At 25.9% G+C, this 70208-nt stretch overlaps 1 non-coding gene across 1 annotated transcript; it reads right to left on the bottom strand.

Annotated features, from left to right (window-relative positions):
- Window positions 1-51739: 51739 nt before the first annotated feature.
- On the bottom strand, window positions 51740-51858 carry LOC112592176. The gene has a single exon (XR_003114547.1). It is a non-coding gene; the product is annotated as a 5S ribosomal RNA (ribosomal RNA).
- Between the last annotated feature and the right edge of the window lie 18350 nt (window positions 51859-70208).

The raw sequence follows: 70208 nt of genomic DNA, 5'->3' as shown, positions 1-70208 counted from the left end.
AGAATAAGATAAGAAAATTACTACATTGCAAATTGTTGCTAATTGGCTGCTAAATGATGACATGAAACGCAAGTCGAAATTCGCATTTTTTAAGTACGGGGTGGGGCTGGGGACATGTGCGAATTTCGGAAACCTCTTTTACAAATGAAATATTTGTTTGCAAATTTCCACGACTACATTGCAAATTGTTGCTAATTGGCTGCTAAATGATGACATGAATCGCAAGTCGAAATTCGCATTTTTTAAGTACGGGGTGGGGCTGGGGACATGTGCGAATTTCGAAAACCTTTTTTACAAACGAAATATTTGTTTGCAAATTTCCACGACTACATTGCAAATTGTTGCTAATTGGCTGCTAAATGATGGTACAAGAAAATTTTCAAAATGTGTTTTCTATGATATGGGTGGGGCTGGAGACATATGTCCCCAGCCCCACCCATAGTTTTTTTTGTTTCATGATAAAACTGATGGCTTGCAAATTGTGAAAACAGTCTTGCAAATTGTTGCTAATTGACTGCTAAATGTTGATTTGAAAAAAATTTCAAAATTCAGAATGGGTGGGGTTGGGGACATGTACGTATTTTTATTTATATTTTATAAAATTTTCAAAAATACAATTTTTGTTACTGTACATTTTATTTAAAATATATAAAATGGAAAATGTTTATTTTCTTAAAATGAAAAAAATAAACAAGAGTATATTATAATGGTAAATATAAATTAATTTCTTGTTTTTTAATATGGGCTTCAGATTCCTCAGTTCTCCACCAACAACAAATAAATTATACAACCCTATTGGCTATTATATCTATTAATAAAGAAGATTAATATGTTATTAAAAGCTTAATTCCACTGAAAACCTTAAAATATGCACAATTATTACTTGTACTATGCAGTTAATATATTATACATAATGTGTATGTGTGTGTGTGTATTTATTTAAATAAGTAACTATTATTCACTTAATTATTTTACAACGCCCATTTTATTGTCAATTGTGACAATAAATATAAGTAACAAAGAATGGCAATGATATTATTTACATTGTAGCATAATATAACAATGATAATATAATCGATGTATAAATGGATTATATTTTGTTATTATAATACTTACCTAAGACCAATACCATAATAATACCATGCTTTAATATGCGTTTAATATATTCCTTGATTATAATAATTGTCTATCATAACATTAAACAAGGATCCATTTTACGATAGCTTTTCCTTTTGTTCGTTTTTAAGACAAATAAAGTATGATTTTCAATATTTATTGTTGAAGATAAAGCATTGAAAAGCAACAAGCAATTATAATAGATATAATGATATAATAACGGTTCGTCCTAATGCATAGTATTTTGTTGGACAACGGACTACTGTGTGCTGACTATCCGAACTAGTCGGCCGCGTCGTTGCGTATCGACGATCGGCCGTTATAAATATAAATATAAAAATAAAAATAATAATCATAATTGGACACACCTTACACCAGCATATCTGTATCGTACTCTAAATAAAATAACAATATGTAAAATAATATGCTGTATTGTATGTACAAAATATGTACTTGTAACTTGCAATATATAAAGAAAAAAATATGTTTACGCTCCAGGTATTATTAAACACATTAATCATCCATCACTTATCTATCTATGCTCTAAACGATTATAGAAAAATATTCAACAATTCTTAGTTCTAAATGTATTAATATAACCATCATAAAAAGAACGTGTGAGACCTGGATGACGAGTTACCATGCAATCGCTCATACTTTCTTTTACATTACATTACAATTACTTTAATAAAATTGAGTTATACACTTTTTTATAGGTCGATGATGAAGTCAAATGTTGATAATTACAGTATAATGATTCTTGAATCTCGATCGAGTATGGTGAATAATTATATAGTTTTGTTATTGCAACGACGCTACAAAGAGCACCTTTAGCCTTCAATAGCCGCTGTACTGTTCGAGATAAAAAAAATAATGATGATAAAAATCAGTAGCGTTGCCCCTTTGCTAGAGGATGTTATAACCCTTTTCAAAATTGTATAAAAATTTGAAAATATTTTCAGTGTTCTGTGGACTGTGAACGTGTTATTATTAATATTATTATTAACACATAACCGCATGTATTAGAATTGTAATTTTTATGTAGATTAAATGTTATTGTAATTGTATATGGCATCAAATACATACCAAATTTATCAGAGATCATAATTAAGCCTCCTATAATTGTCAACCACTCCTCCACCCTTAACAAAGCAAAATTTTGGTTATGCCACTGATATAAATGTTTTGTCTGTTCTTCAAGAACAGGCAGTGATAAACGTCCTCTTAAACTATCTTTGCGATGTCTTCATCATCGCAAGGTTGATAGAAAATATCATAATATAATATAAAATTATATTTTACACATCTTATTATACAACACACATACATGCACACGCATTATGCCCAGTCGACACAGACTGTACTTTCCTTACGGATATAGTTGCGACATTTACCAACCATATTATAAATTTATTGTACGAGTACAATAATTAGCGCGCAAACGTACACTTGATCTTTGGATAATGGTATAGATTTATTATTAATATGATCTCGAGTTGAATCATCACATTCGCGGTATTGGTATGATATATCGGACAAGTTAAAGGATGAAATAAAATAAACTATCAAGACATAAAAATTATACAACCCATAGAACATATACTTCATAAGTACTTGCTCGTATTATAAAACATATTATCATTATCCACCACACGCCTACGCGTAATACAATCTAAATTATTTTTAAACGTTTGTTTAAATCACCGAAATTCTATTTTTGTATAAATGTTCTTTAAAACGAATTATATATTAGACTATATCAGGGGTGGCCAACATGAATACAGTTTGTGAGACCATGTGGTTTTATGTATTAATGTATAACGATTTAAGTCAAAAAAGTTTCAATCATTATTAGTAATTATAGGTCAAATTATAAACTATATCAAAATATATTTTTTTATATGCCTATCTTATAGTGGAGGATAGGCAGAAAAGTTTAGCCCCAAATTAACCGACATAATGTCGTATTATCATATGGTGTAACATTAGTATTTAAATTGATTCACAAATTTCAATAAAAAACAACTTTTTACGAAAAAAAAAAAAATGAAAATCCTCGAAATCGTCCTTGGACATATGTATTAGTATATTCCAATATTTAAAAAAATTGCCGTTTAACTTCTGAAAATAAAAGAAGAAATTATGAGACAAAAATAAGACTGATAAAATTAGTTAGTTTGGGATTTAAAATATGTTATATGCACTTATATTAGTAAGTTGTACAGTTTTGCACCCTTTACAATGTAAGTACTTGAGTAAAATTATTCAAATATTTTTCAAGTGCTTACTCAAATACTCATGAAAAAAAGTGATTAGTATTTTTAATATTTAACTTAAAGTTCTATATTTAAATTCAAATACTAATTTTAGATTTTTCTTTTTTTTTTTTATATATTATATAGGTAATAGTTATTATTTTAAATTAAATTATAAGATAATTATAAATGTACATAATATGTATTAACTACTTATGACTGGCTAGACGCTTTATTGTCATTTATATTCTAACCTAGTTTAAAATTAAATGATTAAAAGAGTTAAAATATTTTGAAAATTATATCCTGTTTAATAAATGATACTTAGCAAAAATTTCAAGTCATTACAGCTATAATATTAATTTTTGAATTACAAAAAAAAATCAATTATTTAAATTTTTTCAAAAACTGGTTTAGTATGCAAATTCCCAATTATTTGTGAAGAACTAGGAATTTTATTTGCGACTTCTTAAATGTAACTACTAGATTAAATTTTCTATCAGAAACTACCCTTCGATGTTCAAGATTAAAGGACTTTTTCTACTATATAAAAAAAAAAAAAACCAATATTAATATTGTAAAACCAATTCATTTATCGCTCTGCTTAGAACTTAGAATATTATTTTCATTAATTATTATTATTTAAATTAGAAAATATTTAATAATAAATTGTATCTGTATTACCTATATTTAATTATATCATATCATATCACAGATACTGAAAGAGAGGTAATGGGTAGATATAAAATCCTTCATTCCTACACACTATTGATCGTTTTTTCTACATGTAGTATAACATTCAATTGAAATGCGTGAATTTCAGGACGTTCAATTCGTTATTAAAAATAAATAGGCACATAAAATATACTATACACGACGTATGTATAACGAGCAAAAATAATGCATCGAAAGTTAGTTGTTAACTATTACAATGTATTTATAATAATTAATGATGTATATTATTGTTATTATGCCGACTACCGTGTCATATTATATTACGCAGGTGACAGGCGTTCCCAGAAACAATTCGGATATCCGTAAAATACACCGGACAAAATAGATTAAAAAACGATTTTTCCAAATCTTTGCACGGGGAGCCGAAATATTATGATTATTATTATTCGTAGGCATTCAATCATCGGTCAGTCGTGTACTCGTGTGTAAATTTATTGCGGCTGAAAAATACAACGCGTAGAACAGGTAAGTAACCTATTGCAGTCTTACAGTGCCTATTGTTTCTTTATGTGCCTTCGAAGTTTTTAATTTCCGTACAATATCAGCATGACAAATTATAATGTTCCGTAGAAACATAATATTATACGGGGTGATCCATATTCTTATTATAATATACTACACTATATTTTTCGGAGTAGAATTTTGTGTTTTCGAAGAAAACATTGTTTTGTATATAGTTTTTTTACGTACCATACTTATATAAATGTATGTATAGCCATGCTAGCCAGTACATAAGTAGTAGTGAACTCTTTAGGTTTTTAATTTTTTTTTCAACGACAACCTATATAATATTTCACAATTGATGTTTTTTATTTATTAAAATTAAAAATTAAATATTTCACAGTTAAGATACTCTAGATTGTAATAATAAGTATTAAAAACTTTTTTTCAAAAATCCAAACACTAGCTTTAAAAATCAGCGTAGTCAATTAAATGAATCACTCTATTTACATATAACGATGCAAAAATGAATTGAATTCGTATTTTATAGGATCGTTTAAATATAATAAAAATTAAATATAAATATGTACGTTATTATTTTTGTATACCTACGTGACCTTTTCGTTGGTCAATCAAACATAGACAACAGCACGACCAATTTCAATGACGAAAATATTAAGTCCATAGGTATGATTACAATATTATTACAACTATTATGTACTTGAAGAATTTTGAAAAAAAAAACTAAAATTGAATAACAGTTGATTACTATCATTCACTAAAAACTGGATGTGCAAATTATACAGGAACAATGTTAAATACTGTTTCTAACGATCAAGGGTATCGAGTATTCAATGACTTCTGAGTTCTGAGGATCATATAATATTTGTGACGACAGATGACACACTTAATAATAATAATAATAATAATAATATCACAGTATTTAATTCTAATAGATGGTATTTAAATATCAATATTTTATTAGTACTTATATCAAATTAGCCAAAAAGTCTTCCGAACGACGAACTTCACCATGAGTAGTAATACGTTATAGTATAAATATATATTTTTTGATTATTAATATTAATGATAATTTATTGTTAACAAGTAGTTTACATAATATACTTGTAGTAAATATTAAAACTCAAGTGTCTAACCTACAGTAGATATTTAACTTCATTATTCAATATTAAACTGTACAGCAAACATGCTCATCAGATTTGTGTATTCTTAAATAATATATTTATATTAAAATTTTAATGTTAAGAATTTTTAAGTATACCTGCTACGTTTAAAGACGTTTAAATACTTCGATTATTTTACTATTGAAAAAGTATCCAATTATGATGCAAACTTCATATTTCACGAATGAGAAACACGCTTTTAAATGTTATAAATTGATATTTGGATGATTTTTTTGAACATGTTACGAAACACGAATCTTAATTGAACTGCAAAAAAGTATTTTCTAGGTAATTGAAATGCATTTGTATATACTCATAATACTAAATATAGTAAATTATTTTAGTCTTGAATCCTTAATAACTATTGTACATAATAATATATAAAATATATTTTCAAATTAGTCTAATTTGTATTACACTTGGAAAATTTTAAACAAAATATAAGTATTAATGATTCAATATTTTAAATTATCATAGCTAACATCATCCTCAAGATTGTTATCATGGATATATTATGCATAACAACTCATAATCTATTAATTTTGATTGATTTTTAATATATATCAGCAATTTTTTTAAAGAAAATAATTTCTTTGCCAATTTATAACAAAAAAGGATATTTCTCATTTTGAAAAAAATATTTATTATTGTAAGAAATTTTTAAAATTTAAATTACATAGAAAAAATTAAAGATTTGAAAAAATTAGTTCTTAAGCATAGGCACAAGGTTTTGAAAAGTAAATAGAGTATTGATATGAACTTGCTAATATTTTTAGTTAATTCATCATGCTAATGATATATACACGGTGAGGTCTTCGGAATATTTGAAAATATGTTGTGTCATAACTATTTCGACTGTTTTAAGATTTTACTTAAATGGTTTTTTCATAAATCAAAATGTATTAAACTTCAGATTGCCGGGATCTGAACATCTAAAGAAATCCTTATTTTAAGGAGTCCTTTAAAAATATATTACATTTTTATATGGTATTTTTTTTCTAAAATACACGTACCAACACTATTTAAATATTCCACAGTTTTTGATAATAACAAAAATTAACCTGTTCAACATTTTATATGTAAATATCTATATTAGTGTATAGACGTACCTACCTATAGTACAAAAATATAAATGTAAAGTACGAATAAAAAAAATATGTAACTTTTACATAAATTCATTCAAATTTTCTAAAAACTGCTTATTTATTTTCCTCTTCGTTGTATACTTAAAACAATAAACTTGACTAATATACGGAATAAGTTTTCAGCAAGGTATTTTATTTTTCAAATGGGCTATAAGATACAATTGTACGTAATATGCTTAAGCTCGCTATGTCGTTCACGATAATAAATGAATAAACGATGTTTTAATTGTTTTCAAATTCCGAGCGAGTTTAATTATCAGGATTAATTCTTGTACACCAATTTCTTTTATCCTCAAGGAATCTGTGAAATATAATAACTATTTGACTGGTAGAACAATGATGATGTTCATTTTTACAACGATCAAAGCATAATATTATTTTCCTACGCCCCATGGACTTTTCATACTACCTACCTTTATTATACAGAATTATAGCTAAAGTACATTAATTATAAGTTTCCTTCATTCGCTGAGTAAATATTCGCGGACCCCAACTATATTGTTTGTTATTTTGCATTCATATTATTTTACAGCAATAGTGATTTTTAAAATGTATTTTTAATTTATTACAATAATAAAATCATTTTAATTAACTAAACTGAGAGAGGTATGACAATGAGTGAGGTCATCTCCCCTTGGGTTCATAAAATGACTTTATGCTGAACTTAAAAATATTATACTTGAAGTTTCAACTTCAATGTCTTTTCTGACAAGAAAGACTTGAATATTTAATACGAGATTTTTCATAAGTAGTTTTTACTGACACTTAAAACATCTGAAAATTATATTTATGATATAAGTATCTAATTTTTGATGAATTTTGATATTCTATGAAATTTTATTGTTGTCATTCAAAAATACTCATGGGACTTGACATTTTTACATTTATATATATATATTATTATTATTATTATTACATTTTACTAAACTTGACAACATTTTCAAATTATTTAAATCAATTCGACTAATTGATAAAAATAATAGTATTTAAAATTAATCCCAAATACTTTTTAAAGGTATTTGAATAATTCTTATACCAAGAAAAATAATATATTTTATAGCACTAGTAGAGCTTGTTTTACTGTACACAATTTTAGCAAAACCAAATTAATTAAATCTTTCTTGTTAGAAGCTAGACTATATATATCTTTGGTATATAAATAAATTTACTAACCTTTATAATTTTTTAACTTGAAGATTATCCGTGTTTTATACATTGGTTCTTAAAATATTTCAATTTTTTGATAAGTTATAAGTTATATTATAGTAAAACATTACAATTCGGAAATATATAAAAAAAAAAACAGGAAATAGGGGGCGATTGTAAACTCGGCTCGGTTTTTTTTTTCAGGTGTAAATGATTGACATGTAAACTCTGTCCGGTTTTTCCCGGGTCAAAATGATTGACGTGTAAGCTCAGTTTGAATAGAATCATTTAGCGTTTACCTAAAGGACATCACGAGGAGGCAATTTTCATTATTCTTCAAAAATTATTTTATTTTCCATTTCATATTATTATTTATAGTATAAAATTTGTTATATGAATGCAAAATCATAGTATAAGTAAAAAGCCATGAGTTTGAAGTATTTATTTACCACCTACATTTCTAAATTTTTAAATTTTTTAAATATTTTTTCTTACAATTATTTTTATTTTTTAGTTTTTGAATTTTGAAATTGAAATAGTGCATTTAGGTTGTTGATTTTAATTTAAATTTCAGTTTTTACTTATTTCAATTTTGAAATGGCAGAATATATTATGGGGGTGAGTTGAATTAAAATGCGCATGAAATGATTTATATGTATTAATTGTTGAATATGTTGAAAACTGATGCGCTGTCCACACATATAGCATCTCCCTATGTATGTATCGACTAAATAATCTACGAATTAGTTTCTTGGTTATCATCGGTTTCGATTCCATTAAATGTAAAGTAAAAATGTCTGTAACACTTTTCGGCTCTAATAACACTAATCTATAACAATTAATCAACTACATGCTTATTTCCAATTCTTTTGTTTTATAGTCTATACTTAATCCATTTTATTGTATATACCTATATCAACCTTATTTTATATGGAATTAGCGTCCATATATTTTAATGTTTGACCAAATAAGGTTACAAGCGCGATGGATGGCTTGTTCAAAATCACTGATTTAATGATAATGGTTATCGGTTTAAAACCGCAATATATAGCTCCACATTTTTCATGGATGTGTTTTAAGCACAATAAGTAAATGTAAGATAGTGGATAAAAACAACATTGAAGTTACGTAATTAAGAATCCACCCATTGATGACACTTAGCTTAGGATTTACATTAGAGGATTATGTTAGTAGGTCTCTACATCATTTTTTTTTAAATCTGCGACAAGGATTTTCTATTAGGGGGACGGAATATGCATGCCTTTTATCAGAGGCTTTTCCTGGTTTTCTAACCGAGTAAAGAAATGTTCATAAATAACTGTAACTGATTCAGCTATTGTTCTAATATCAAGATCTTTATGGGCGGTTAGATTAGAAATAAATAGTGGTGCTAAATAACAATTTTGAGATGTGAAATAATTTGGAAAGCTTGTTGAGTTAACAAAAATATAAATAATCGAAAAATATTTTAAGATTAATTTTATTTTTATGAAATTATTTAAAATAGTGACAATCTTATGTTATAATCGCTTATTTTATTATCTATCTAAAAGTCACAATTAAAATGATTTGTGTCATATACTCTTGACAAATTTACCTAGAACTAATAAGTACACTAAAATATGTAATTAGTGTACTTATTAAAAATCATAGTTGTTCTTGTTTTGCACCACTTTATAAAATATTTTAGTTTTTTATAACATATACGAGTATAACTAAGTAATAAACTAATCTAAAATTCAAAAATAAACCTCCGCGGACAAGCAGTGGTGTATACATATATGCATTTTGTATGAGGGGTTATCCATGGAAGGTGTTTTAAAGTATTAATAATTAACTAAAATAAAAAAAAAAGTCATTAGGTAGTGTATGAAAAATGTATTTTATTTGAGACTTAATCCTCCCCAGTTCTGCAAAAGCATATTCTGCATAGGCTGTATAATTACGTCTATGTTTATGCAATTATTTATAATTATTTAATAGAATATTTACCAATTGCACTTAAAACGATCTTTTTTTATACACCAATAATTATGGGTCGATGGACTAATAATTGCGCTCAATCATTTTTAAGGTCGATAGACTAATAATAAATTGTGCTCCATCATTTTCAGGATTGATATGGATATTAAATTGCGTTAAATAACAACCGTAAAATATTTATTACATTCAATAATAATTTAGCTACTCAATAAAAATAAATGACAACACTCACCAATGTCTATGAATTCATTATTTTTATTCGTGATAATACATAAATGCCTTTTTTTTTTTAATTAAGTAAATTACTTTTGTTTGTAAATTGTTTTCAATCATAATATATTATGCATTGAAACTCAAACGTAATACGATATTTTACATCTCATTTATAATCTAATATATAATATTTATATAATTAAATTCAAATAAATCATTATTTGTTAATACGTATGTATATTATTATGAAAATAAATTTAAAAAGTAGTTCGGTTATACTGGTTGTAGTACTCGATGCATTCATATTTCATACTATATAAATGTATAGCTTGTTTTATTCATGCATTTAATAAACGACGTTAGGCTGTCACAAATATTGCAACTATCGTATTGCAGTGTTTTACTATCGTCATTTGCGTTTGGATCAGACTTAGAATATTGCAATGATGAAATTGGCGATTATATTATCTATTGTCTATATTTTATGGTGTAGTTGTGTATAATAATATACTATTATTACAATATATATTGTTATATACTATGTAATATATCGCTATATTATTATCAATGCAGATGTACTATATGCATCAAACTCATAAATTGCCGCTATGCGTAATATATTATAAGAGTATATTATGAAATATGTGTTTTAATGCAATAAATAATTTTTTTTTTATAAATGTGTATAATAATTATCTGATTTCAATCTTTTTATAAAGACCATTAAATTTGGTAAAATTTTTAAAATACAGCTCACGGAGAAGACCGCTAATTGCTTTCTATCTGTAAAATGTAATTTTGCATTTCTTTTGTCATCGTTGTAATGCTGACTTTTGAAATTCGTCTTAAAAATTTGAAAATTTAAAATTCTTAACATTTAGCGAGATATAATTAGGTAAAATAGTGTGCATTCAATATAAATACCTTCGTGGTGATTCAACTGTAACGCTGAGTGGACAAGCGAAAAAGTTTGCACAATCAAGAGTTTAGCCAGCACAATATACTCATTATTATTATGTGTGAACAACAATGAACATATTATTATATAGTATATTTTTTAATACTTCTTGTCATCTTGTGTAATAATAACTTTTAACATTAAATCATATTATTATATTATATATATTATATATACATAGTACATTGTGTTTATTGGTTTGACAATCCAATTTGATTTTATGTGAAATAAAATAATTACTGTCATAGGCGTGACCCTTTTCCTCTATTCACACGGAAACTGATGGATCCACGGCCCCAAAATAAATCATTTTTTTGATTTTTAGCACTATAATTTTGCTGTAAATAAAAATTTAGAATATTACATTCAACGTTTAGCTTTAGTAAAGTAATAATAATGTCGTACAATCATAAAATTCAACTTAGCTAATAAATAATACCGACCGTAATAAATGTTAGTTCGAAACTTCAGTATGAAACGTGATTAGTGATTCACGTTCTTACAAATTTTTAATTAATGTTATTGTATGATAAATTAGTACGAAATTCGGTTTACAACGTTGTTGATGAAATAACAAAAGTCTGTAGTGCGTAATCATATCATATTTGTATATTTAAAATAGTTTGGTTTTATTATATGGCATATTTTGATGTTTTACTGCACATTTTGAATTTTGACAATTCTTCGAAAGTTATGTAGATATTTTGTTAAATATTTTTCAAGAAATTAAGTCCTATTGATCTTATAATTGATTTGTTCGACAGTTTTTCATAAAAACCAATCTATACCAAATTTTCACTAGAAATAGACAATTTAGTTTACTACAGATTGTATAGAGTAGGTACAATACAAAATTTATAAATTTCTTTTTTACCTAATTTTTTATGAAGCTAAATGTAATAATTTATTGCTACGGTAATATTTATATTTAATTTATGATGGGGGAGCAGCTAGAAAGTATTTGCAAGGAAAACCTTTGCTCACTCAGTTATAGTTAATGCCAGCCTTTAAACCAATTTAATCGACTAAAAAATGTGTTTACTCGTAAGTTAAAAAAAGTTGTATAATGTGAATTAAAATTGTAAACACCTACATCCACCAAATCAATTGAATTAATTTACCCAATAACTTGATAAATAGTTTGTATTAGTTGTCAATTATTAATCTACAGTTTGATGACTAAAAATTCGTCAAGTTTCAATAAAATATATTGCAATAATATTTATAAATTATTATACTTTATGTCAACAGTCTAATGTATTGTTCAAAAATCTACCAAACACCAAAGCCAATAACTAAGACATGAATATTTTAAACAAATATAATACAATTAATAAATTGAATAGTATAGTAATTTGGATTCACGCAAGTAGGTACTCATACGTGAAGGTTCGTAAATAAATATAATGCAATATATTATTTGATTACTTCAGACTGGTGTGAGAGGCGACCTTGGGGAATCGTTATTAATTATTAATACACACGAATGACTTATTCCAAATAAAAACAAAAAATAATAACAAAACAATATAGTTAATTAAACCCTAATTACAATCATATTGATTTGTGTCAAAAAAATAAAATAAAAATATATTTGGTTGTTTATTTTAAATTCCAAGCGTGATTCCAAAATAATTTGTGTATTGTTTTAACTTTTAATACGAATATTATATAGTTATTACTTATTATTGTAATTATTGTAATAATGTCTACCTATATAACCTTTTAGTCTTCCTCAACGAAATTAAAAACCTATATTACCTAAAATTTACATTTTTCAGAGATACAAAAAAAAAAAAGAAGCAATTTATTAGTTTTATAGATTTTTGCTAAAATTAAATACCTAGAATAAAATAAGATTGCATTGAGTAATAATTATTATAATATTTGACTACCTACAGACAATTGAAAAATAATAAATTATAGTAGGTATATCTAACAAAATACGAGTATTATATTGTGTGTTAAATTAGAATACATTCTTTTTAAAACACAATAAGTCACGAAGGATGTTCGTAATAACTAATAAATATAATAACACGCTTAGTTATGTCTAATAATAATATAAACGTCCGGAAACATCAAAGGACGAATACTAACGTCTTTTTGGAAAATCAACCGTTTTCAATAGAAACCTATAGGTACCTCGTATTATATCATATTAATATGACAATGACAATGTCAAAAAAATGAATTTCAGGTGCATGTTATTTTTAATTTATAATCGTGGCCATTATAATAGAACTAATAATACTTATAAATACTATAATATAGACATCGAAGGCTACTGAACGTCATTTTACGTTGCAGTCATTAAATTTATAACGAGTAGTAAGCCCTCTAAATACCCTTCATAAGGTTTGGGTGTCGATGATAACATTAATTGTTTTATCTGCATAACGATATTATACAGACTTTCGGTTATAGTTAATTTTAATATATAGTTGAAGTAAAATAGGTCAAATGGCTAATTAATAGTGATATAAAATTATAGAGACGGAAACGTGATATGTGTATTTTATATTTCAGATTTATAACATAGCTTCCATAATAATTTAATTCAGTGGAAATGTTTGCTATTTTCCATTATTATGCGTATAGATACTCAAAATTCTTTGCACGCCACACATGATTATGACCCTGCTAATATTATGCTCGTCCAATCTTATTACGCTGAACGCAAGCGGACTGCAAGTATTTTTATTATCTGAGACAAGTTTTGAAGATGTAAGATTGAGCCCTTGTATCGCTGATATTATACTTAATAGATACTTCAAGGCTACATCATAATATATTTACATACGTCTTGCTAACATTACAGTGGAGCAACACTGTTCTTTTTTGTGTTCCGCACGTCACGTCTCTAACGATATTACTACATAACTGCATATTTTTAATGTATTTCAATGAATTGAAGTAAGTAAATAGAATTGTATGCAATTATTTGTACCTATTGTTAACTTTAATACAGTACATCATTTTCATATATTAATAAGGTTTAGCCTGTAAATATAAACAAAATAAAAAAATAATACAGTGAAACCTCTGAATAGTGGACACTCTCTGTCGTCGTAATTTCGTCTGCTATTTAGAGGGGGTGAGGAAAAAGATGAAAATAGGAGCATCAAAATATATCAAAACAGCAATGCACATATGTATATTTTATATTATTTGTATGTATAAATAATAAATATACTTTTATGAATTATTATTTAAAACAAAAATCAGTTACTGAATGCTACAATAATTTCCTAAGACGGGTAAGATAAAATATTATAGTATAATAATATGTAAAAATAAAAATATACATTATAATAAAAAATACTTTGATAATAATTAAGAAAAATTATCAAAACTTAGCCATAAAGTGTTAAGAGTATCCCGTATTTACAGGGTTTTCCTATAAATAAGTAATGAAAATGTTCCCATACCGACAAAGTCACTTTAGACGCAATAAACAATACGAACATATTTTTCACCATTAATTAATATTTTTAGATGATGAATGTAGATAAATAATGCATTAATCTACATTGAACAACACTAAATGGTACGATATTATAAGGAAAAAATACTTTGTTGGGTTCTGGCCAAACATCATTAGATTAAACCATAATGAAGACTGTTTTCATACTAAACAGCCATAGAATTGGTTAAACAAATTCCTACACATACCTTATTATCTATACGAAACAATTGGCTTATTTTCAGATGTAAATTAATTATATATAAAAAAAAAAAAATTAAAATGTTTAAAGTAATCTAATGTAAATAATTAAATGTAAGCTTTAATAACCATGTAGGTAGTTAATGCTCTTTAAAAATAAAAAAATATATTCAATTTTATATAGTTAAGACATTCATGTAAATTCACAATATTTAAATTTTAGTTTGTACTAACCATTTGTAGGAAACGTATTTCTTAAGCTTATCAAAAACATCTATCATAATACACATTTTTAATTAGATACCAACAAATTCAATGTTGAAACTTCTATTTTACATAATTTGAAATTTTTGATATTATTTTTTCGACACTTTCAATCAGTCAGTTAAACATTTTTAAGTACATTTTATAAATTATATTTTTAATCCTAATTAATGAAGATGATTAAAAATTAAATTTTTTCTTGTAAAACTTTAAATTTGATATTTTTAGCGAACTTTTCGAGATTTAAACTGCATTTTTTAAAGTTTTATTTAAAACATTGAATTTACAGTCCTCATTATAATTATACTCGTATAAAAAAAAAAAAGCAGTGATGTTGTATATAGACACTATTTTATTATCGTAATAACAAACTATTACGACAGACCATTATAATACATAATTTTGAGATAATCTACATGGTGACAACTGGACAGGCAAAAAGTGTGTATGTGACCCTATCTGCAGGCTCTCAACATATTATTCATTATGTATAGTAAGCATGTCTGTTGTTGAGCTCTCAAATTCGGTTTTTTAGTATCTAAGTCTAAGCTGCACCTTCACGCCAGTCGTTACTCGTTTAAGCGATTTATCATTTAGCATTTAGAATAACCTTCAACTGAATGTATTATGTATAAGTATGAGAGTTAGGAGCATAATATAACAATAATACGCGGGCCCGGACACTATAATCACTTTTTTTCGCCTCATCAATGTCTAGGCGATTAATTTTTGTAAGAGTAGCTGGGTGTGTATGGTGGTGTAGTATGGTTAGGATCATTCAGCAAATACTTTACGAGCTATGTCATGGTTAGGTTAGGTTAGGTTTGTGGGAAAGTGTGTGCTTGTATACTATTAAGAACTTTAAGAACAAGATTGAGATGTAACTCAATGATGAATGCGCTATGATTACAATAATAAATAAAGTTCCCGTTGGCCCAACAAGTAAAATGATGTATAATAATTTAATTATCCAACAAACCACCTGTTTGGTACAAATGATAAATTATAGTATAAGTGTGTGTGTGTGTGTGTGTGTACTGTGTAATAAGACAAATAAATAACAATAGTAATTAAAACGCTAGGATAATATGCAACAGAAATTCAGTAGCAACATATGAATAGTATAATAATGTAAAAAATAATAATAATATTAAATAAAACTCGCTGCATTTTTTTGTTGGTACACTGCTGGGCCAGCTGCTGCCAGTACAATAAATAAATAATTTGCACATGCACACAAGAAAATAAAATATAATAACACACTATACAATTTAATATAATTATTAATAACAAAGTGCCGATTAGCGTCTAAAATGGGCCCCTACAATAGTATTTAAAGAATTGGCGATTTGCGCCTACAACGCGGTATAATATAAAAATTGATGATTCGCGCCAATGAAATTGTAAAGAATTCGAAATTCGCCCCCGTGAAATTATAAATAATTGGCAATTCACGTCTATGAAATTATAATAATGGCGAACATAAGAATCTTTTACTATTCATTGTTGTAGAAACAAATAATTAAAAAAAAAAATATGTATAAATAACTGAATGCAGCTGAAGACGCGACAATGGTCGAATCAGGACTAAAAAAAATCCGGTAGCCATGTTACAGATATACACGCGGCCATCGCATCGGATACTTTTAATCTACATATTGTTATTGTATAACACGTACCAATAATTACAATGATGGTGATTATGTACGTAAATCCAGCTTTTCATGCCGTGACAATGTTATTATTTATTATAGATTTTATTATTTTGTGGCAGCAACAATAAGACTTGATATAACTTTGACTTATTTAATATTATTTGATGTTTATTTGAACAAAAAATAAAATATTGATTAATTCTTACTCTCGGCCAAACATTGAAAAGTTTCTATTTTAATCAATTAGAGTAGGCATGTGACTATTTTTTTATTTTAATGTAACATAGGAATATGGTTCTTTTTCGAGAGGGGACGAACAGCAGAGGAATAAAAGGTACTTATTGCGTCTAGCTTTTGAAGGAAAATGTGCATATATTTCTTGTAAATACCGTGGTTTAAAGTTGAAAATATTACAAATGACAGATAATTTACAACTAGAACAATAAGCAAAAGTAGAAAGTTCACAACCTGCAGTCTGTAGTTTTAGTACCGCATTTGTATATTTTTTTATTCATCATTCCGTATTGTTTTCTAAAAGCTCTGCATGTCTATAGAGTCTATAGAAATGAGTCTAATGAATATTTCGTTTACAATAAAATTTTATTTTTTTACGACGTCGATTTTAAATTTTTGTAGAAGCATAGGTTACAATTAAGTATAATTAAATCACACAATACAATGCAATATCACGTTTGAGATGAATCAAAACAAAATGTTGATTGAAAAAACGAAAATTCCTATCCACCAGTAATTATTTTGTCTCGAGCCGTTACGTGTTAAATCTACTTGGTCGATCGGGCTTTTTCACTTAAATCCGCCACTGCATATTATTATTATAATCGTCATTGCGTCGTGCAAGTTAAAGTCCTGCCGGGCCTCCACGATGCAGCAGACGATCGGATCATCACGTTGTACAAATATAAGAACACGTGCCCACGCTTTTATTGCACTACAATATAGGTATCTCATCTTATTTAATGTATGATGACGTATACACTGCGGGCAACAGACGGACCCACAGCACGGACTTGCGATAATAATAAAAATATATTATACCTACGTATTTTGATTGCGGGACGAAAGAAAAATAATAATATAACGTTACAATACGCGCCGCGAGTATTGGACACCGTTTAATTGAATCGCGTGCGTGTGTGAATCTCCGAAAAACGGAATTTCACACCGGTTCAAAATAGTGTGTGTGAGTTGTACCTACATAGAGTATATTGTATAATACGGGACTACGGATCGCGTAACCGAACATATAAATAAATATACGTATTGTCATTGTCACGATATAATGATATAATGATATACCGGACGATTCTCTTTTAAATGCGAACACTCATTTTCTCGAAACATATAATCGAGTTTTCGGAAATATAATTTTTTTCAAATAATTCCAATACTTTTAAAATCAAATCATATTTTTACTATTGTTTCATTGTTATTGTCCATCGTTAATCGGGGCACGTTTTTAATTCCGCATCCCGAGGCAGCATATTTTAATAATAATTTCAATACTTACACAAAAATTGAATTCTGTACGAGTATAATCAGTTGGTTATAACTGTATTGCTAGGATTTATATGCTATAAAAAAAAAAAAAAAGTTAAATATGCATTGTGAAACTTAAATACAATTGTTTGGTTACAAATATTAAAAAATAGTTACTTTTTATAGGTCTTAAAAACTATATTAGAAAATTCTTTGATATACCATCAACGTTTTACACTGGTAATTTGTGTTTTGGCGTTTTAAAATATATTCGATTCATAAGCAATACGTAAGTATGCGGCGACGCACTCACACATATGACAATGACGGCTCCGTCAAAACACATACTAGTTTTACTGTAAATTAATTTGTAGAAAAATCTTAAATATTAAACATAACTTACTGTTAAAATATTTACGAGTTTAATATGCCGCGATTGAGATAAGATATAAATTGAATTATTACATTTATAATAATATAATAGACTAAATACTTGGATATTTTTTGAATAGATTCCATTTACTTCTTTTGCTACTAACCACTGCTTAAAATATTTAAAAAAACATGCATTTTACGTTATTATAGTTATGTATAAAATAATATGCATTTTACCTGAAATATGCAAAAATATGTAAAATAAAATAGTCACCATTTGTCTTAACCTTCAACATGACGTGATTTTTGGATATTAAAAACAAAAGTAATAACCAGAAGTCACGAAAAAAATGAAAAAAAAAATGCCAATGCATTTACATTTTAACTTAAGTTATACTTGTGAGTTAATGTTCAAACTGTTGTTAGGTGGAATGAAGTTACACGACGGAGGTAGCTTTTTATCAAAGGGCTTCTAATCATTTTCAATATTTAAAATTATTTTTCTAATTTTTAAAAATATCGAAATTCTCAGAAAAATATTTGTTGCCATTCAAAAGAAAAAAAAATCCCAAAAAGTGACAATAATATAAAATAATAAAAATATTTTTATTTTATTTTTCTAATGCTATTTTATAACCACTTTAATTTATGTAAGAAAAATATTTCCATAAACAATAATATGTAGATATTTTTGAGTTAATATACCTTTAATAGAATCACTCTGTATAGTTTTGTGGAATTTAACGTATTTATGGGTATGTTTTTATTATATTATACCGTTTGTATGGACTTGTGATTGTATATTAAAATAACTATTATATTACTATCGACGAACGTACTCGTACGACGCGTTTTTGATATGAATCAGGCTGTAGTAATAATAGGAAAAAATGTATTTAAAAAAAAACAAGAAACGCGCACGCGTGTTCTCACTTCTCATACGACCGACAATAATTCTAATGCAATAACAAATAACTATATCATAACATAATACATCCTATTAAAAGATTCCCTTGAACGTCTGTACGAACAAACATACTCCGTGGCCAATTTCGTCGCATTTTTTCGTGTTGGATCGACGGAAATCCGAGTCATTAATAGTAGAATACTTGGTAAGTACTTGCATTTTGCGAGTAGAGAAATACATTTAGTATTATTTATAGTGCTATCCATCGACTGATTTACCAATAACGCATCATACAAAAAAACGTTAGGTAAATCAATTGAAAAGAAAAACTTTAAAATAGTTTTGGTAATTTTTTTTCCGTGGCACACCAAGATCTACATGTTATAAGTATAAATTATATTCTGTGATATTATTATACTACCTATAGGCTATAATAGATAGAAAAAAATCCCTAGTGATGGAGATCAGTCAAAGGGGGCTAGGTAAGTTGGGTCCCGGCTACAAACCCACTAACTACCTAGCTATTTAGACTGGGAGCATGTATTCATGTATAGCGGTAACCATACGGACACCAATTGATTCTACGCACCGATAGATCAACAAACTTTACAAACAAAATAATGACTGCGATAGTGTGTCTGTGTGTATATTTCTCTCTTGGATTTCATTACACTAACTGTAGCCGCTTTAATCGAAAAACGAAATATCGTAACGTCGTATCTTTGATTGAGCCTCATTGAAATACAGTAAAAGTACGTATGTCACATTGTGCATTAGTTATCATTTATCAAAGATTTTGATGATGATTACACACAGACACACGTACACGACATCCAAGCTATTTTACTATATTTTTAGTTGTGTACTGTACGTCGACTTATGACTATGTTGTGTCTTACAGTTATTACGTTTTTGCTTAATTTTTTTAAAATAGAAATAATAAAGGTTTCATAAAATGTTGAATAATGAAGTATAGAGATGGCTTGTTGTAAAAGTAGATGTAAGTGTTTTTTTTAAAACTTAAAATGGTGTTATTACTGCCATTTTTAATGATTACAATCACAATAAACCTAGACGAACAAGATATTAACTGGAAAAAACTAAATAATAATAATCTCAAGAGAAAAAAAGTAGAAAAAATATCGGTGTTACCATTAAAAATTATTTGCAGAGAAGTCAGAAACCTCTGATATAAATAATTTAACTTTAAATGATACTTCCTTAATAAAAAATAATGTAAAGAATACGCGTTTATCTATTTATCCCAACTTACCAAAATATATAACAGAAATGTATGTTGCTATAAATAAAATGGCATAAAAGTTACTAATAAAAATAATTCATTTTTATTAATTATTGATAAAAATAATGGTATCATTGGGTTTTCAACAAAAACTAAAAAGTAATCTAGGAGTTCTATGCGAAATCAGCTCAATATTTGTCGATTGCGCTTTAGAAGTTGTTCAAAATATTTTTATCAATTTTTCACTATTCACAGCTTTGTTGGACAATCATATAGTCCACTAAGGTTATTTTTATTACCTAACTCTTACAACATTTTAAACACACACAAAAAAAAAACAATTTATTAAAATAGTTTTTTGGTTTGCCATTTTTAAGACCTGAAGGAGTTGGTAAATATTTTTTAGAAAATTTATTGACCATACAATCAAATGACAAGTACCTAAATACAGTTACTTTACGATTATATACTAGATACTTAAATCTCACCTTATGATAAATTTCACTCAAATATTTTATTTGAATTTGCGGTTACTACCGTATGTAGTATGTACAACAAATGGTTGCGAATCATATCATTCTCAACTAAAACGACTCTTATAGAGCTTTTATCCTAATATTTTCAATTTTGTTGACAAACTATTAGAAGTATAGTCAGAAACGCATGTAAAATTACGATACACAAGATAAAAAAATTACAAATATCAAAATACACTATTAATACGATAAAACTATTTGAGTTTGTAAAATTCCTATCATTTAAAAACACATATATTTTAAATAAATTATAATAATAAAAATGAAATTTATTTTTCAATTTATATCATAATATTTTTTGATTTTATAGAATATAATAATCATAGTATTATAAGTTACACGTATTTTAATTAATATAATTTACACAATTTATTCTAATTTATAAAATTTGATTCCTAATACGTAAAGACTATTTGATATTAAAAAAAAATGAGATGAACGTACTTACATTTTTTTTCGAAACTCGACTAACTTATTACTTTTTTTTACGGGATCCAAACTTACTGAGACCCAATTTTTCAATCCCAAGTCGAGGAGCCATGAAACATTGATAGTAATAGTACCTAATTGAAATTCCATAGCGCTGTTATTTTCTACTTCTCATGCTGTTTTTCTTTGACGATCGACAAAGCAATTTCTCAGTAGTCTTTTTTTTTTTTTTATAAAGAATTCAGTTTCTTTAAAAATTTCAAATACTTACTCATTGACCTATACAAAATATTACTTATCGTTCGGTGTTTTATTTTGTCTAATATAAATATCTAGAACCCAAATAACGTCAATACAAAAAACAATAACTGTAAAGCTCACAGAATGAATTTTTTTGATGTTTTTATCGATGTGTTTAATATTATATCTATAGTTATATTCACTGTGCTGAATGTCTATCAGTTATATTTTCATTTTTACGGGAATAGATAATTAAAATATCATCTATATTAAGTTAAAATCTTACGATATTTTGTGTTTTTGAAGGATACCTTCAAAAAAAAAAAAAAAATAATAATAATAATAATAATAATAAAAAATAAAAACAACAAAAATTGAATAAATTACATATGTTTCAAAAATTATACAGTCTGGATCAATAATAATTGCCGGTTTATAGAAAATGTATGATATCATTAAAAATATGATTCATTTAAGGCTCATTTCGAAGTAAGTCACAAGTACAATTACACACAGTCACGCAGATCATTTTGAGATTGAGGCAGTCGGAAAAAAATGAGAAACAAAAGACACTCCGGAACTCGCAGGTCAATGCTCGACATAACCTGCTATCTTTCTGTATTTCTATGGAATCTAAAGAACACAAGAGGGCAATTGTTCAATAAAATACTAAAAGACATCGCAAATAATTGTGTTCAACCATATCGGATAACACCATTGAAGAGCAAATCTGTATATTTTATACTTTTGCGCCTTATTATATTTTATTTTAATTGTACAGTCATTATAAGATGGTTATAATATACAAATATACATAATAAACAATAAAATATGTTTTTTAATATCTATTTTTTTTCTTTTTGTGATTGTGGGAGATTAAGGCAAAAGCACCAAAGTAATAAAAATAAAATATCCAAAAGTACCAGCTATCTTAATATGGATAAAGGGTAAATGTATTTTTATCTATAAAAAATAAAGATAAAAACATAGGTACTTTTGAATATTTGTTATGAGTGAGCTGTACTCACAACCAACCTGTCCTATATGTTTTAATAGGTAAATCCACAGTAAGTAAATGAAATAATATAATAATTCTAGGAAAATAACTAAAACATTTAAAATGTGTACGCAGGAATGCGCTGTATTTTTTATAATACTAAATATTACACATCACACAAAACTATTGTGTATTTCTGCCGTCACAGCCGACCGATCGGAAATAAAGCAACAATATATTAGTGACTACCGTATAATATAATCAGACATATTTTATAACTGTTTAGAACGTTTTCATAGCTATATTTAAAAGTACCTGGACAGTAGGCACTAAATTATGCACGATTCCATTAGTCTTAAATATTTTTCACAACTCGTGTAGAAATAAGTAATAAAGTATATTGTACATTTATTGATTAAATATAATATACATACAAAACTATCTTGATAAATTACAGTAAATTATTGAAATTCTCATATAATAGTTAGATAAATAAATTTAATTTAGTTTTTTTTATCTAACGATAAGATAATATGTCGTAATAATTTTTATCTAAATAAGTCATCACATGGATTTGTATTGCACACAATTAAATTTATGGAAAATTAAATGTTTATTAAATTTTCTAGTCAAAGAATTTTATAGCTATATATATAAAAGACCTTAATACGTAGATACTCGTATATTTTCAAAACAAACAGCATTATGTAGTGCCCGAGGGAATTTAAAATGCCACAGTTATCTATACCATTTTACTCATTACAAATAAATACATTTTTTCTTAGGCTTTTTCCCGAAAAATTACCACTTAGTTTTATTCGTTTTCCACTAAAATTATTACAAAACAGAATTAATATAAAAAAATATTTCTAAAGAAACCTTTTACGTCAAATAAAACTGTCTGTTTTTTAGTCAGTTGGGCTTGGCTACTATCATGTAATTGTCTTGGCATTTGGTCATCTTTTGATTTTTTTATGAATTAAAATAATCACCAAGTACCTAATTTACAAATAAAACATTTAAGTTATAAATAATATGAAGTTAAATAATTATAAAACCATAGTAAGGCAAAACACGATATATTCCATTCGGTAACAGAACGCATACTGAAAATTATTATAACTTAAAATCAAAAATGAAAATTGTCTGGTCCAATAGCCTTCTTTTGCTTACGCAAAAAATGTGCACCTATGTAATATTATAGATATGTTTCTCAATAATTATTAATAACTCTATCTAAAAATTTCAAAAATGTATCACCCGGAAACACGACACTGACAATACGTAGGTACTTATATTCAATTTAAAAGTATTGTAATATTAAAACTATAAATCGTTGTCATTTATTATTTTAATTTTATCGTCTACATTAAAAAAACCTTAACTCAACCACGGAAGTAATAATAAAATGAAGTAGCGTACAGGAGCGCCGTAAGATGTATAGGACACGACCGGTGCAGGATAAGTATAATAATAATAACAATAATAATGTAAATAATTCACGCATGTGATATGATCGGAGGAGTATACTGCACGTTTTCGTGACTTCATAGTATTTCATTATTACAATACGAATACGGTAGACAACAACAACCCATATTTCCGTACAATTGGATAACCAAAAATCGTTATCAAATAACATAATTTGATATGAATCGTGTACCGTTGCCTGCACTCAAACGACACTCGTGAAATATTATATTATAATAATTTGCAAAGCTCGAATTTTTTGAAAAATGCTTATTTTTTTGACACGGAGTCTTATACAGAGATAATTATTATATTATATTTATAATACAAGGTGATTTGCCAATGACCCGTCTATTTGTTACTAGTCGATTTACTTAAATTTATACAAGCCATTTTTATGAATCACAATTATAATTATATTTAGTTTATTAATTTTAATAACGCAGAAACTGCTCATTCATATTTTGATTTAGATAATATATCATCAAGTCTAATTTTCACGTAAATACTTCTATATTATAAAAAAATATTGTACTATTTTAGAAAATTCTATATTATTATTAGAAATAAATTAAATTATCGGAGCATAATATATAAACGACTGTTATAAATTAATAAACTAAACATCGGCGTTTTAATTTTATAAAGTATGGCTATTGTATTGGAATCAAATCACATATTGCAGGTGGAAACTAATGGTGAGACGAAAAAGTTATTTTAGAAAAGTGCAATCGTGTTTTTTCAAAGACTAATGGATTGGGAGAAAGAGAACTTCAAAACATCAATAACATTCTTAATGGCACTCCATCAAGTATAAACATTGAAAAGTACAGTTTTAAACTATTTAAAAAATAGCAGTTGATATAAAGTATGCCCCCATAACATTAGCCAAAGCAGAAAAGTAATTTTAAAATAAAAAATATATATATATTAGTATCTAGTACGCTAGGTTTTAGTGAAAATATTTTAACTAAATATAAAATGGAAGTCAACTTATTTTGAATTTCAATATATTGTAGTTAAATAATATTTGTATATTTTTAAGCTTTGATCAAATAACTAATGCCTTCATTAATAATTCTAATTGATATATTTTTTTAAAGATTTATTTTAATACAAACCCGAATCTTAAAAATCATATATATTAGCCATCCATCAGGTATAATATTATAAATACAACATAATTGAGATTTATCTTAGTTGCTGATACACCGAATGACGTATACATATATCTATATGTATACATATAGTTAACGTATGTGTCGTGCTCGACTTGAATATTAACTTGCAAAAAAATCCAAAACAAAATTACAACTCTAACTGGTAGAACGTTATACTATGGTACAATATTACTACAATAATCACGCAAGTACATCGCACGGACCTAATTATATTATTATTGCCCAGTAAATCCATACAGCGATATGTCCTTTTCGGTAGCATTTCGAAGAATTTATTCGATTCGATCCGTGTAGACGCGTTTTTGTCACCGAAACAACCATAGAATAAATAAAAAAATAATTTAAAATGTATTCATTCCCGATAATCGTGTTTAAAACCTGCTAAAATATAATATTATATTATGCTAATGAACGACAAATACGAAGAAAACGAGTTTATAATATATATTAAAATATCCAAGTCAGAAAATTGACTGCAGGGAGAGAGAGATGGCGTTTTTCTTGGGTAAACATAAAATTACGCTCAATGCTTCAACGTCGGGAACTCAATCTATTTAGTGTTGCTCCGAATGGACGGCTACGAAAATAGAAGCAGTATGGCTATATGCATGATATTATTATTACGGCAATAATTTGATTTGTGAATTTCGGAAATGCGTAAGTTTGGGGTTCATATTTACTCTAACGCTGCTGTGTGTTGGTAAAGGTAGATAAGTAGGAACCTACGTACAAACTACAATAGACTTTGCACGTATATGTGACATTCGCCCGACAAAAACATTGACTTTGAATGATTCAAACTTGATATTGTGGCCAGTGAATGCTTTTACAAAAACTGTCCAGATAAGTATTAGATTAATAATGATTAATTTTGATTGATCTTTTAAAAATGCACGTTAGTTTAGTTCCTGTTTGGTTGGTCGACCCGTATCGATAGTAATCGGTAAAGTAGGTAGGTAGATACTAATTTTTTGAGTAAGTTGATACCACAAACCAATATTATGATAAAAAAAAGTGGATATAACTTTAAGACACCATTTTGAGATTTTAGAAAAAGAGCATATTATCAACAATCAAAACATCGTTTTTTGAGCAATACATTTTTTTTAAATTTACCTCATATTTGTATCGTTAACAGTCAAATAATAAAATTATTGTTATGAGGTATAGGTATAGTGTATGGTTTAAAAAGAAAATATAATTCAAAAGACTAGAAAATCATCTGAATCATACGCAAATTAATTTACATTTTATAATTTTATCCACAATCGATCATTATAGTAGTGTAATATCCTATTGTTATTAATAGAATATTCATTTCAAGTGAAAGCCCTGATAACAATAGTAATAATTGTATATTGGTATTATTTAAATTGTTATTTGTCCTCGTCATTTGCAATACCGTCATTTATCATTAGAGACTATATTATTAGCTAATTTAAATTATACTTTTATATACTGTTATTTAATTAAATCTACAATAATTGTGAATAAATTAATTATTAATAATTTAATAATTATATTATGGTTAATTTGTAAGACTAAAAAAAAGTCTTGAGGTTGCAACCTTGACTCAAAACACTTGAATATTATAATCTAATATACTAAAATGGTAAAACTACTAATTTTGGATGTGGACCATCATAAGGTTATTTCTAAGGTTAATAATCTAACATAACATCATATTATTATCATATATAGATACAAATTAAAAAAATTAACAGTTAAATAAGTTCAAAAATGTATGTGATATTAAAAACATATTTTAATAATAATATTTATTTTAATTTACCATTCTTATTTTTTTTTAACATAAAAAATATAACTGAAGACTGTAACCTCAACAGTGTATATTGTTTTATTATTTTTGTCACAATGTTGACTTACGTTATTCATCATTACGATGTAATTTATTTAAAAATAATAGTCTTTGATATAAATTGTATAATATTAAAATAAATATTTTTTATTAGTTGGAGAAGTAATACTTATACTTAATTTAGAGTTAATTTATTTTTCTAATTTATTGTTTTTGCATTAGATGCCGTACAAATATCGATCATATATTTTTATTTGATTTTTTTTTTTTTTTGATTTCAAAGTGTCATGTATAAATATGTATTAAGTTCTCACGGTATTGTAAATACACCCATACAATTTATTGTAAGTAACCTCCTTCCTTCTCATATCTGAATTTTATAGTTTTTTAACGTGAATAATTAATACCTCAGTTTCTATGAGCTCCCGGTGGTTTTTTTTATAACTCTTACTTTATCCATTTTCCTAAAAAGTCAAACATTACTTCAACGCCATCCATGAAAGTTACATGGCAGGGTAACGTACGCTATCGTTCGGTGAGTTTAAATTACATGTATGAAGATATGAGGATAAATTTGTTTAATCGTTTGTTACTGAAAGATGATGATTTTAATTAATTTGTCACGGATAGAAATAGACTACAAAACAAAACAAAAAAAACTGCAGTTGTAATTTTTAGTATGTAATGTTATAAATCATAATTTTTAAACATTATTTAAATTTCATTATAAACTATTAGATATATTTTTTTTTGAATTTATTTATGTTACCTAGTTATGTAACAGTTTGACAGCATTGTTATACACAATTTATATTTTTAAAATTCTAATACTATATTTATTTTATACCTATATTATATTATATTATACGTCCATTAAAATGTAATGATATAATACTTCAAAAGCATTTGATATGGAAACTTTTAATCATATACAGTATAGTTACAAACAGTGCAAAAAAGTCTCAATGAAGTTAAAACAAAAATTGCTAAAAACTAAAGAGTTTTATATTTGTCTAGACAATAAACATATTATATTAAATAATAATAGTAACTGTAAAAATAATAATGTATGCATACTAAGTAGTAACCGTGGAATAGTAAGGATATATTAAGTGACGACTGTTAATAAAAATAGGTAGTAATTTGATAAAAAAAATTAAGACAATAAATGGTTTATTAGATAAAAAATGGTCTCTGTGATTTCGGTTAGGCCAAAAACCAGTAAATGTACATGATTAAATAAAAAATATACTATTAATTATTTTTATGTACTAAAAATTATTTTAACATACTACATTTTTGATCGTATAAATAAATAATAATTAAATTGCCTAATATATATATATATATATATTTATTATAAAACGATATCAAACAATTTTTAAGTTGATATGGAAACTTATTATTTTCCAAATAAAAATAAAAATAAAATAATACTGGTAATATTATAATAACATACTATGTAAAATAAACAATCATTTGCGATGAAAAATGTTAACACGCAATTTTATTATTCTGAAATAGTGATGCGTAGATTCACATATATTATGGACATCTTACCATGAAAAAAATGTCAACAATGTCAAAAAATATTATGAAACAAAAAAAAAAAAAAATAGTACGGCGACGATCAGTTTTGTGGAATGGACATCAATGATCATCCATAATGTGTAAAAAATGTATCATTTGCAATGTGAATATTTTCGATCGCATCTTTTGCAAGAGAGCATTTTCGTCCCTCATATTTTTATAGGTTCTTTTTATATTTTACAGGTCTATTGTTTGAAAGTTAAAAAGTGTCTTTTAGAGATACAATATTTTATTTTTCTAATGATAACTACCTTTTCTGTTTAAATCATTTAACGAGTATTTTTCTGAAATGTTTATAATAATCAAAATTCAAGCGAGTAGTTTTTGAATTATTTAACTTTGTATCTAAGGGTAGGTAATAGGTTCATGGTATTGAGCTTAGAATACATTATAACTATTTAATAATTTTGAAAAGTTTAATTATTTATGTTTATAATAAACCAATATTTATTATTTATAAAAATGATTAAGTATAATAAATTCTAGACCTGATTTTAAAATGATTCGTTCGAAATTTTCAACAAAAAATATTCACTAAAAAATGTACAGTAAAAAATTAGAGTTTTCATAGGTATGGAATATGGGCGTTGTTGTATCGCCACAGAACTGCACGAATTACCTAAGTATGTAAGCATAATACGAACAATTTCAAGAGTTTGAAAACATCATAATATTATAGTCTTCAGAGTGTTATTCAAAAATTCTAAAAATTAGAAACTTAAATAAATTCACATTATCTAAGGAAACAATTGGTTGGGGGGAGGGATGAAAGCATGTTCGGTGAATCACCTTTGCTATACGTATAGGTCGCCTACACGATAAATAGGTATATTGCGACGTGCAAGCATGTCGTAACAATAATATAATATTTGGGTAATAATATAATGGTAATATTGTAATTTAATCGTCTACGGCGTTTCTGTCGCGTAAACGAGTCAAAAAAAAAAAAACACAGATCACGGGAAAAAAACAACAGTCGTATTGAATGTGGTCCCGGGGCGGTCGACAGTGGCGAAAAACGTTTTATATGACGAATGCGAAGACATTGTTATATGTACGCGCGCGATATTCGCGGTCGATGACCGTTTCGTTGTCGTCTTCGTTTTCGTGTCTCCTTCTCGCGATCTATGTAACATTATTATTGTATTATATTATATAAATATATATATATATATATATATACACCTCGTACACGTATTATATGCGGTATACGCTACATTATATTTTTCATTTTGCACGACCCTCGATCTCCTCCGATTTTTTGCTCTCCAAAATTTATCATCATTAAATTATAGAATATTATTATGTCTCGTCAAACCGCATTCGTCTCCGTCTCTTGATTATTTTATATATATATATATAATATGTATTACCGCCCTTTTTTTCCCCCTGTATTTTTCGTATTTTTTTACCGTCTTCTCCGCTGTAGCACGCGCAATAATTTTTTAATATATACGCGTGACATGCAATCACAGAGATATACGAAATCGGTTTTTCGCATAAACAATAGCCATGGGAGCATGCAGCGTATTATATAATTTATAATTATTACACGCGCACGGGGCGACTGTGAGTACGATTATCCTCGTTTTTTTTTTCGAATTTTTCATTTTATTTGAATTAAGATAATTTGGAACTTTAAAATATAGTCAAAAGCGGCGTATTTTAAATTCTTAAGTATTTATGTCATTTATGGGATGATATTCTGTCACCATTCAAATTCCTATTGTACGCAAACGAAAACTTTAATACTCTTTAATACTCAAAGCCCACAGGATTGAACAGTTGATGATTTATTCGAACATTTTAATGGAAGTAGTCTAATTTAAATTCCAATTAGTATTTTCCGAGTTATTCAGAGTTATACAAAGATAATTATAGTGCATATTTCAATAAAGACTTGTAAGATGTAGACAGCTATTATGATTTAAAAATAATCATTGATCATAGTATTGTAGACTTGTAGTCCATTTAAAATATTTATATGCAAACTGCTAAAGTAAAATTAATTTTATTAGATCCAACGACATTTTGAAGTATATTTTTGAGTTAAATCTACAGTTTATTTAAAATTCTAAGAATTATTTAAATTTTACTGAGTTATTAAGAGATATTCTGGATACCCTCTGAAAAATCATCCATAATACACTACTCATAAAATGATAATACCTTCTAAGAATATAGTGCTTAGACTGTTTAATGAATGCTATGTTTTGCAACTGTTATATAATACCAGATAGTAAATCAGTACTCATCATTTGAGAAAACGAAATAGGAACAATAGTGTTTTATTGTTTTAACATAATATGAAATGAGACGTCAAAAATTGACTCTCAAAATAAATCAGAATTTAAACGATAAAAACAAATATTTTTATAAAATTTTAATCCTATTGTATGAACACTTCACAAGTAGGTACAATTTTGATAGACTTTTAGATTGAAATCATATAATAAATAAATGGCGTCACTATACATCTAAGTAATAATCACTAATAATTCATAATCTTTGATTTAAACAGTTTTTTGAAAAGCAATTTTAGAAAAAAATTGTACATAGATTTCTTAATTTTTATATATGTTAAAAATGTTTAATTTGTATATATTTTTTTTATACACATAACTATCAAGTGAAATACATTTTTTTTTTTTATTGATTTGTGAAAAGTAGAAAAAATCTAATTTTTCTTCCATAAAAAAACTTTTGAATAGTATATATATACAGTAAAATAGCCGCTTATTAGAAATACTTTGGAACCAAGGTAAAATGTGTCAATTAACCGATTTTTTCTAATAAGCGATTGAAAAAAAAAATGAATAATAGGTACGTAAAAAAAATATGTATGTATTTACCTATATTGTATAATTTTAAAAAAATATGTACAAATGTATATATTTTACGATATTATTTAAAATATTTATCAATCGTAATTTGTTTTTTTGCGTCGAGTAACTCCATGACCATATTTTCATACGAGTAATATTGTCCATTTGGCTTTGTCTCTTATTTTGAATGCGTATATATGTTCAAATAGAGCTTTAAAATAAAGCCCAGTCTCGCCCGCATTTAAAATATCAGATAGTGAGTATTGGACTAGCAATAATCGGTTTAATGAGTTTCAAACCACGATTGGTCGCACGGAAATTGGCTAAAATCTTAGCGTTTAGACACTTTTAGATTATTAGAAAAACGAAACACTAATAATCTTTACAAACGCACACTAAAGTTAAACTACAAAAGGTACGACCGGTACGTACAGAAAGAGCATTCTTACGAAAAAGTACAGTAAAAATAAATGTAACTACAGCAAAGATAAGATTAAAGTACATTGGTTATCGCCGTTTAATCGGTGTATGTGTCAACTGACCTACTCCTAATTGTTTCAAATAGCCGATGTGATGTTTTAATAATCCGATTTATTTTTAAGGTTCTAATATACGTCCGATCCGTCCCGAGACATTTTGTTTCAATAACACGATTGTATCAATTATCTGTGTTTCTAATAAGCGGCTTTTACTGTATATGCACATTTAAGTTCGAAAATATAATCTTACATTTTTATTTTTAAACATTTCAAAAAACCGTAATATTCTAATAAATGAATATTTTAATAACAAAATTAGAGTATGTATTTATACTGCTACAGTCGATTAATATATAGACATAGAGATTAGAGGTACTACACAGAGCAATAATCATTAACGGAATGCAAACGATGTACTTATGTATGTATTGGCTTAGTTATATGCACTATATGCACAAGTATAATTATGGAAATTTATTCGAAAATAGAAACCGTTTCTATCGTTTTCCCAACGGATTTCTAAATTAAATAATTTATAATATTATTAACTATTATTATGAATAATTTAAATATTGTGTGTTTTGTTGACGCGTTTTTTTTTTTAGTTTACTAAGTGCATGCTTAGTAAATTATTCAAATTTTAATGGGTATTTTTGCAGATTTGAAGTTTTTGATTATATAAATTATTACGCATATTAACAGAAACGGACATTTCATAAAATTCTGCAATTTACAATATATGATAATTAAATCGAAGATTCGAATGTCTCCTTTTAAAGGCTTAAATCATATTATAAAACGATTTACTTGATTTGTAAAAATGAGAAATTAAAATGAATAAGCAGATTGTTAAAAAAAAAAAAAAAAAAAAAAATAATAATAATAATAATAATATTCATCATTTCCAAGTACAAAGATAGTTGCTCTGATTATGTTAAAAGAATATTAAATTGTTCTGAATTTTGTTCAGTCAATCAAATTAGGGTAATTTTTACTATCGCACATTTCTATTTACGAATGAATTTAAAATCTCTATTTTTTTATTTTTTTCATATTAATTGGTTTAAAGTAAATTGTTTACTAGTACCTTAGTATTAGCAAGTTAAATTTTTTAAATTGTAACTATTTTTCGTTTGAAGTACTAATTGGAAACAAATTATTATTTCTAATTACAAAATCCTATCAACTAGGTAGACATTTGTCAGAAATACATGACAAATTTAAACAAAATGCTCGATCTACCGATTTTGAATGTTAAAACAAATTTTTTATCACTTTTTCGACATTATTTATTATTCTATACTTCAACGGATTTAATCAAATTTTCTATAACAGCATTGCCCAATGAAAATTCAAAATCAACAATTTTCTTAACTAAATACGGTCGTAAATTATCAACTGTAATACTTTATAGCTTATTACCTAGATCAACATTGTTTACGTATAACTTAATATTTTGTTTCTGTTCAGTGTTCACTATTTTTATTTTTTTTTTTTGCACTCATTCTATCTGAACTATTTTTTCACTTCCGTGGGAATTGATAGGATCACTAAATGCTTTGTTTTTGAATTCACTATAGGTATTACTAACGAAACACTATATCACTTTATACGTGAGTTCACCGCAACACGATTATTTACGTATTATTTTTAAACATTTAAATACCTACCTAAATAATTTTTTGACGTTAGTCAAATTGTTTATTTTTTTTTTCACAAACTGTTTTTAAAAATTATATCAAAAAATGGCTATTTTGATTTTTTGAAAATTTTACAATGTTATTTATATAATTTTCCAGCCATTCAATTGACATTATATGTGTTTAAAATTGAATGATATAAAATGAAATGATACACCAAATAAATTTATTATAATGATATTACTGTTTATACATAAATATTACGAATAATATACGAAAAAATACCAATATTTAAAATAGCTCTAAGTGAATTTTGTTTAAAAAAAGTTTTTATTAATTATTTTACACAAATAGCATCTTTATATCTTTGGTTTGATTAATTCAGTAAAATTTTAAGTATAAATATTATATAATAACATTCAAACAGATATTCCAGGATACGATGAACAATACTTACGAAGACTGTTACAGTCATGTTGGACAGAAGTCTGTGTATCATTTATAAATGCTGATAATGTAAAAATTATTAAGGATAAACTGCAACCGAGCAATGTCGAACAAAATGTTTTGAAACTTCGTCGAACATACTAAGATAATTAAAATAAGTTTATCAAGTGCACAAAATAGTTATTGTCCATTTTCAAGGATTGACCGACTGGCTGAGCCGTATTTTACATACACAAAGCACCGGGTAAACGGCGGGCAATGTGTATTAAACCTTTGATGAACGACTGCTACGTAGATACTCCAATTTGACTTTCATAGACTTTTAGTTACGAGTTCAAAACGACACCGCCAAAGTGTAGAACCGCCAAATTAGTAGTACCGACATCACAAACGTCGTTATTACAGGTTTCGACACGAAACTTAACTGTTGATTACTATATTTTTTTAACTACAATTTTCTTAAATCTTGTCTCCGACCTAGGGTGTTCAATTACAGCGCGGTGTTTTACTTAACCACCTCGAAGACACCGAAGTCGGCTTCTATAAATCCGGAATCGAATTCCATTGGCTGCTAGTTTATGCAAAAAATTAAATGGTCCTCTCCTGATCAATATAACTTCATATTATATTATTAATAAATAAAAATTAAGCATTATTTAATTTACAATTGAAATGTTTTCCTCCATTGCTCGGTTTTTAAATAAAATAAAGTAGTTTCTTATCATTTTTTTAATTTAGTGAATTTAGTCGCTTACCTACAATCATCTATAGAAATGTTGTAATGTTTTATAAATATCATGTTTTTAATAAAAAAAAATAATAATTTAAAATAAACGTTTCTATAGTAATAGTTATTAATTGATTGTTTTCAAAATAATATTTAAATCCAAATATTTTTTTGACTTTAAATAACTGTTTTGAAAAATAATATTTTTAATTTGATGTTACTGACATGACAGGGGCAGATCAGAAATTTTCTATGGAGAGGGTGCATAGACAAAAAAAAAAAAAGCTTTCAGATAAAAAAGCATAGAAAGAGCAAAAAAAAAGAGGTTAAAATAATTTTAGTCGGCAATTTTGAAGACTGCATCCCCCCCCACACGATTTTTTTCTGAGATCGTCTCTGCGTAAAACGTGCGATGATCAACGTACTAGGACTATATTATGCTATTAAATGAATGAAGCACGTAGAACAACTAATTTATAATTATTCATTTTAAGTATTTATATATATACATTATATCTTAATGTCATTTTTTTCTTAGGGAGCCTAAATTTGTTTTACACTAAGCCTACCTACAGAGTTCAAGATCCGGCATTGACCAGCAATGCGCAATTATGGTGGGTGTTGCTGTTGCATTATTATCATTATTAAAATATGTTTCGCATCGAATGCGCTAATCTCATAACAGCTAGTGTATGGGTATAGTACCTCTAGTGTGCGATTTGTCGACGTAACTGCGGCGGCATTAATGGTTTTAATCACAAAAATAGTAACGCGTGTCCGCGCAGCTTAAACGACTTGTCGGGTACCGAGCGTACACATTATAATTTGAGAGCAGTTACATAAAATAGTATTATAGGGCTATTAAGTCGTCCCAAAATTCCAGAACGGTCGTCTTCATGTGGATCAAAATAATTAATGACGGAATTTTGGTAATTAACATAGCGGTGTGTCGTTTGAAGGCGTGAAGATTATCGTCGCCAGGCGTGAATTTAGAGGAACTAAAAATAAATTATTTCAATGTGAGATTCTTTTATTGCCAACGGTTTTCTCTGTAAATTTGTGTGTTTTCTATTCGTTAACGTGACACATATTATTGAAAGAAACGATACAATATTTAAAAAAAACTGTAAATAACATCATAACGTACTCTTAGTTTAGAATATTCCTTATTGGTACCTATATTTTTTTTAAGAATCTTGGTACCTTTTATATTCCACTGTATAGTATAACTAGTTAATTAATAAGAAATTATAACTAAGCCTTTAAATTTCTGTTGAGTGAAATGGGAATTTAGTTATAAACTTATAACATATAAAATGTTTAATAATTCACATAGAAGTAATTAAAATGTATTATTATGTTGTCGTTAAAAAAAGTTAAAAAATCTAAAATATACTTAGTAAAATGTATAGTTTTAAATGCTCTAAGCAAATTTTGTAAAACTGAAGATTATGAAAACAATTTAACTTCTCTGATTTCAAATATTCTGATCTTAAAATATATGTATATTTATATATGAAATTGCGTTTTTATATAATATAATATTAATAATACTATATACTATATAGTATTATTATTATCTATATGAAGGAAATTTTCATTTATAGTATTGATTAAACAAAAAATTAATATTATAACTATTATTATGTATACTGGCTAGGTATTACTACTAAGATATTAGCTACAGTATTCGCAGTTTAGCTAGTCGAAAATTATTGAATACTATCTTACATAATAAAGAAAACCGGTGTTAGTTATCACAATTTTTACTATTTAATTTTTTTTTTTTAAGACAATTAAAAAAAAAAAAAATTTTATTTGACATATAACTAAAAAATACTTTTTTAAATACATATTAAAAACAGATCCAACACTAATATTTAGTCTGATTCCAATTTTTATTTATTTTTTTTTTTTTTGAGTATAGAAATTGTGATTACCCAGGCCGCTTCAGGGTTGGATGTCACATCAACGTAGAGGTAGGAGATAAGTTGTCTCAGATAAATTAATTAATACATTTTTAAAATCTCCTTACTAAAAAATGCTGTAAACATATACCTATTATATTTTTTGAAAAACACTATTATTTTATGTTACACGGAAAAAAATTGAGCTTGACTGGGATATTCCCTTTTAAACTTTTTTAATTTTCCTTAAAAAAAGTGCTGTAAACATACAAATATGTATACTGTCTACTGTCTATACTATACTCAATCCAAATAGATTGAATTCATAAATAGTAAACAACAAGTTAATACAATGTAACAAATTTAAATCATATTTAGTTTGAACCTTTCAAAAACATGTGACAATACTGATAACTAATTTCAACTTACTGTTTGATAACAAATTAACTTTTTGAGTAATTGCTTATCAATAACGATATAACTTACACATCAAAATATATGTTAACAATTATTAATATTAGGTATCATAAATATAAACGGTAGGTACATATTAAATGTGTTCACGGAAAAATAATTACTCACGGACTTAACGTTCATTTTTTTCGTCTTAAAATTCGTTGTACAACTATAATCAGTTCATAATCGAAATAATATATTTTTTACCGATTATGTAGAGTACATATTATAACGAACATAAATAACATCTAGTTTCAGAGATTTTAACATTGTAACAAATTATGTAATCTCTTTTCATTAACAATAATAAATTAATCAAAACAACATTTTATATTTAGAAAAGATTTATTCTGTTTTTTGATTAAATTCTAAGGCCACTTAAAAAATATTACATAAAAATAGACAAGAATAAAAATATATTTAAAACTAGACGCATTGGAAATTTATAAAAAAAATATATTAAATTTGTATTAAATGCGTAGACTGCTTATCGTACATTATTATACGTTAGGTAGGTTGTATAATTGCTATATTTTTACTTATGTCTTGATTGATTTTATAACATAATATAGGCACATTTTTAATATTTTCTTAAGGTTATAGTGCAAAAATAGCAAAACAACAAAATACACTACAAAAATAATAATGTATTATGATATCTGCAGTAACATTAGGTAAGATCAGTCGAGGTTTTTTATGAATTCGCCTAGAAACGGTGAAAATAGTCTTTGTATTCAAAGTGGTTAACTAGCATGCTAGCCTTCATTTTTTATTTTTTTATTATGACAATTTTTAAAATTCTGATTTTCGGCGTCATTAAATATCTCAAAAACTACTCATTTGACTTTTGATTTTGGTACGTCAACATTTTCAGAAAAAAATTTGCTAAATATTTTTAATATAAAATATTGTCATTTGAAAATAATATAAGTTAAATATACTTGAATAATTTAAAAAAAATCAAGTTTTGAGGTAACTATATTAATAAAGATGAAAAAGAGCATTTGATGAGTATATACATATCAATGACAAATACATTTGTCTGGAAATCGCTCTTTGATCTCTAATAATTATTAATATAATATAACCGTTATAATATAATATACTTTGTATACCCGTAGACAGGCAAATATTCATACTTCGTTAGCTTAGAGTTGTACATCGACATCACTCCGCAGTAGGTAACTGTATACACATATTTTAATATGTCATAGTATCATACGTTACAATAGAATACAATACGTATTGCCACTGACATAATACCTACGAAATATATGTATCGTAATAATATCGTTTAGGTGATGATATTACATGCTCCGATTGTTCCGCATTCGTGTGTATAATAGATATCTCGGACGAATGGGGCCGTATTATACCGTGTATATACCTAATGTGTACATTACGATCGAGTTATAATAATTAAAATAAGAGTAATTAAAACTACGCGGTATTCGATATTATAATATTATTATCGTTTGACATTAGGTTTGTGAACTCGCGCAGTACCTATATACGGTTACAATAATAATAATATATAATATACGTCATATACGTGTGTTTGTGTACGGCAAGCATGTCAAACTTAAAATATCAAGTGGGCAAAATATATTAAATAGTTTACTATGCGGGTCGCACATAAAAATTTAACAAAAAAAAATAAATATTTTATAAAAAATTTTCAATTTTATTCTTTACGTTTACAAATACAACTAAATTAAAAAAAAAGTTACCTTAACAGTATGTATACCAAATAAACTATATTCTCTAAGAATCTAAGATAGTTGTAACACGGCATTAATATTTTATTATTATTATTATTTTCCATTAATATTGGTAGCCGCGGGCCACAAAAAAAAAATGAACTGAGGGTCGCATGCAACCCGCGGACACCGCGTGTTTGACATACCTAATGTACGGGATCATAACCCATCCACGTTTTTGGCAATATTATACACATAATATATAATAATTATTACACTCGTTGTACACCGACTGCACATATACGTATTTAACATCATTGGTATTATTAACGGACAAGTCGTATTATTTACGGACGAATAATTGCCATTACATTATTGTATACGCTATGTACCTACATTATTATACACGGATATTTGTTTCGTACGACAACTGTAGTGGTAGTCGCGTTAACGCGCGAGAAAGGGACACGGACGTAATTAATTATTATCACCGTCCGCCGTATGGAGGGTATATATTATATTATCCGTACGATTTATTAATGTAACGCATAGGTAATATAATATGTACACACGAGAATGATCAATTATGGCGGTGGAAAAATGTCCTCGAGAAAAATGGCTGAATATGAAAATTTCCAAAATGAAATAGAGGCGACGGAAAACTATACACGTAGTTCGACAGAAAAAATGGTAGTGTTACGAGTGTCGAGTAAGCAATAAGCACACCAGACGTGTCGTAGTCCTATTTGTGGCGTGCGAAATATGTACCTATAGTGTTATAATGAACCCCCACAACAGAGACCAACAGAGACGACCCTTTACCCCATAGTCAACAACTATCTACAGAATATCATTAAAAGTATGAAAAATGGTAAACAGTTTTTGGAGGTTTTTCTTCTTTTTTTTTTTTTTTTGGAGTTGAGCCAAAACTGTTTATTGTTTGTTCAACGACATTAATCCAGTAGGTATAGGTAGTGTAGGCGACGATGATTATAATATTATCAATCATAATAATATTATGTACGTGTGTACGGAGCGGAAGATTTACCCTTAGTAGGTCTGTAGCAGCGAGCTTAAATGTTATTATGTCCCGATAGTGCACTAGCGCCTTACCCTTTTAAGTATAAATCCGAAATTCATATTCCATTACGTGAGTATTCACGACGTGGATCCTCGTTTACCAAATGCTTAAAACGACACTGGATAATTAATTAACAAACCGCTGACAAAATACTTGAAATACGTTGGTAGATAGGTGGTAGGTATACAGTATACGAGTACGTAATAATTAATGTAGTTCATAAGTTTAAGCTTAAAAATTCTCAAATATACAGAAAAAAACATTTGTTAATAATGACTTGTTAACGTGAAAAAAAAATGTTAAAGAAAATGTAATCTTGTCCTTATATATTTATTTGATTTCAAATTTGTATAAATAAATACGAATTTATTATTTTATAATCGTATTTATTGGATTTGCGGGTCGATCATTATTTTCAGACATTTAACACCGTATTGATTTAATTTTATAAAAACTATACAATATTTTTAAAATTTAAAACATTTTGTTTTTTATAGATATTCTTAAATTATTAAATAATATGTTAAGAATAGCTTTAAAAAAAATCAAATTTTAAATTTAAAATGCTCTTCAAATAAATACATTTCATGTTGAAATATGCAATTATATATGCAAAATAAAATTGTATGTTGTTATAAGTATTTCACGATCTTACAAACATTATTAGCTTTTTAGTCCATATAATTTCACATGTATAAAGATTTTCTTTGTTTGAATGATAAATTTCCACATTTAACACATTATATTTTACGTCAGTAAATATTTTATAATTTTATCGTTTATTTAGTGGTTATTTATTAATGAGAATATTATGCAGATTAAAAATTTCAAAAATCAAAAAAATTATTTTAAATTAATTGCATAACTATGTAATGATTAAAAATTATGACTATCAATATTTATACTTCAAGGCCCATATTTATTTTATAATACATGTATTTATAATGATTATAAGTAAATCAGTAAGGAAGTAGATATATGATCTAAAATAAACTTAAACTTAAAATTTAAATATAAGAATAAAATATAAACTATATTATATACGAGTATGTGCATATTATTTGTAAGTACATTATATTTGCTAATTTAAGAGTTAAATCGTATGCTCATTTAGTGAATTTTGAGATCATTAAAGTTTGACTATTTAACGTTAATCGTTATTACTATAGTATGATTGTAGAATACGTAAACTCGTTGAATAATTAAATTCATTTTAACATTAATTAACAACTCGTGCAGTAGATAATATCACATAAATCTGTGTGGTAAATAGTAAATATTAAATAGTGATGCTTCTGCAGGGTAACAAACAATCCGGAATATTACAATATGAATAAAAATGTTTACAATTTTTGCTCTAATCAATAATTATTATTCCAAATCATCAGTGTATCAGTTATTTTCAAATTTTAAATAATAAAAAATGTCAAAATTATAAGTAGTCATTAACAGTTGTTGCTATGCTAAAAGTTACCCAATCCGTAGCGTAGTGCTTGAGTAATAGCATAATATTTTTATTCGAGTTAATTTGTGAGACATTTAAATGTTTATATACATAATTGTACCGTATAAATTGAAAAAACTACTTAGAGAATGAATTGTTACTTGATACATAAACAGCAATTTGAGATGAGCAATTCAAAAATCAGTTTAAAAAAAAAAATTAAAATTAGAATTTTTTACGATTTCCGTTATCTTTCAAAAATCGTTTACACGTCTATAAATAAAATGGGTATTCATTGTTTCTCAAAGAACATATTATACATATCATAGTTAAACGATTCTTTATATAAGTGTATTTTTTCTACGTACCTAGTTAATAATAAGTGTAACAAGAAGACTCTGATCATTATGTCATTGAAAACTACGACGACTGGACACACTTGAATTCTCTCTCGTGATTTTTTTTTTAAAAGGTTCTCGAATTGCTTCCCGATTAAAAAACTATTATTATTAATACTATTCGCCCGATCGTTCACCTTCCACATCGAGTAGTTGATATATATTTTAGTAGGTAATTATAATGTACTCAAATTTTCTCTTAAAAATATAATCAATCGATAATTTGATAATTGTTTAGCCTTAATCACTAATTTATAAATTAAAGGAACAGGCTTCCTCAAAATAATTTAAAATAATAAAATATATCGAAACAATGCTATTTACACAAATTATTTTATTACACATTGATTTTTAATATGGGTATTAAATAGGAGGGAATTTGAGAAAAAAAAAAGGACATTACTAGTTAGTTGAGCTTATATTATATTAAATACAAATATTACTGAAATATCACTCATTGATACACAAAGCACCATACCTAAAATTACAATAAATTTACATTTTTTTATTTTACTTTCAGTTTATTTTAATAATTTTCTTGAAATATATCTATTAAACTGAACTAAATTAATAAATGTTAATAATACGATTTACGAGCTACAGTTTGGATAAGGTTAAAATGGCACGAATAACTATTTTTATAACACAAATATTATAACTTTAAAAAGTGGTGCGTATTATAATAATTTTTTTTTCGTCTTCACTTCTTTTTCTTTACATGTTCTTATTACACTGTAAGATAAAATGGATCAAATTTTATAATCGTATAATAGCGTTTTATAATCGGTAGTCAAATAGAAAAAAAATATAACAGGATGGGAAGCAGGAGTTCGATTTATAAATTTGTTATTTGTTTTCTGGGAAAAAATTAAACGAGAGGAGATGAAAAAGGTTACCGCAATAATTTATGACATTATAATATTATTATACCGTATACGATGCACAATTATAATTATTATTATTGTCACCGTTCACTTTTTTATGTCATATATTATGGTACCTACGATGTACGAAAAATATGAGGTAAATAAAATACACATACACACATAAGTATTTTTGCTTCGTTATTTGTATTATCAGTGTGTATAATAGTATATTATTATAGTATAATGCACAATATTATGCCGCCGCCGTCGTCGTTGTCGTCGGAACGAGCAGCAGTGTACACGTATGACAAACTTATATGTATATCATGTTTGTACGTACTATACCTAAATAATTACTGTTGTCTGTCCGTGACCACGAGACCGTTATGTAACACGCGCATTACAGTACACACTCGGTACGCTTATGTATAATAATAATAATAAAATATAACTCGATATATTATGGACAGCAGGATACGTGTGTTTATTTGTCGGACGTGTCACGCGTGTGCGTCTTCTATCGCACGATCATCGTCTACAACATAATATATAATATAAAATAATAATAAAATAACAACATAACTAATGCTAACCTAACATCACATGTGTATGTGTGTATGTGTGTGTGTGTGTGTTGTTTGCGAGACGTACGATTACTTCAGTAATACGAGTAACATAATACGGTCTACGATGCAGGACCTACTCAATTTGCGCTCGCCGCCGTCTGAATGTCTGTCTACGAGACCGTGTTAATACTAATGAAATACCTATATAATATAGCACATAGAGTAAATCACCTTTATTTTTTTTTCATTTAATAATACATTTATTTAAAATATGATTTTTAAAATGTTTAACTGAGTGTAAAACCATCATATTCACTTAAATCTTATTTCTTGTGAATTATGTACCCCACTCAAGTGGTGGCAATACAAACTTATTCTTTTTTTCAAACTAGAATCCTCTTTTTTACTGTAAATCATTTAAAGGATAATTTTTTTGAAAAATGAAATGCATTTAATCCAAAATTCTAACGAATAGTTTTTCAATTATTAATACATTAATTTTAAGGGTGGATACTGGATAGCACAAATGTCCTGTGCCAACTTACAGTGCTGTTAATGTATTAACGGCTCAGTAAATTATCGGGTATTAAACTTATAAACTAGAAATAGAGTTTTGGTATTGTAATTATTACAGATCATTAAATTATGATAAAAGTTTTTACCAGTAATTATTTAAGTTTTTTTGGATTTTATCAAATAAACGTGGTTTAATTTATTCGGTAATCACAATTAACTTTAATTAAAAAATTGTTGTATAGGTTTACAAAACACATATATTTTACAGAACCATTAAAGCTTTACAGAATGCATAAATTACATAGCTAGTAAAAAATGTACTGATCAGTCTCTATGGAATCTATCCTAAGGATAAAAATTTATAAAAATATAAAATATATGAAATATTGGATATAATATTTATTACACTTTTATAAATTATAGATATTAATAAATTAATTTAAATTACTAAAATTTTCAAACAACCATATCTTCCACTCACATTATAAACCTATTATCCTTATTCCTTAATATATAAAATTATATAACTCAAAACTTATCCAATCAAATTCCAATTCTGCTACGTTAACATTTTAGAAAAATTATTCGCTAAATAATTTATTATAGTAATGGAAGGCTGTTGAGTGAAAAACATAACTTTGTCTCTACAGGACACTTTTTATGAAGTGCAAGAAATCATAAGAGTTTAAAATAAAGTAAGGTTTATGGTAATAAATAATATATATTTAAAAATCAAATTTTGAATAACTACATTAATGAAGAAAAAGAGGAAAGTATCTTTATTGAATCATTTTATTCATATACATTTCACTATATGAAATAATAATACAAAATTATGATAATGTATGATCGTAACAACATAGATTATATTGTAGTGATCACAGTGTAGGATACTGCGATCGGTACCATGATTATTATTTAAACGACGTAGCACGTTCGACGTAGTATTGAGACATATTGAGGAAGGTAGGTATTTGAAATAAATGAAAATTTCACTTTTAGTTTACAAATGAAAATGAATATTTTATTTGTATAACTTTAAAACGTTTAAAAGAATCTAAAATTCACTTTCCTAAGCTCGTTGAACGTAATTGTACAGTTAACTACCTTCTCTACTAATGCTAGGTGCTTTACCCGTATTTATGGGTCCTATCAGTGACATATGATGACGTGATTATTCTATATTATAATTTTACATCCTGCTTATGTCTACTATGCATTATTATGCACATAGTGAAAACAACTTGTTAACTGTTGTTAAAATCTTTGATCTAGGATTTTCTTATTCAACATATATGACTATTATTACCTACATTAGTTATCAGCATAAATTATACTCCACGTATTATTTATTATATATTTTAATAACTAAAATAATTACATGGGATTTGGGTTTAATACAGAATTCATTGCTTTAAACAATTAAAACCCTATTGTCAATACCATGCGCTACACTTCAACATTACATGACAGCCGTTATTGTAAATTATAATATTGTAATAATATATTACAATGCATATTATAGTTGGTATGGACGGCGTGGTGAATTAGATGGGTGGGTACCTATACTCGCAATATCATTAATTATTATATCATCACATCAAAGACACAGACTTAATAATAAAATACCAACGTGCAATTCGTAAATGTATGCAATATGTGTATAAAACTATAAAGCGATCAAGGTTAGCTGTTTATTTGTTTATCTAAAATTAGCACGTCCGGTATATTTCACCCATACGCAATGAGCGAGCGAGCGAGGTAAGAAGAACGAAATCCAGTTACGGTACCGTCATAATTTCTAGGTGTTGCAAGAATTACTCCAAACTCAGACAATCGTGTCATCTAATTTTGTACCTATTGTTTAACGTTTAATTTGGGTGATATTATCATTTGCTGCGCGCTCGTCGTATGTAATAAGCATTGCATTATACTATTATAGCGAATGATATTATATTCTTCATTAAAACAAGGATCAAAATTGTTTTGATTTTGAATTTTTTCGCTAATAGAAAAATATTCGTATTATTAATATTTCGTAATATCATAATATTAGTATAATAATGATATTAGTAAATCGAACATAACACTATTTTCATATGAAAATAAAATATAGTGGTTTAACTAAATTTATAAATATTATAAAAACCTTATAACATTTAAAGAAAACCGATATTAGTTTTAATCGGTTTGGTGAACGGATTTTTAAATTGTTTGGTTTAATTAAAGCGATCAAGGACTTGTCAATTTAACACAAAATTCTTCATAAGTTATTTATATGAATATGACAATTATAAACCTTCAAAAATACATAGGTAGTGTTTTAATAAACATATAAAATTTATCAGCGAAAATCTGCAAATCATTTCGGAGTTAAAAATTCTTAACATATTAATTAAGATACATAAGTTAAGTATATATATATTAGTTATATGAAATAATTTAAGTTTGAAAAGTCCCTATAATTAATTAATAAGTTATAAAAGTCGTTAGTATAACAATTTAAAATATTAAAGATACATAAACTTAATTTTTTTAATAATTATTTGTAATTCATTTTTTTGACGAAATTTATCTAAATCACAAAATTTGCAATTAATGTTTTAATTGAAAATATTAAATTATTATACCTGAATATTGAAATATTAATACAATAATTCTCTTAAGTCATGGAGTTCATACTATATTACTATAACCAAAAAATAAATAAATAACATTTTTTTTTTGGTTGACATTTTAATTTTGAACTTGAAAGAAATTAAATATTTATATAAAAAATTATATACATGATTTAAAAAAAAATATTTGTGGGTAAATTAAAACTTTAACATATAGTATAATATATTTTTATACAATGAAAAAATTAATTCAATTTACCGTATTCTTAATAGTAAAATAAATAAGTTTAATAGCAATATAAAATATATATTATCATCAAATATAACTACTTATAAGTTAAAAATATTACAGGCTGACCGACCGTCTTCGCTTAGAATCATTTTTCGTGTGCAATGATTTATCATTGAATCCTAATTATTTAACATATACGTCACAGTGACGAGTGAAATTTTCTTTAACTTTGAAACTAGAAAGCTCTCTTAATGGTAAACTCTCACGGCTCAACTTTATGTTTATTTGAAGGAAATATGAAAACCCCCCCAGAGTTGTTTTAAATTTTAAACAGATCAAAAATAGATATCTTACATTTTTTGAAATTAATATGTTCATATTATTATTATTTGTTTCACTATAATTTAAATATATAATAAAACCTAAATGAAATAAGATACTATTATGAGTATAATGACCGTGACCGAGATATCTTGATGGATGACTTTAAACTCAGCTCTAACTTTTTCAGCTAAAAATTATTGATATGTGAACTCCGCTCAAATAAAAAAAAAAATTAATTACATATCTAATAATTAGCAGTACCTTGTAATATTTTATTGAGAAACATTTTATATTAGCCAAAGGACACCACGAGGAGATTCTCATTATCCAGCAGTAATTTTTTTTTATTTTAATTGTAAAATGCTAATGCGAAAATGAAATGATTTATTTCAGTATATAATTAAATTTGAACTGAATAGTCTATGATCAATTACAAGTACGTCATTTATTAACTTCAGATTAAATTGTATTGTGATATTCTATTTTATTTGTAGAATTTATCGGGTTGAATTTACAATCGAATTTTTTTATTACCTGGTTATTTCCGACTGCCCATGTCATAACTGTCACTTTTAAATGTTATATTTTCAATTGTATTATACGTTATTAAAAAATGTAAAATCCATAAGAAAGTGTATTATATAAGTATTACTATAAACAAATAGAAAAACTTGGTTATGTTTTATTGATATTTTATTACAAATTTACAACTAATATCAAATTGACTCAAATAAGATTTGTATTTAAATTAAAAAATGTTTATTTATAACTTATAATCAAATACACACAAATAATAAAACTTATTTTAATATAAACTACTATAATATACAAACATGGCCATGTAATTATATTTTTATGTACTCCCCTCCCCCATTTGTTTCAAAAATAGATGAAAACTAAAATAGTTTAAAATGAAATTAACACATTTTTTAATATCGCTTCTTAATACACAATTAATAGCTTATTTTTATTAGAAAATATTATTCCAAACTTTGAACGAAGCAATGAATGTAATTATGTTACGATAATACGTATTTTTTTTATGTACCTATATTCGATAAGTAACTAAAAATACTTAAATTTTTAACTTTAATGGTGATTTTGAATAAAAAAATTGGGCCAGAAACTTAATACTCTTTATACGTTAAATGTTAACTTTTTTTACTTTTTTGAAATAATTATAACAAATTTATTAAATTATAATTATCAAAAAAATAATATACTTCGGAATATTAAATTTAAAAAAACTTAAAATAAAAACAAATTTATAACATGTAAAAAAAATATTTCTAAAAACGTTAATTATTTCCGAGAAAATGAGTGTTTACCTTTAAATGAATCGCTTTTTATAATATTAATACATATATATATATATATATATATATATATATATATTATAAACAATAATAAAATTACCTTGATTAATTCCACAAGGAAAAATATCAATTATTTTTGAAAGTAGAAATTTATAAATATCCTTTGTGTTTTAACTACTTGAAATATTTTGCCAAAACTTTTTAATTATAATTTTATTACACAGAGAAAATGTTTTCTTATTCCTGGAAAATTTGTACGAAGCGCGTTCCATTCAGTATCCGATTAGTAGGTACTCTGCCTCTGCGTGCTTCCCGTCAACTTAGTTTTTGCTTTGATGAAACATTTAAAAAAAAGTTAAAATTAAGAATGCGTAAAATAGTAATAATATTGAGATAAGTATTCATTAGTATTGTTTTAAAATGAGACGTTATATTTATTTGTTTGCTTTTCTTTTTTCAAATAAAGTCAGAAGACTTAATATATTGTTAAATGACTATAAATTTATACATAAATAATGATCACATGCAGTTTTTAATTAGTTTTTTTTATACAATAAGAGTTTTAGTCTTAGAGAATTACCTTGAAATTATTAATTACAATTAATTATACATTAATGTTTACCAGTAAAAATTATATACATTAGAGTTATATAAAATACAAAAAATAATTCGAAAAACATTAGACTTAAACATTTTTTTTTCTTAAACAGATTTGATTAAATTAAATTGAGAATTCTGAATTAGAATAGAAACAAAGTATCACATGCAAAATAGTTGCGGAAAAGGCCCCTAAGCACTTTCTAAACTCTAAGTAACTTCCAACTTTCCAAGAATGTATGTAAATTTAGCCCTATCCTAGATGAAATTAAGACAATTAAACAATAAATTATAAGGATAACAAATAAAATCAATAGATCGACGAGTGCGTAGAGAAAGTAATAAAATTCAAAAACATTTAAAATTCACGAAGAGGAAGTTATATATTGTTTACCTGTTTGTCATATTATGCTATATGATTGGATTTGTTTTCTACAATATTAGTTATTAAAAAAAAAAAAAAAAATATGTCAATTATCGATTTTAGGCTTTAGCATCAGCTCTATTGAATATAGTTATAATTATGTTATTGAATATTTATAGATAAATACAGACCGACCAAATTAAAGCATAATATATTATATTTACTTATTCTAGTTGGATCAAATATTTGAAGTTTTAAGAACTGTAAAAACGAAATCAATCTCGATGAAAGCAATCAAATGGCGATCAAAACGTAAGTAATTCTGTGCCAATTTAGTATAGTTATGTGAAAAAACGGCATAGGTAACAAAAGTTTAGTCTATTATAAAATATATCGTTACAATATTGATAAAATAAAATATAAATAACATAGGTATTTACAAGAAAATGTTTTAGATGTTAATATAACATTTAATTTATTTATACAAATATCGAACAAATTTTCGCATAATCAAAATTAAAACTAAAAAATGGAATCGACAATTACATATATTATAATTATATAATAACTATAATTGACACATACAGCTAATTTGTAGATATTTTTAACTATTAAACATCACAGAAATAATATTAATAATTTATTACATTAAAATATAACTTGAGGGAATCGAAAACGATGATTTTCTGTTTTTGTCTGATGCACACAGAAATTTAAAAATGTCTTATTTCTTACGTTTCTATTGTTGGTCTACAGTATTGTAATAATAATTTAATTACGATAACATTAATAGAATAGAATTTAGTATGAACTTGACACTGATAAAATTACCATTGTAAGTAATTAACATAACGAAAATTTATTGTAGACTACTTCAAAGAATATAACATACGGATGAAAGAGCATAACATAATATCAATAGGTACGTTAAAAGTGGTTATTTATAGTTTAAAGTAAACCAATATATATATACACGTATAGTCACATAGATATCACTTCGCAGAAATTTAATTACACGTTTAAACCATCTCGTGTAGTAACGTATTGTACAGATTATATAAAACATTTAAAAGCATAATTACTATCTATATACACAATATAAAATATGTATACTTTGTAATTACTAAATTTACTTTTTAATATAAAAATAATAATATAATATGCTTAGGTTAAATGCATATTGTACATACAAAAGCGAGTATTATAGTGAAAAAATCAAGTTTGGGAATCATGATTTCGCGAGGTGCAAGTGCACCCATATGGTTGTCAAGGGAGGGACATGCCCCCCTAAAAAATGTTGAAAAATTGTTTACACAAGATCTACATTGAGTGAAAATAGACTTAATGGATTAATGGATTATGCATAATAAGCGTAGATAGGGAAAAAATTGATGATAAAACGAATGAGTAAATAGAACAAGTAATAAATAAATATGGTGTTAAAAAAAGAAATTTACAATTTTTTTTTTTTTAAATTAATATTTTAATAAATTTATATTATTAATCAAATGAAAATTCAATAAATAACTTTTATGGTTAATTGGTTAAATAATTATTATTTCATAATCTTCCAGTTTGATATATAAAATATAATAGTATAATGTTAAATTGTAAGCTCCTTCCTATCCCATGGACATAATTAAAATTTTGTCCCCTCCTGAGAATTTTTCTATGGGCGTCCTTGGCGAGGTGTATTAAATACCAAAAATATATTAGTCTTACAGTTTTTATTTTGTTGCTTCTTTGTCCAACAATGCTATCACAATTATTAGTGTTTTGATAGTTGTTTTATGTATGCATACATTATTTTTATAATTTGAATTATCATATAAGTACCTATTAATAACATGAATAGTAATAATATTATTATATATTTTGTTGTTATATATAATAATATAAACAACCTTATACATATTATAACACACGTTACGGCTGTATACAAATAGGTACCTATAATATTATCAATCAATAACTTGAATAATATTTCTATCTATTTTTATATTTCAAAGCCAAAAGTATCCAAATATTTGGATAAGACTTTGAGATATTATGTAAATAGGTCTTTTACTGAAACCTTTATAAAACAATTGATCAACTAAATATTTTATACCTATATTTTTTCGTAGTAAGTATTTACAAAAAAAGTTTGAGTTAAATAATTAATGTAATAACAATATATTACAAAAAAAAAGCCAACGGCACGTAGTGTTCCCAAGCGGTCACCCATCCAAGTACTAACTACGCCCGACGTTGCTTAACTTCAGTGATCGGACGAGAACTGGTGTATTCAACGTGGTATGGTCGTTGGCGATGGCTATTAGTTATCAGACCAAATTTAATAACATTACTATTATTTGTAAATATTATCATAAAAATTGAAATGAAGAAACTAACTTACGTTTAATGAAAAGAAAACATTCTGAAAAAAAGATAGCATGATTAATTTTCAAAGGTTGCGATCTACACTCATTCATTGATAGTTTAACTTGTGTAGTATACTAGTATAATAATATAGAAATTATAAAAATTATTCATATTTTTACGCTTTTTGGAAAATATATTATATAATACTAAGACTATATCTATGATAATAGATAAATTTAAAAAAAAACTATGTATTTTTACGTAACGTGTTCAAAGAATATTTATTTGAAGATCGTGCTATATCATAAATAAGTAAATTGTAAATTTACGCACATTTCATCTGGGTTATATTATTAATGTGTACCTATGCTGTTCGTCTGTTCATACCGGACAGCCTAAAAGAAATTTTCATCGAAGAAAACTAGACCATAATTCTGTTTTATTCTAACTGAAATAAAAGTAGTGAATAAATTTTAAAAAATGAATAAATAGCAAATGAATTAGATTTAAATGAAGTAAAGATAATATTAGAGTTATTTTTTATACCTATTTCTTTATAATATATTATTATATATTTATATAATTAGATATATTTTTATTTCACGTAACATCGTAGGAGGTGTCCACGATTGATGCAACGATGGTATACGTCATATATTAAGCTTGTTGTTTATAGCATCGTGCAATGTTGGTATGATTTATTTGGTCAAACAAGTTGATTGAAAGCGTTTTAATATTATAAAGTTTAATTTCGGAGATAACATTAATTTTGCATAGCACAGATGCAAAGTATCCCACAGTCGTCTACAACTCTGTAACTGCTTATAGTCACGAATCCGTTTTTGCGGTTCTTGGTCAGTGACAAATAAGTTGTGATTAATAATTCGTCTGAAACGTTTGAACTCGAATAGCATTCATTTTTATGTAATTATATTTGACGTATATTATGTATATTCTGGAACTTGAATGACAAACGAGCCACTCGTTAATTCCCTAATGTATTCAATATAATAATATACAAAAATGAATAATTCTTTGTTTGTCCTCTATAGACTTAAAAAATACCTATTGGACTCAGAGGGTGTCAATAGCTAATTTTTTCAATCCCTATGATAAGTTACGAATGAATAGCTCACACATAGATTTAGTTTTGGCTCACAAAAATCGATTAGTTTTTTTTTTTTTGTAATGGTTGCTATTGGTTATAGATTATGGTAGAAATTTGGCAAGTAACATTTTTTAAATCTTATATTTATGAACACAATAATTATAGGTAATATTCATGATTATTTTATTGATTTAATTTCTTAATTTTGGATATATTTTTGACGTAAACACATACAGAAAATACCAATTTTAACAATAATAAATTTATTTTGGTATCAGTTGAATTTATTTCCAATTGGCAATTCGCGTTGTATTTACGTAAAAAAATATGTCCAGAATTATTAAAAAGTGAACATTCATGAAATTAACCGTTGTAATTGTGTTTGTATTAAATATTATTTCGAATTTAACAAAACGGGAAATGATGGAAAGATAGATTAATTTTAACACAAGCGAAATCAGGTAATATAGCTAGTATAGTATTATGTATGTAACTATATATAGTTATTCTTTATCGTTTAAGAGGACATACATCGTTTTGGGTACATACTGAAAATTTTACGTTCGCAAAAGAATTAGGTTTTATCTGCTATTATAATACTTTAGTGGATTTGCTCATTATTCAAAGAAAAGAAAATTAATCCAAGACTCTACGTAGGTGTTTTTGATATTCTAGATTTCAAGCAAGTTATGAGCATTTTAGAATAAAATTGTAACTTTGTATATTTTAAAATGATAAAAATGATAATAATTTTATAAAATATAGTTAATATATATTTAATTAGGTTACAAAATATCCCATGTTAATTAAATCATATTGTTATTGTTCGTTTAAAACAAGCAATTATGTATTTTTGTAACAGTGTTGTAAGGTAACTATTGTCTATTGATGAACACTGTGGTTACTCAATTATAATATTGCTTATGTCCACATCATTTATATCTTGTAAGAATAATACTTAGATTGTTAGGAGACAATTTACCTTCGATACATGTGTGTTTTAGTTATAGTGAAATATTACTTGTTCTTAGTGTAACTAAGATGTAAATAATTGTATTGTTTGTTTTATCTTTTGTCGATCTACATTATAAATCCTCATTGAACAGAAAAATACCAATAACACAAAAAAAAAAATTGTAGGGTACTGGATCTTATCTTGAAATCTTATAGTTGGTAATTTCACTAATATTAAAACAAAAATGTAAAACGGATTCTTCTTAACTTTAAATTGCAATCTATGTTATATGCGTCAATAAAATAAAGACAACACTTATATGGGTTGACATCTTAATGTTCTGAATTATGGTTCAATGCCAATTACTTTTATGCCTTGAATGTATGATCTACAACTATTTTAATAAATTCCATTCCATATACCTCAATTTCTCGAAAGTGTATATTAATGATGTTTCATATTGTTTTTATTTAATTTTATAACTTTTTTTTTTTTATATGTATATATGCTTATAAAGATATTGTCAATATCATAATTTATTTTTTTATTTTCACTTTACTATTACTTGACACACTAAAATCAAATATTCTCTTAAACTGACATTAATTATAATTAGTTTACTTCTTTTATTTTTTCGTAATAATTATGGTTTCTGAAAAAAAAAAAAAAAATTGAAACTCAATTTTAATTATGTATAGGTACTAATTTTTATAAAAACAATATGCTTGTAAGCCACCAAAGAATAAAAAAGTTAACAAGAGGGCATCTTTCTAAAATAGAGAGGGCCACTATTATTAATTTTTATTGTATTAAAATTGACGTCAACCGGCTTTTTACAATATAATGTAGTTATACAATATAATAATATAATAAAAGTTAGTTCACTCAAGAATAAATTTGACTATAAGAGCAAGTAAAAATATACAAAGTATGAATTGTTTAAATCATGAAAAAAAAATTGTTTGTCTTCGTACAAAAGGTAAATGGTTTGCATTCCGCATAATTTTTGAAAGTGAAGTATTCCAATAAATGTTAGTTTTATTGTTGGGAGGATAAAAAGAACACTGAAACTTAGTTATACTGAGAATATGAAAATCAAGTAATTTAAGAATAGCCTTTGGCCTTCGACCAGACCTAGAATGAAATTGAGGCACTAAATTTACGCAATTACAATAATAAATATATGATTTCAATATAAGGTTAATGATATTCATAACTATATAAATAAATAATGTATTATATACAACGAAAATAAACTTTTAATTAGTTGTAAATATAATATTAGGTAAGGTTGTTTCAAACTTTGTGGTGAGTGTGAGACACATAATATTATATCAGGTATAACTTTCTGGCAGGCCTTAGAGTAGGTGAGTACCTACTACCTACAGTTGAGTATACTTAGGTACATAATTTAATATTTCTAGTTTTAAGTCTACCGAGGGGTGAGGAGCAAGTTTTGTCTTATAACGTCAGTAACAATAATTTGGTGATTTGAATAATGTCTGGCATACTTTTTTGAATCTAAAAAAGTAATCCCTATCGCTATCAAATCAATATAATAAGCCAGTGTAATAATAATCATGTTATTGTGATGAATTAAATAGAATAAAATTTAAAATAAGGTAAACAAGTATAGTTTGTATAATTGTATTCTATATCAGTATGTCATTCTTATACGGCAAAAAAACATCATTAAAATATCATATATAACTTTTAAACAGCATTCGTATATAAACGTATAAGTAAAACAAGACGAAACTAATAACGAATTACGAATTTTTAATGTATGGATACATAAAAAATATGCTTATTTATTTGATAATTGGTGACAGTAATCCATAAACAAAGAACAACACTCGTTCAGATAAGAAGTACAGGGCCATCGATACCGAACTAATTCAATATTACCTAGCGCACATATAGTTGTATAAAACACTAATAAACAGCAACACAACAAAAGTAAAGGAAAAAATATGAATTCATACAAATGTGCTGTGTATAAAAATAGAATAATGTTTGAACGGAAAAAGTATTTTAAAGGTAAAATTAAGATTGTCTGGAAAAACGAGGGCCACAATAACAGATAAATACAATCTAGCGGAAGATATTAATTTAACAACGACAGCAAATAACTCGGTTATCTCATGGGTAATTTCGACTTTCAAAAGCGGAACTCTCAAAGTCCCCCCCTCCTTAAAATATTATGAAAGAATATATAATTATTATAAGACTTATAGAATTTTGTTAAAAACAAAAAACTAACTTATCCAATACATTTTCCTTTATTTTATCTTTACTTACTTAATAGAATAAACTTTGAATCACCTTAAGTAGGTACAGCACTTTAAAGAAAAATCATGTTAACGTTTATTTTAATACAAAAACTGTTTTTCTATTTCCAGTGATCAAATGTTGATGCTCTGCAAGAAACAGAAATCGAGTGCTAAAGTAATCATTAGTTCAATAATTACAATAGTTCTTGGAAATCGATTAGTGTAGGTACAATAGTTATGAATCGTTTTTATCTAAATTCATTCATTACTTTTGGTTTATACATACCGAATTCTCAGAACCTATTATCATTAATAACTCCAGTGCCTAACAAAGAAAAATATAATTCTATATAGCACTTTTAACAATAATACTAATGGATGCTATTGTCAACGGATTGTCGTAAAATAAGAAAAATTTCAACGTAAAAATTCATAGTAAAAATAATTTTATCGATTTTAACATTTTATGATAGGTCACAACACGTTTACCCTTAATAATATGTATTAGTTAAAACATTATCGATTTTTGATTTTCAATTTATAACTTATCATAAAAAAGTTATAAAACGATAAAACTATTTTTAATATACATTTTTACCGTTAAAATGTGTACTTATTGTACGATAATCCGTTGATAATACATTTAGCATCCAAAGTCAAGTAATTTTTGAAGGTGCTAGAATACAATTTTATTTTTCCTTGGAAATAAAAAATCGTAAGAGTTTTAACCAATATAGATATTAATTAAGGGTATAGTTTTAATTGTTTTAGAAAAATATAGTTCCAAAATATTTTAAAATAAGTGAATACCTATTATTACTAAATAGGTAATGGGTTTTCCTCGAAAAAAAAATACCTTGTATATATATTTTTAGATAAAATTTTATTGAACAAAAAGTTATGAGTAGCCAGATAAATAAACACACAGTGCAATGAGCCACACTTTGTTGTCTGTATATTATTATACAATTTTTCAAAAATAATTTCCTAGAAATATCGTTTGTTATATTATTTTGCAGTATACATGTATAAGTACATTATTTATAGTATATGAACCGTGAGCACTATACGCTTAACGATATATTTTATCTACCTGTTATGTTTGAAACTTTTGATAAAAGGAAACTTTACATCAAATAAATAGCACATTACCTATAGGTATAACAAGTATGAAAAAAAACGATTTCACATAAATAAGTGGAACGTTGGAATTATATAAAATACGTTACAATTTCTACTCCTATACTTCGTACAGCTACTATAGTTACTTACTTCTTGATAAGTTTATGCGAGCTACATTTCTTAAGTTTTCTCATCTTTGTTTAAATCGACCTGCAGTAATAAATTTTTCAGAGTAAAATTAAGCTTTGGTGTATTGACATACCAAAAATAATGGTTTATCTCTCAACAAATACTCCTAATTTAGAAAGAAATTGAAAGTATTTTTGGAACTGTAAAATCATCATTGTTTAAAAATAAAAATGTAATTTGGTAAAACCGTAAGGATGGGAATCGAGAAGTATAGTTATAATTTATAATACATAGGTAAGTCATAATATAATCATATCGTAAAGTGATAACCAATATATTTTTTTTTTTTAACATTTATTTTAAATTACACAATCTGTAAATTTTGTTTTACAATAAGTGAATGTGATGGAGGATAGAGGATTGTGTGGCCGGAAATAAGAAGTCTCCCATTAGAGGCACTTAAGGTTAGGATTGTATACTAGGATATTTTTATGTGCTAGCAAGAGAGATCGTGGTTACAAAATAAAGTAGAGATGGAGTGATAACCAATAACTCATAAAATCAATGATAATATTATGTAAGTTTGTATAACGTATATTTGTAAATACAAAAAAAAAAAAATTTGAAACAAAATTTTTTTTTTTTTTTTTTGTAAATGTCCACAACAAATACTGACAAAATTTAACAATAAGATTTCAAATTAAAAAAAAAAATAAACGTGTTTATAATTTGTTTTAACAAATTTAAAAAATATATATATTGACGAATTAAACGAAAATCGACATCAAATTTAGTGCATTATGTATGTTCAAAGTATTGTGAAACGACACAAACTGCAGTCATACAGTTAGTATGTACTATTTTAATCGTACTTGATGACAACGTCCATATTTTTTTATTTCCGCAAAAATTAAAACAAATAATTTAATTTTTATATTCTATGAGAGCAAAATTGAATTTTTATTATTATCAGTACCTATCATTAAACTCTTTATATAAGATATTATACTTAACTACTTCAGTACGCGCTGTTTATTATAATTCAGGGTATAATATTTTACTTTTATGAAAACTATTTATATGAAAAGGCAGTCAAATATTTTAATTATGTCAAACCGTGAATGCGGTTTATTTAACTAGCTTAATGCAAATAGTTATTTAATTAATAATATTTTAATTTGTTGTGCATCTCTTTGCATTGTTGACAATTATCCGCCTTTCGCATCTCCAATATGATTTAAACACTATTTGTCATTTAAGTCACTTTTTGTATAGAACGAACATAATTTTAAAAATATTAAGTAAACTTAGTCGTTTTGTACCAAAACTTATTTTTGTATCTTCTTTCGAAATTAAAATTGACGGTACGTTAATAATTAGATTTGAATTTATTACTGTGTGTACACTTGATCAAAAACTTAAATGTCTTAATCAATTGTAAACAGACAGTAATATAAATTATAAAAAATATTTGTTTTATTGACTTCAGGTTAATAAGGATTTTTGAATATCGTTATAACGACGTTATGTTTTACATATCACAATAATATACGTAATACCTTATAGTGCTACCTTCCTCTTATATGTATAAGTACCACTAAGTACAGTTGTAAGAGTTGCGGTCGATGTCGTATGACGTGATATAAAACGATGATGAGACATTGAATTGCGTGCGTGAATCGGCGGAGATACTCAATAATAATAATAGTAATAACAACGCAATTTAACGAAATCAATGAACCCAAAAGTATATAATTATATTATGATGCCTGTAACATAATGATCTTCCCATTGTGACACATTAGGCGCGGGATTGGCAAAAACAATTGTCTATCGCCTACCGAATTTCGCGATTTAGCCAATGGCTAGTCAACCTTGAAATTGCTTTTACGATTTTCAAAACCGTATTTTAGACATAGAGCCGGTCCTGGGTCACATGTACACGTAGTAGTCGTCTTCATATAAGTATATACAGATCGCACTGTACGCGATTTGATACGGAAGAAATATATTCTGCGGAGCGCGTATTCTAAAAAATATTATCTGGTTACAGCAGGTAAATACCTTAGAGACGCGTCAGTCCTATATAGTACTTATAAAGTCAGCCTGTACGATATAATATATTATTATTATACAACATGTTAGGCGTGTAACACTCGTCTTTGGTTTGGACTAACGTGCACGGAACACAAAAATGGTATTGCGCAATAGTGAACCTATAATAGTTAATAAAATATAATGAATTAATGAGTTACAGATTATGCATATTGAATGATTTTAGAAATTTTTAGATTTCATAATCTAATAGATAAACCAAACAAACGATTAATGTCCAAAATATAAATCCGAGGCGTGAAAAACCTTATTAAATTGCGGAAATAAACGAACCTATGTGAGCGACATGCTCCTCGTCCTATATTATACTAATGATTTAATGTGCAGTACGATATTTAGTGCCTATATATACAGTGTTTGTCTCGGAAAAATAAATAACAAAGAAGTTCTAGATTTCAGAAAAAAAAAATGTGTTTCTCAAAATAATTAAACTCAACTTAACTATTGTAGTTTTTGTTAACAACACACCCAACCATCGTTATTCAGACCAATAATTACAAAACACTATTGTATAATATTATACAACAATAATATTTTTTCAGTAATAATTATTATTATGAACTATTGTAATACATTTTTGAATATTAGTCATTTACAAATGCATGTAAAATAATTTTAATTGTATTGTATATTATACAATTTTTTTAGTTATGATCAAATTATATTTCGTAGCTATAATTTGTATAATAATAATTTTCATATTTCACCAAATTGAAGTTGAGTGTTTTATTAAATATAATTATTTTAAACATAAATTAAAATAATAATGTGGGCTTGAAAAATAATTGTATGTAAAAGAATGTATATTGTCTTGTCGTTCAAATGAAAATAATTAGTATGATACTCAGAATATAATATGAAAAAAAGTATAGTGTAGCTCTGCCTCCCAGCACCCAAAATTTTATTTTAAGTAATGCCTATATTATAAACATGCAATACGAAAATGTAAATGTATACATTTAAAACAAAATTTGTAGATTATATTATATAGATTCGTTTGAGTTTTCCAAAATATTCGCTATAATGTTCTTCCGTATTATGTCATTTAAGTTTGGAAAAGAAGAAATATGTAGTAAAAGATTTATAACGTAGGGCCTTTACTTTGAATTATGTAATAATTATAATATAAAATATTGTCGTCTATGAGAATAAATCTTCTATGTGAAAAACGCTACTTTTAAGTAGGAACAAAACACTTATTTATGAATTATCTATTACTTAATTTAATTTAAAAAATACTTACAGTGTTCGAGAAATAAATACTATTTTATTTTTTAAAATTCTGTCATAGTATATACTTTACTTATAAAGATATTTAAGGATTTAAATAAAAAAATTTTCACATAGGATATTTTTTTACCTAGAAGGTTACATAGGAGATTTTAAGTTTTCAAATTTTTATAAAATGTTACATAGAATACTTTATAAAAATGTTAAATAAAATATAATAATAATAATAAAATTATTTTTGAAATTAGACAATAACTTCAGTTTATTCAAATTTTAAATTAAAAAAACGATACAAATTTTATTTTTGAAACACATTAAATAAAATATAATAATAATAATAATAAAATTAACTTATAAATTACATAATAACAAATTTCAAATGAAAAACAAAACAATATAATATTATTAATGCTTATACTGGGCATTATGTATGTATAAAGTGATTTATTTTACAATTAACAGTATGAAACACTCGAAACACTTTGATAAGTAACATTTATGATAATTTTTTTTTTTTTTTTACGAAATTTGTGATCATTACTTAAACAACATTTTTGAAAAAAAATTATATTTTTTTTATCATTAAGGCTTTTATTTTTGAAGTTTTTTCTTCTTAAAAAGACTACATAAAATAAAAAAATGTTGAAGTCAGCCATATTTTAAATGATAATTATTTCAGAGTATATTGATGTAAAAAAATCGAAGTTCTAATAAATGGTTTGTTTGTTATAAGTTTTTGAAGTTTAGATAAATGGAGTAGTAGACCAACATGGCATGTTGTGGGGTATATTAGTCACTAATAATTAGTTAATCAACTAATCGTTTCAAATTCAAAGTTCTGAGTAAATAAAAGCTTAAAAATAATATTAGTAAGAATCGTAAAAAATAGAACATTTATTTTTAAAATTGTCTTATACTTTTTAAGATAGTGTTTACTATTAAAAGAAACGTCTTCGATACATTCCATTTATATCTGTTCATAATGAATTATATTATAATATATTGTACATAAAATACAAAACGATACTATTATGTTGAGAAATTATTAATGACAAAGGTACCTACTTACAATAAATGGAGTATAAATGTAGTACTAAATGGATTTGATAATAATTTACAAAATTAGCGTGAAAAATAGAATCTATGTAAGCATTTAATTAAAAAAAAAATGTCGGCACAATTAATTTCAAAATTGATTGAGACGAATCGCAGATTTACACATTGTCTTTTTAAACTAGCGTATCAAAATAGTTTATTATACAGTATTCATCTAATAAGAATAAATGATTCACTACATTTTTATCATATAAAATTATTTTTCAACACACAATAGTTTTGCAGCGTTATATTTACAATATATACACACATACATATATATGTATAAAGAAAAATAGTAATACAAAATATTTTTATTGTGATAGGTACGGCAAGTATCATTAAGAATAATCTATAAAGGTAAATGTGTTGATGTGAATGACATATTCCATAGATCTTGAAATAAAATACAGTTATATTCCATTATATTTTATATTGTACCTACATTTTTGTTTACTCGACTGATATCAGTAAAAATAAATATGGAATGGAAAATCATATTTTTAATTTGTTTTTATTGAATAAATATTGCATATTGAGTACTTTAAATTAATTGGATAAAATACTGTTACGTGAACTAAAGTGATGTGATCGACGTATGAGCACTGTATAAAGTAGTACTTTATCAATATATAAAATAGTATAATGTTATAATATGAATTTATAAAAAATCGTTATTTTTTTTCCAACAGTGCCTATATATTTATAAAAAATTATTAATACGAAGATAGGATTATGGAAATTGAATATTGACTAATTTATGAGATTTTAATTAGTTAATCCTCGAATCAAATAGATTAATAGTCCATTTAACACTTGTTTAACCTTTTTCAGTTAATTTAAAATTAATAGATACATGTTAATATCGTGTTTATACAAATGTGTAATTATGTATGGTTAAAATTTAAAGTTAATTAAATATTTGTTTGTTTAATAACACTGCAGATAATTATTTTAAACAAAATTATGCAAATATGTCATATAACTTGATTTAATAACTTAGTAGCATGCATTTTAACAACAGAGTCAATTATTTAAAAATTTAAAAATTATACGATCACTAAAATGTGACTCGGGTGATAATTAAAAATAATAAATTTGCACTTTTTGTATGTGATGTATAAAAGAATAAGCTCACAAACCGCAGCATTTTATTAAGCTACCGCAGACAAATAGGCATAGTTTTTTGTTAATCTCGAATTCGAATTTCAAAAACATTTTTCATTAAGCATCTACACCAAAACATACCAGAGCCACGATATGTTATTTTACACTTGGACATAAGAGGTACCTATTAGACTTATGAATAGTCCTATTGTTAAAAGTCAAAAGATACATAGATGCAAAAATGTATAGTATAAATCATCCGACTTTTTATCTGATTGCAGTCATAAAAATTACTGTTTAGATATTATTATTTAACAAATAATGTATAATACTGTATACTAATTGTTAAAATTTTAATGTATCAAATCTTAACTATCTAATTTAAGAATGTATAAAAATATTGAAATTTGATTTTCAATTAGTTTTTTGTTTATAATACATACTATATATAGCTAAGTTCATCATTTTCATGTGGTAGTAGTATTATGAAATAGTTTTCTAGTTAATATTTACTGATATATAGAATGATTTACTAAACATGCTTATCACCACTTTTTTTTTTTTTAATAATGTATTTATTCAATACCAGATTTTTTTGGTTTTCAATTATATTTAAAAAACATATTTTCAAATTATTAACATGATTTGTATAATTGTACAACTTAAAAAAAGTCTATTGGAGATGAACACTTTTGTTGTTAAAATTACACACCCTCTTTTTACTGTAACTTATATAGCGAATATTTTTTGCAAAAAATTTGAGATAGATACCAAAACTATAATTCTAACAATTACTTAGTTTTTATGTTATTTTACTTTATGTATCTACTTAAGATAATATGAGTCAATAATAATGGATTTAAAAATATGGGGGCTATGTTAATTTTAAATTTTTAGTAATTAATTCTACTAAAATATTTGTAAATCATTAATAAAACTATAGTCTATAATCATTGATATAGACATTTTAATAGCTGAGAAACTAGTCGTTTGACATTTGAATATAGGTACAAAAAATTTTTTTAAATAATTCTCTACCAAATAATTTACAGTATAAGAGGAAATTTTAATTTTAAAAACAAAAGTGTTATCGCTTTAGGACACTCACTTCTTAAATAGTATTAACAAATATGATTTTTAAATACATTTAACAATTTTAAAAACAGAATTTGAATAAATAAATTATTAAATGAAAAAAGTAGAAAGTAGATAATTGGTCTGCTTTATAAAAAGTGTCGAGTGTACGTCATTGAAGAGTAACTGTAATGAATAATGAATGTGTTACGAAAAACGATTCTAAGCGAAGCCGGTCATCTATCAGCCTATATAAATAATTAGGTGAATTATTGATATATTTATATTGTTATTAATATAATTTATTTTATTATTAGTAGTAGAATAGCCGTATTAATTTTTGCCATTGACTATTCAAAAATTAAAATGTTAGTACAAAATTATTTTTTTGAACAACATTTTACTAGAATATAATAAGGTAATTTTAGGCATTGATGAAATTTCCCAATTCCCAGTTAATGACGTAATTTCCCATTTATTGACGTATTTATTGTTGTATTAAATGTGCGGTTACCGCGTTATTGGTAGCCAGCAGCTTACGTGTACCTATATACGAAAACAAAGTACAATGTACCTCTATCTACAATTATTATTATTATCGAAGATGAACGATGATAATAATATATGCATTATTATGCGAAAACGTAATAATAAACGTATAATCTATTCAAGTTGACAGGCACTGCAAAACGAACGGTTGACGGCCGCGATGGTCGATTCGGAAAAATCGTACACTGATAAATACTGACAAAATAACTATCGTACAGGACTATAATAATAATAATATAGTACATTACAATGTAACAATATATCATGACCATTAAAATATTACTATGTACGTAGTAATATATAAAAAAGTGACCTCACAGGACGTAATAAAAAAAAAAAAAATCATTTAATATTTATGGCCACGACCGTGAAAGGTTGTGTCGCATACTCATGCAATTCGTGTCTCACGCGCCACTAAAAAATAAAGCTGAACAAAAAATTCAAATTTTTATACTTATATGAAATTTTTTTTTCAACCTAACCGTATTATCTATAAATCATATACATAATACATATTATGAGAGAAGGAGAGAGAGAGAATTATTCATGTTTTATCGGCCAAATCTTATTGTGATTCGTCATTCAAATAATATTATGTCGAAAATATCGTTATGATATTTAACAGGGCTATTAATCGAACATACAACACCCATTTCTTCTTTTATACAAAATATATTAAAATTTAAAGTTTTTAAATTTTTAGAAACAGGTTAAGACGGTTAAGTACAATGTTTTTAAATATTTATGTTTTTTATTCTGTGACGATATTAAATACTTTTTTAAAATGAGAATTGCCAATATTTCCTGTATATTTATTAGCAAAAGCCTTTTTTTAAATATAAATGTACCTAAATCAAAATTTTCATTGAATTTATACTGCAGGATAATAAGTCTGCTGTAATAGTTTTGACCGTTTTGATAGACGTTATAGTGAAAACCTAAAAATCCATAATAAAAAAATTATTTGCTCAGGATTAGTAAAAATGGTTGGTCATTATTTAAAAAGTATAAAAAATCTAAGCATTTGAATATAATAGCATTAAGTATACTTAAAATTTCCAAGAAACAGATTTTTTTTTTTTGATTTAAATTATTTAATTTAATAAATGGGAATGAGCTCCATGCTCAGTGAATTACCTGTTTTAAACTCTTATACAATCCTAGGATATTTGTTCATATATTTTTACACTAAAGATGAAGTTATTAGGTAAATATATTAACCATAATGCGTTCCCCCACTAAATATTTCCAGGATATGATATTATATTAGAACGCCTTCTAGAAAAATAAAATATTATAAAGTTAAACGATTTTTTACTTGTAAGTAAAGACGAAGCCGAATAGTTTCATGGGCGTAGTGTGCATTAAGTTTAAATAGACACTTACACTATAATAATATGGCCGGTAGCATTGAAAAAAATGAGTTAGGTATGTATTGTGACCCTACAAATGGGAGTTAGATAATCGCCTGGACTTTTTGGGTAAATGGGAGTTTCCGAGAAGATATTGTTATAATTATTTTATTTTTTTTAATGTTCTGAAGCTTTATTAACTAAACAACCTAATTTACCTAAAGGTTTAAATATATAAATATATAAATAAATATATTTTACATATAAGATAAAAATAATAATAATAATAATAATAATAATATATAATATAATATAATATATATTATACATGATATACATTGATGAAGGCCCACTTCCGATGAAATAGATTCTGTTTTTAATTTAAATTTTTAAACTAAATTGTATGATTTCGGACGTTTAAAACTTTTGATTTTTTTAGAGTTGTCTAGTAATTGGTTGGTAAATTCCTTTGGATTTCATCTTCTATTTTAAGTAGCATCATATCTCGATAAATTGCGAGCAGATATTAATACTTATGTTAAAAATATCACTCTTCAATAATTGGCCATCACACCATTACAATACTACACAACTATCTATTACAATCTATGGTATACCTATCTATATCGAATTTTTAAAAACTTTCTAGAGATAGAATATACTTACTTGCGATGATTTTTATAGTTGATACGTATTTAATTTAAATCATAGATAATAGCTTATAGCATTAATTAATAATTACTGAAAAGTTGTGAATTTGAATGTACTTAATTTAGTTTATATGGTTTTTTATTTATATTATGCAGAATAAATTATGTTAGATTAACATTTATTTTTTTTAAGGAGTTTTCCTAAGGTATATTGTAAAACATTTTGAGCGCAATTGGTCAATCGATACTAAAATGTTAAAAGCGCAATTGATATATAAAAAAGTAATGTCAAACAACTCAAACTAATACTAAACAACAAAATATTATAAGTATCAGCTATTATAAATATGTTATCCTCTATGGTACAGTATATTTTGTGTAATGAAAAGGCTGATAAATATCCGATGATAACGAAAACTCGTTTTCGTCTATCAACCACATTCATATTTGCACCATCAAATATATGTAATAATAATAATGTTTCTTAAAGTCTTCGATATTGTTATAAAATATATTGTAATTAGTCATTTAAATCAGTAATAAATTGGTCAATAAATAAGTTTTTAATTTTCAAGGACTTTAGTATGTAGATTGTTATGTTGATATTGATGGAATTAAATTTAACATTAATATTTTCATATCTGAAGGTAGGAAAAATTGAATACAAGTGCAATTATTGGTACACTGACGACTGACACAAAATAAAAGGAGCGCAATTGGTACACTGTCACTAAACAAAAGCTTTGTTTTAAGCGCAATTGGTTCATGTCAACTTTTTACGTTAACTGTAAAGGTGCATATAAAATTGGAAGACATTTTTTTAAACTAGCAAGATTGACAAAAATTATTTAATATTTTAGTTATAAAAATTTAAATTTTTAATTATTTATTTATACTTATTAGTATTAAATTAAAATTGTGGTCATTAGGTTTTGGTAATATATGGTACCATTAAATACCTATCTTTAGTAAAATAATTATTATGGGTTTTTAAGATTTAAAGGTGCACGATTTTGCATAATAAATTGTGTAACATTACTATTTAAATGTCAAAAAACGATTTTACCAAAAATAACTGTAAATAATTAAAATAAAATAGCTGTATAACGTACATTTTTGTAGTTACACATGCGACTCAACGCGTGTTCGCTCATCATAAGTAATAATTTTTGTCGTCGGAGCATAACAACTTAATATCTACTGCAACGAGATAAATAAATAAATTATTATGCGCGCACATCATGCAATTAAATAATTTTCAAATAACTGTGCTAGTTAAGAATTTAACATTTCAATAACGGCAGAAATTAAAATAGATTTTTTTTTTTTTAATATCCACAAATTAATAATGTCAACTATTCGAGACGAAGGTAAATTATATATTTTTTAATAATATTTAACTACCACAACATAATACGATGATTTAGAACACTTTTACGATGCAGGGTTATTATATCGTTAGCTTGATAAACACCTGCCAAAAAAAAAATAATAATAAACAGGACAATTCTTAGAAATTGTAAATTTTTTACTAAACAGCAAAGTAAAAATATAATATCTATGATATAACTTACTACGTATTTAGAATAAATTACTCCAATGACTTTTTTTATTTACAATTAAAATTCAATCAATTTGATGAAGCATGGGCAAGAAGATTTTATTTAATTTTAATTTTTTTAAGTACACTTGTATAACATTATGGTAATATAGTATTGCTATGTGAGTGCTGTAGACTTCCATTATTTATGTTACACTAAGCGCTTATATTGAACCAAGTATTGGAAACTTGGCTCGTCAAAGGGGAAAATCAATGGCAAAGTTATTCGACGTCCGACTTCAAACTTGTGGAGGTCCTTTAATTTTCCTTGTAAATATGTATATAGGTAATTTTTTGTATACAAGTTTTCGTGTTCGGGTTTAATAATTTATAATTGTCATTTATCAACTTGAATTGGTACACTGACAATAATTTAATCGTGGAGGTGTCAGTAAACGATAGTGTTTTATTTTTATAGCTCATTGCGGCTTTCTGCGATGGGAAAAATTCATGAAAAAAAAAAATAATAAAAATATAGTAAATAATAAATATATAGTATAATGCGTTGTGTTGTACAAAAGCGAAATATTCCGTTTTACTCGCGAAGGAATGCTAAAAAATATATTAGGTATTAGCTGGTATTATAGGTTACATATTATAGGTAATATATATTACGATGAGGAAAAATACAGTTGCCAACTGCATTAAAATGTATATGCAATGATATCAAACATCCGGGAACACGCTTGTGACTTTTTTTTTGTTTTATTGATATAAAGTTATGAAGTGGTTTCGTATGCGAATTGGAAAGACTTGAATAATAATAACGCAAGTAAAGGAACGAAGGAAAATATTATTTATTGCTCAGTGAGAAGTCCCATTTCCTCGTGGATATGAATAATATATTAGGTATATATATATAATGACATGTACAATCATATTGTTATAGGTAAATAAGTATAAAACAATATTATTTTTTTTAATTTACTCAATAGTTTTTCAGAAAATTATTCATAAGTAGACAGTAGGTTATATTACTGTAACAAAATAATCTAAAATAATATTATATACATATAATTTTTTTTTTAGATATTTTAATTTAAAATTTGAATATAATTAGATATTTAAATAGTTATTTTAGATATTTTGTTGCAATTTAAAAATATTATTCGTGAGTTTAGTGAGTATTTGAAACTTTTAATGTACTCACATATTATTATATTTTATATACATAACAATGACATTTTCCAATGATGTGTTTTCAGCAAAATTAATTCAAGCTACTGTATTAATAATAGTAAAGTAAATTACTTTAATAGTAATATAAATATATTATTAAATGTTAGCTTAAATATAACCACTAAGTCTTAGAAATATAGATTGACAAAACGTCTTCGCTCAGAATCATTTTTCGTATGCAATGATTTATCATTAAGTAAAATTCAAATTTAACTCGTCATAATACATTACAGTGACTTACTCCTCAATAAAGAGGTAGGTACACTCGGACCTACCGCCGTACGCATCAGAAAGGTTACTATTACTTAATTTCTTTTTCATATCACATTCCGACTGTATAAAATAATCTCGCATGAACTGTATCACTCGATTTTCATTTTATTTATTTTTTAGTATTCTTCAATGGTCCCGCGTCATAATAATATTATACGTATAGTATTACACTATTATAACTGCGTCGTAGAAATCCACCGAATACTTTGAAAGTGAACAAAAAAATAGAATATATATTGCATTTTTGGATACACGTATCTTATAATAGTATAGTGTGCGATTAGCTGTAACGTTCTCGTCGTATGATATCTCGTCGCCTAACCTATACGGTCTTCAATTAACCGCTCGAAATTAGATTAGGCATATAAAATGTCTTAAGGAATACATAGACACTGCACACCACGACGACTCCCCTTCGCGAATATTATTATTATTAATAATAATAATCCCCAGGATACCTTTATAGTTGTATATGAACGGCGGT

Source organism: Melanaphis sacchari, unplaced genomic scaffold, assembly GCF_002803265.2.
Source record: "Melanaphis sacchari strain LSU unplaced genomic scaffold, SCAv2.0 Contig159_pilon_pilon, whole genome shotgun sequence".
In the NCBI taxonomy this organism is placed as follows: Eukaryota; Metazoa; Arthropoda; class Insecta; order Hemiptera; family Aphididae; genus Melanaphis; species Melanaphis sacchari.
Note: the sequence above shows the minus strand (reverse complement) of the source record. Positions and strands in the feature narration are given on the sequence as shown.